Source organism: Bufo bufo, chromosome 3 (assembly GCF_905171765.1).
Source record: "Bufo bufo chromosome 3, aBufBuf1.1, whole genome shotgun sequence".
Classification (NCBI taxonomy): Eukaryota; Metazoa; Chordata; class Amphibia; order Anura; family Bufonidae; genus Bufo; species Bufo bufo.
Genome location: NC_053391.1, coordinates 43,110,534 through 43,173,349, shown reverse-complemented (window position 1 = coordinate 43,173,349; position 62,816 = coordinate 43,110,534). Strand labels below are relative to the sequence as shown.

The 62,816-nt window shown below is 45.4% G+C and overlaps 2 protein-coding genes across 2 annotated transcripts; one reads left to right on the top strand and one right to left on the bottom strand.

The window, feature by feature from the left end:
* Positions 1-9,867: 9,867 nt before the first annotated feature.
* Positions 9,868-15,477, bottom strand: SMIM11A (small integral membrane protein 11A). The gene is made up of 3 exons (XM_040423140.1): positions 15,312-15,477; positions 12,538-12,736; positions 9,868-10,032 (listed from the first exon to the last, which is right to left on the bottom strand). The coding sequence occupies exons 1-2, from the start codon at positions 15,330-15,332 to the stop codon at positions 12,539-12,541; spliced, it is 219 nt and encodes a 72-aa protein (XP_040279074.1). The 5' UTR covers positions 15,333-15,477; the 3' UTR covers positions 9,868-10,032; position 12,538.
* LOC120993616 lies at positions 15,002-31,734 on the top strand. The gene is made up of 6 exons (XM_040422091.1): positions 15,002-15,105; positions 15,758-15,907; positions 15,952-15,989; positions 20,904-21,249; positions 29,385-30,174; positions 31,684-31,734. The coding sequence occupies exons 4-6, from the start codon at positions 20,933-20,935 to the stop codon at positions 31,732-31,734; spliced, it is 1,158 nt and encodes a 385-aa protein (XP_040278025.1). The 5' UTR covers positions 15,002-15,105; positions 15,758-15,907; positions 15,952-15,989; positions 20,904-20,932.
* Positions 31,735-62,816: the final 31,082 nt, after the last annotated feature.

The following is a 62,816-nucleotide window of genomic DNA, read 5'->3' as shown; positions in this document are numbered from 1 at the left end:
GCACTGAACACGGCCGTGACAATATATGGGTGCCGAGAATCAATCAAAGCATTAACTCCGAACACCCTATATTTGCTGCCACCAGGTTCGTAAAGAGAACCACGCTATACCTGAGGATCAGGGATTTTGATACTGTAATTGCCAATCTACCGTCAATCAAGCATCAACCTGCTCCCTGCCGATCGATATCTTATCAATGGCCTATGACCTATCGCACTGTAACACGTGGGGTCTATACCAAAAGACCTATTTGTCACTTTCCCGGACACAATAATCTCAGATGACCCACATCTGATTGGACAATCCCCATACATCTACAATCGTCATACAATTAAATCTTAACCATAACACTGGAATATACCAATTCTCTCCTGAAAGAAGCTGGATTCTCAAGCTGTTAATATTTCAGAGCGAAAGGAAACAGACAATTAAAAATAAATAGTTCTTTTTAATGGAACAAAGTCAGTCAAAACAAGATGCGTTTTCAAAGATTTACAGAAAAAATGGTAGACAAGACATAGGGCATGAAATGTAAACAAAAGGTCGTCGGCATATAAGCCGACACGATCCTCCCTGCCACCCAGGGAAACTCCACTGTAAATCCCATCCTGCCTAAGTCTAAGTGCTAAATGCTCTATTGCTACTGCAAACAGGAGGGGTGACAGAGGGCACCCTTGCCTGGTTCCTCTGCCAAGGTTAAACTGACCTGAATGTGAACCGTTCACCAGTATGTTCGCTTTAGGGTGTTTGTAGAGCATATGTACCCACTGGGCAAACACTGGACCAAAGCCAAAACAGTTTAGTACTTCCCATAGATATGGCCATTCTACAGAGTCAAAGGCCTTGATCGTGTCTAAGGAGGCCAATACCCATGGCCTGTCCAAAGCTCTTTGCGTAATCACTTGCGCCCTCCTAATGTTAGTAGAAGTAGACCTCCCCGGTATAAATCCGGACTGATCCGGGTGTACAACGGATGCTATGACTCTATTTAATCTATTGGCAATTATTTTCGTGAGTACTTTATAATCTAGGTTTAACAAGGAGATGGGCCTGTACGACCCACACTCTAAAGGGTCCTTGTCTGGCTTCAGGATGACCACTATGGTGGCATCATAAAATGAGTCTGGCAATCTCTGTTGTGCCTTAGCCGATTGCAACATTTTTTTCATTCTAGGGGCCAGAATGTCACCATATCTATTGTACACCTCGATCGGGATGCCATCAGGGCCGGGTGCCTTCCAGTTGTTAGTCCCCGTAGTGGTGTCGCTAGAGGGGGGCGAGGGGGGGCAATCACCCCCTCTATGTTGTTCTTTGCCCCCCCCCCCCGGGTGCCCCCCCCGCTGATTCGCCCAGGTGAATACTAATGAGCGCTCATTAGTACCGAAGGACCAGGAAGCGGTAAACGCTCTGTAATTACCACTTCCTGGTCCTCGGCTGTCGGCTGTGCAGGGCTGCGCACAGTGTGAGGGCGCTCTGTGACCTCACGCTGTGCGCGCCAGTTCAGAGCACAGTCGACTGAGGAGAAAGAAAATTGCAGGCGGCGTCCAGGAGCATGAGAGGCATAATGGGGGGCTAATCATGAGGCATAATGGGGGGCTAATCATGAGAGGCATAATGGGGGGGCTAATCATGAGAGGCATAATGGGGGGCTAATCATGAGAGGCATAATGAGGGGCTAATCATGAGAGTCATAATGGGGGGCTAATCATGAGGCATAATGGGGGGCTAATTAGAGGCATAATGGGGGGCTAATTAGAGGCATAATGGGGGCTAATTAGAGGCATAATGGGGGCTAATGAGGCATAATGGCTTATAATGGGGGCTAATTAGGCATATGGGAGCTAATTAGGCATATGGGGGCTAATTAGGCATAATGGCTTATAATGGGGGCTAATGAGGCATATGGGAGCTAATGAGGCATATGGGGGCTAATGAGGCATATGGGGGCTAATAAGAGGCATAATGTGGGCTAATAAGAGGCATAATGGCTTATAATGGGGGCTAATGAGGCATAGGGGCTTATAATGGGGGCTAATGAGAGGCATGGGGGCTGATATGGGGGCTAATGAGAGGCATAATAAGTGTCATCCACAGATGCCCCCATAACAGTGTGTCTTCCACAGATGCCCCCATAACAGTGTGTCATCCACAGATGCCCCCATAACAGTGTGTCTTCCACAGATGCCCCCATAACAGTGTGTCTTCCACAGATGCCCCCATAACAGTGTGTCTTCCACAGATCCACCATAACAGGACGCCTGCGCACTGATGAGAGACAGAAAGAAGGGGAAAGAATCCGCGGAAGCAAGAAGAGGACGGCACAGCAGACGACTGAATAGCTTCTTTTGTAAGTAAATAGTTTTATTATAAATGTATCCCTGCATACCGCAATTCTCTGGTATTTTGTAATCTTATTTATATATACTTATTTTGTTTTTGCCCCCCCATTTTTGACTGTGGTATCTTTGTGCCCCCCCCTATATATTGTTCCTAGAGTCGCCACTGGTCCCCGTATGGCTTCTTGGATCTCCTCTAATGTGAAATCACCCTCCAGCATTTCCCTATCCTCGCCACTCAATCAGGGATGTGTCACCTCCTGCAAGTATGTTTTCAGCTCTTGGGAAGAATTGTGTATCACTGAACTATAGAATTCCTGATAGAATTCCTGGAACCTAGCAAGGATGCCCGGTGACGACGTTTCTATTATCCCTCCATCCATCCCTCGAATACGTATAACCGGAGGCGCTGAGGAGTTGTTCCGGGCAATGTGAGCCAGTATCTTGCCTGCCTGACCTCCCTGCTCAAAAGGTCTGCTGCTTGAGGAAGAATAGCTTGCGATCGCTCTTCTCTTGCAAGTGCTGCATATACTGCCTTCCCCTGAGGAGCCATTCTAACCTATTGGATTCAGTGGGGTCCCCAGTAAAGGTATTCTCAGCCTCTCTGCAGGATTCCTGAAGCTCTTCTTCCCTACGGTGGGACTCTCTTTTAATAAATGCTATGGATGATTCAATGCATCCCCTCAAGTAGGCTTTTAACGTTTCCCATATTAGCAGCTCATCTGTTATATCGCCCCCTGTACCTCAAAAAACATACGGAGTTGATCCGGGATTCGATCATTGGATCCCATGAGGGGTGAGCCAGAAGGGGGTGTATACTCATTTCGTTCCCTCTCGCCAGCCCATCCACCAATAAAAACTTTGCTAACAGCGTGCGTGGTCAGAGGGGCCCCTGCGGGCAGTACTCAATACTCTCTAACTCAGTAAGGGTCAATGCGTTTCCCATAATGTAATCTATCCTGGATAAAGCTCCTCTTGAAGGGGTGAAGCAAGAGCACTGCACCGTTAGGGGATGTCTTTCCCGCCATAAGTCCAGCCATCCCATCTCAGTGGCCACCTTTAAGAGCACTGAGGTTGAAGAAACGGCCATTCCGTCTCTGGCCGTGCTCCGAAAGCGATCCAAGTCAGGGTTCATCAACATATTAAAGTCCCCCATACATAGTAATCTGACATTCGGGTACTGCGTTACAAAGCCCACTACAGCCTGCAGTACTGATACACTGGGTTATATACATTAATGACGACATATGGAGTGCAGGTAACATATGGAAACACAAATATATAACGTCCTTCAAGATCAACTACAAGCCTCTGTGTCTCCCACCTCAAGCAGCTATGCACTAAAACTGCTACTCCCCTAGAATACGAGTTTCCATATGCGTTGGCGCTCCACTGTACCCAGGGCTTCTTAATTCTGTTGCCAGTCTCGGACGTTAAGTGGGTCTCCTGCCGGCACACATGTGAAAACACAGCGATCCTTTTCCTAGGTCCGCCCAATTCTCTCACATTCCACGACATGACCGTTAGCCCCGCCATGTCAACTTAAACACCATAAATTGCATAAGTATTACTCCTTTAAATAGATTCTCAGATCCCCTATCTTTGCCACCCTTACTATAGATCTGCGCCATCCCTTTCCAGGAAATGTTAAGGTACCACCATAGCAAACATACATAAATAGGAATACTTAACGTTAGAAACATTACATAAACATACTGGACAGACTCGACGCCTGCTTCAATCATGGCCATATACTCGGGGACCTGCACGGTGTATTTAGATGTTATCCCAGTGCAGGTATTCGCCGGGTAAGCCCCGGTGCCATGTGCTATTAAACAGCCATATATCTAGTAGTACGAATGCAGCATAGAAACATTACAAATGACTGACTACTCCGCATGTCTCGGCTAAATGACCATGGGATTCCTATGATGCCCAGGATACGCATGTGTAAGCGGAGTCCATCTTTAAACAGGTAAGCGTCCTCCTCAAGTCGGTATGGAGCAGGTAGTTGAGATAGAGTCCGGGTGTCCCGAACAATACAAAAAATTATTCGGATCAGTGTCCCGGTCTGCTGGCTACCCACTCGTCAGCTTCCCTCGGATCATTGAAAAATAAGGATTTCCCGCCATCCACAATCCGAAGCCGGGCAGGATACGACATGGAGTACTCAGGGCCGGCGCCACCTGTAAGGCGACCTAGGCAGCCGCCTAGGGCGCAATTTAGCAGGGGGGCGCCGGCCCCGTGCGGTTTAAAAAAAAAGCGTTGCCGCAAGTTTTTTTTTTTAAAGTACGGCGGGTGGAGGGCGGGCTGCCGCGCTGCCCAGAGAGAGGGACTGACAGGAGGGAAGCGCCTCTAATGTAGCGTGGCCGAGCTCTGTTCGGTCCGCGGTACAGGAGCTTTTGTTTCCTGTACCCAGCCGGACTGACAGGAAGTGCTCACTTAGTGTGCACTTCCTGTCAGTCCGGCCAGGTACAGGAAACAAAAGCTCCTGTACTGCGGACCGAACAGAGCTCGGCCACGCTACACTAGAGGTGGGGGGGAATGAGAGTGACAAGGGAGTGGGGGGGGAAATGATGAGAGTGACAAGGGAGTGGGGGGGGAATGATGAGAGTGACAAGGGGGGGGGGGGGGAAATGATGAGAGTGACAAGGGAGTGGGGTGGGGAATGATGAGAGTGACAAGGGAGTGGGGGGGGGAATGATGAGAGTGACAAGGGAGGGGGGGAGAAGAGAGTGACAAGGGAGCGGGGGGGGGAGAGAAGAGAGTGACAAGGGAGGGGGGGGAAGAGAAGAGAGTGACAAGGGGGGGGGGAGAAGAGTGACAAGGGAGGGGGGAGAAGAGAGTGACAAGGGAGGGGGGGGGGGGGAGAGAAGAGAGTGACAAGGGAGTCCCCAGAGCCAGACTGCAGCCAGAGACCAGATCATCTTATTGTCCTGGTGGTCAGTAGACAATGCAATATGTTTATTATGTAATTGTTTAGTTATTAATACTACATTGGAAACTAATTTACCTCACATTAAGGCTCCATTCACACGTCCGCGACGTGTTTTGCGGATACACGGAGCCGCAAAACACGGAAAGCGGCAATGTGCGTTCCGCATTTTGCGGACCTCACATTGCCGGCACTAATAGAATATGCCTGTTCTTGTCCGCAATTGCGGACAAGAATAGGACATGTTCTATCTTTTTGCGGAACTGAAGTGCGGACCCGGAAGTGCGGATCTGCAATTCCGTGTCCGGGCAGCACATTATGCTGCCCCATAGGAATGAATGGGTCCGCAATTCCGTTCCGCAAAATGCAGAACAAAATTGCGGACGTGTGAATGGAGCCTAAAAGGACACTATAGTCCCAGAACCAGTACAGTTAATGTAGTGGTACTGGTGTCTTTTCCTGTTCCTGCAGACACTGTGCAGTACTGGTGGTAAAGGAGCACTATAAACAAACTCATTTCCCTGGCACTATATAGTTGTTAGGAGTGGGGCACCCTTGTGTCCCCCTCCCACTGGGCTTAAAACCCCTCACTGGGAACTCTTCTCCCCGATCCTCCTCTCAGCTGCGCATGCGCACGCATTCAAAACTATGTTCCGCGTCTTCCCACTGTAATTTTCACAGTGAGAATCGCGGAAGCGCCTCTAGCGGCTGTCAGGGAGACGGCTACAAGAAGCTGGATTAACCCTAAGGGAAACATGCAGTTCTTTTAATTTAAAATGCTGAGAAAGGTGTGAAATGATATGGGCAGATCATCTGATAAATGGGGGGGGGGGCGGCAATTTTTATCTTGCCTAGGGCGGCAAAAATCCTTCCCCCGGCCCTGGGAGTACTGGATATTCAGCTCTCGGAGCTTTCTCTTGACGGCAACAAAGGTGGATCTCTCTTTCTGTGACTCCGCCAGGAAGTCGGGAAACAGTGATATCCTTGAGTTATTGTAAGATATCTCCTGCGCGAATCTGGCCAGGTTGAGTAGCAGATCCCTATCCTTCCAGTTCAGGAGTCTGGAAGGAGCACCTGGGGGAGGAGGTCTTGCCGGGACTCTGTGAGCCCTCTCCACGGCGTATGTCGCCAAAAACGCGGCCTCAGGGAACGTGGTCTTGAGCCATTTTTCTATGAAGGTCGCGGAACCGGTCCTTCTGCTCTTTCCGGAAGAGCCTGGGATTCGGACTTTATAACGTCTGATCTATTCTCCAGATCGTCGCATTTCTGCAGCCACAGATGTTACTTCTTCTCCAGAACCGACAGTTTAGCCTGCATTGGTCGGGTGATATCCTCCAGGTCAGATACCCTGTGCTCCGTCTGTCTCGCCCTCACTCTCAGCTGCTGCACATCGTGTCTGAGGAGCCCAACATCCACCTTCACCTCCTCGATTTTACTCGTGAGGGAGGTCTGACACATAGAAATAGCAGCCATTAGTTGCTCATGAGCTACTTTAGGCGAGAGTTCGGGTTCTTCCTCGCTGGGAGGGTCTCGTTGTAGGTTCGGGGTTGCCACGAGTCGCTGGGGCGCGCGTGTTAGATGGAGTCGCGGCGCCATGTTGGCTTTCGGCTCTGGCATATTCTTTGAGCCGATCCGCCGCGGCTTGTGCCTTGCTTGGGCTCATCTTCCTCCTGCGGGTGGTTCCCCTCCTCTTCTGTTATTTAACCACTTCCCATCTGGGCCCTTTGCCCCCTTCCTGACCAGCCCAAATTTTGCAAAACTGACATATCTCACTTTATGTGGTAATAACTTTGGAAGCCTTTATTTATCCAAGTCATTCAGAGATTGTTTTCTCGTGACACATTGTACTTCATGATAGTCATAAATTTGAGTCAAAATATTTCACCTTTATTTATGAAAAAATCCCAAATTTACCCCAAAATTAGAAAAATTTGCAATTTTCTAAATTTCAATTTCTCTGCTTTTAAAACAGAAAGTGATACCTCATAAAATATTTATTATTTAACATTCCCCATATGTCTACTTTATGTTGGCATCATTTTGGAAATGTCATTTTATTTTTTTAGGACGTTAGAAGGCTTAGAAGTTTAGAAGCAATTCTTCAAATTTATAAGAAAATTGCCAAAACCCACTTTATAAGGACCAGTTCAGGTCTGAAGTCACTTTGTGGGGCCTACATAGTGGATACCCCCATAAATGACCCCATTGTAGAAACTACACCCCCTCAAGGTATTCAAAACCGATTTTACAAACTTTGTTAACCCTTTAGGCGTTCCACAAGAATTAAAGGAAAATGGAGATCAAATTTTTAAATTTCACTTTTTTGGCAGATTTTCCATTTTAATCAATTTTTTTCTTTAACACATCGATGGTTACAGCCAAACAAAACTCAATATTTATTACCCAGATTCTGCGGTTTACAGAAACACCCCACATGTGGTCGTAAACTGCTGTATGGGCACACGGCAGGGCGCAGAAGGAAAGGAACTCCACATGGTTTTTAGATGCCATGTCCCATTTGAAGCCCCCTGATGCACCCTTACAGTAGAAACTCCCAAGAAGTGACCCCATTTTGGAAACTAGGGGATAAGGTGCCAGTTTTATTAGTACTATTTATGGGTACATATGATTTTTTGATCATTCATTATAACACTTTATGGGGCAAGGTGACCAAAAAATTGGTTGTTTTAGCACAGTTTCTATTTATTTATTTTTACAGCGTTCACCTGAGGGGTTTAGTCAAGTGACATTTTTATAGAGCAGATTGTTACGGACGTGGCGATACCTAATATGTATACTTTTTCTCATTTATTAAAGTTTTACACAATAATAGCATTTTTGAAACCAAAAATTATGTTTTAATGTGTCCATGTTCTGAGAGCTATAGTTTTTTTATTTTTTGAGAGATTTTCTTATGTAGGGGCTAATTTTTTGCGGGATGAGGTGACGGTTTTATTGGTACTATTTTGTGGGACATACGCATTTTTGATCACTTGGTGTTGCACCTTTTGTGATGCAAGGTGACAAAAATTGCTTGTTTTGACACAGTTTTTTTTTTTTTTTTTTTACGGTGTTCACCCGAGGGGTTAGGTCATGTAATATTTTTTTAGAGCTGGTTTTTACGGACGCGGCAATACCTAATATGTATAATTTTTTTATTTGTTTCACTTTAACACAATAATAGCATTTTTGAAACCAAAAAAATGATGTTTTAGTGTCTCCATGTTCTAAGAGCTATAGTTTTTTTATTTTTTGAGAGATTTTCTTATGTAGGGGCTCATTTTTTGCGGGATGAGGTGACGGTTTTATTGGTACCATTTTGTGGGACATACGCGTTTTTGATCACTTGGTGTTGCACCTTTTGTGATGCAAGGTGACAAAAATTGCTTGTTTTGACACAGTTTTTTTTATTATTTTTTTACGGTGTTCACCCGAGGGGTTAGGTCATGTGATATTTTTATAGAGCTGGTTTTTACGGACGTGAAAATACTAAATATGTCAATTTTATTTTATTTTTTCTATTTTTAATTTTTTTTTTTTTATTCCTTACTTGGGATTTTTTTTTTTTTTTTACCTGTGAAACTTTTTTTTATTTTATTTTTTCAACCCTTTATTTTATTTTTATTTTATTTTACACTTTTCGTCCCCCATAAGGTCATACAAGACCTCTGGGGGACATTTACTTCACTTTTTATTTTTTTTTCACTGTTGATTTCTCCTGTAACTGGGGCTGACATAGTAGCCCCAGTTACAGGACAAATACACCCCTATAGAGGCTGTACAGCAGCAATCCTGCGCTGTACAGCCTCACAGCAGGGCTGATCGAGGTCTCTGAGAGACCTCACACAGCTCCTGCACACTCCGGTCACATGACCGCCGGGCCGGAACAGGAAGCGCACAGCGCTTCCTGCTCTGCAGACACAGCGCTCGGTGAGCGCTGTGTCTGCAGCGATCGTGAAGGCAGGGACACCTGGGCACTGTCCCTGCCTTGTCTTAGGGTTGCCCTGCTGTCACTGACAGCGGGCAACCCGATCAGCATCTGCACGATTAGCGTGCAGCTGCTATTTCTGACAGGACGTTAAAACGTGCTGTCAGAAATAGACGTCCACCCATAGGACGTTTATATCCTATGGGCGGACGTGAGGCGGTTAATCAGGATGGAGCAGGATTCTTAACGGGACTCGGAGCTCACACACTCAGATGCGTGCGCTCATGCCGGAAGTTGGCCACGCCCCCCCCTCCCATAACGAATTTAAAGGAAGCTGACCATGCTGCTCGAGTTGCAGGAATCATGTTATAGAGCAGGAGGAGCTGAGCAGATTTATATATAGTTTTGTGGGAAAAGATTTAATAAAACTTGTATTTCATTCATTTAAATTCCCGCTCATTCAAGTGAATGGGTCTGCGTCCACGGGGTCAGTGCCCATGCATTGTGGTCCGCAGCACGGGCAAGGCCGGCACTCTGATTCAGTGTTCGCCTTTAAGTTTCAGCATCTAATGGATTTATTTTTTTGTTAGATCCAAACATAAAGCATGCTGGGAGTTGTAGTTTTTCCTTTTTTTTGTGGCCGTTCATAGGCGATAATCATCAGGTCATTGACATCAAACAAATTGTTTACAAAAAGTTTTACAAACATTTATTATTTTTCATTATGTACATAATGGGATTGAAAAATATGACATTTAAAGTAATAATTTAAGAGTCCGCGGCTTCCTTATTCCTTCTGCCTTCCATCCATCCATCCCGAATCTTAACGTAACCTGCAAGAGCGAAGAAAGACATTATCACCGCCCAGTGCAGTACCAGGCATCAGAGGACAGCGACTTCCGACACGCCAGCGGTTGGGAAGGTACAACTCCCAGCATGCTGCATTCAGTTTTATGGTCCTGAGAACAGCCAAGTCAGTGTGCATGGTGGGAGTTGTAGTTTCACAACAGCTGAAGTGCTGAAGGTTGTTTACCCCTGTCTACATGGCGACAATTTTCTGCAGCAGAATTTCGTTCATTGCAGATTTTGCTGCAGATTTAAAGCACTTCTGTCAGCAGTTCTGTACCTAGGACACTGGCTGATCTGTTACATGTGCACTTGGCAGCTGAAGGCATCTGTGTTGGGTCCCATGTTCATATGTGCCCGCATTGCTGAGAAAAATTAAGCTTTAATATATGCAAATGTCCCTGTTGCAGAGAGAGCAGAGCTTCTAGGTGTAATGGCAACGCCCCCATTGCTCCTAGAGGCTCATTTGCGTATAATAAAACTTCATTTTTCTCAGCAGTGCGGGCACATATGAACATGGGACCAACACAGACGCCTTCAGCTGCCAAGCGCACATGTAACAGGTCAGCCAGTGTCATAGGTACAAAACTGCTGACAGATGCCCTTTAAAGTCAGTGGGGAAGTTTTGTGCATTTTATGTGGATTTAGCATATGAAAACACCCATTTTCCGCTGATTAATCAGTGGCAGATTTAGCCGTGTGAACATAACCTTAAAATCCAGCATGCAGATGAGATTTTTTGCTGATACTGTAGTGTTCTGCAGAACAGAACCCGGAGTGTACCTGCCGCATGTGAACATACGCTAATTAGAACTGTGCTGTCTTTATCTTAAAGAAGAAGTCACGCAATATTTTTAGTCAGAAAGGATCCCAACCCAGATAATCCGCCATTGATGGCATTAGGGGTGGGCGATATAGGCGATATGCGATATAAATTTGTGCCACGATATGGATTTTGTGTATATCGCCGGACAGCGATATGACCACGGAGCGGTAGTGAATGATCGTGCTCTCGGCACGCACCATGTTTTCCTGAGCCGGCACAGTGGAGAAGGAGGGAGTCCCTCCCTCCCCACTGTGCGCGGCTGCCGCTGGCCACCAATAAGAACAGAGTAGGAGGAGGAGGGGAGGGACTGTGGCCACTGCGCCACCAATGAATGCCTGAATACTAACGTAGCGTTCATGTGCCGGCCATATCGCGGCCCCTATGACTGCACGCTGCGATCCGCTGCAATTAACCCCTCAGTTGAGGGGTTAATCGCGCGGATCACAGCGTCCTGTCAGAGTTCGGGTGCCGGGAATGTTCTTCAGTCTCTGCATTGGTGGCAGTGGGCAGTTCAGATCGGAGTCCCAGCAGTGTAATGCTAGGGCTCCGATCGGTTACCATGGCAGCCAGGACGCTACTGAAGTCCTGGCTGCCATGGTATGTTAGTGAGCAGCATTATACTCACGTGCGCCGTCAGCTCCCTGCTGTTGTGTGCACAAAGCACAGGGCAGCAGGGAGAGTGTAAAGTCCTATTCACCCTAATAGAGCTCTATTAGGGTGAATATGACAAGGGTTCTAGACCTTAAGGAGGCTAATAGTTATTAAATAAAAAGTAAAAAAAAAAAAAGTTTACCCCCCCCCCCCAAATATAGAAAACAATATATCACAATATATATCGCATATCGCACATGCTTAAAATTATATCGCAATATAGATTTTAGGCCATATCGCCCACCCCTAGATGGCATATTGTACAATATCTTTAAAGAGTTTTTCCAGGACTTTTATATTGATGACCTATCCATAATAAGTCAGTATCAGATTGGCGAGGGTCCGACACCCCGCACTGTCGCCAATCAGCACCGGAACCAGCAACAGCTGCAGCGTTCTCCCCATTCAGTAGTATGGGGAGAGATCCGCACACTGGAGTTTTCTGCCACAAATCTGCAGCAAAACTTGTATGCATATCATTTACTGCGGATTTCGCAGTTAGGAAAAATAAGTGTTATTTAAATATGTAAATTAGGGATTAAGTGCACAGAGGCTGGGTCCTAGCCACTCGGTGCACCTTTGCTCCTCTGCTCCGCTTCCTGGGACACTCCCCCCTCTACCTGGACACCTGTCCCTGTCAATCAAATGGAGCGGGGAGTGTCCAAAACAGAGGGGTTAGGCCTCTTGCACACCAACATTTTTTTCCCCCCGTTTCTGTTCCGTTTTTTGCGTTCCGTATACGGAACCATTCATTTCAATGGGTCCGCAAAAAAAAAAAAAAAAAAAACACGGAATGTACTCCGTATGCATTCAGTTTCCGTATTTCCGTTCAAAGATAGAACAGTACTATCCCTTGTCCGTAATGCGGACAATAATAGGACATGTTCTATCAGGGGCCAGCTGTTCCGTAAATAATAACTTGAATAACTTTTCCTAATACTGCAACAGATCCGGGGGGGGGGGGGGGGGGGGGGGTCAGGGGTATTCTATTTTCATTAGCAGGGTCATCACTTGCCTCAGTTGTCTTTCTTCTCGGCTTCCTCCTCCTCGGCTTCCTCCTCCTCGGCTTGCTTCCTCCGTTTCTCTTCTTGCTCGCTCTTCATTTTGGCTTCCACTCTTTTTCTTTGGTAGATCTTAACACCAGCAAAGGCCAGACACAGCAGCAAGGTCTTCGCCGCTAAAATGTACATAAGCAGCGGAAAATTATCCAGCACCTGAAACCAGAAAATAATGCAAACCATGAGAACTGGGGATAGCTGCACTATGAGAGCACGGCCCCGAATAGTTGGTGCCAGGCAGGCAGCGAAAAGGTAGATATCGGTCGTAGATGCAGAGGTGGCCGATAGACTGCTATGGGGCCCTCAGATAGACGCTCAGCTGGCGGTTGGGTAGTACCTGTGCAGAGTCCTCCTCTCCAGAGGAAGAGCACTGTCATCAAGCAAGGGGCGCCAGAGTCTTGGAAAGGAGTGACAGGGCGCCATGCTCGATCACCGCGCCATTCAAGCATCGGCTATTCCCCTGTTCTAAGATAAATGTGTAGAGATAGGCCTCGTGCACACGACCGTTGTGTGTTTTGCGGTCCGCAAATTGCGGCTCCGCAAAACACAGATGGCGTCCGTGTGCGTTCTGCCATTTGCGGAACGGCACGGACAGCCATTGATATAACTGCCTATTCTTGTCCACAAAACGGACAACGGATGCCATCCGCGTGCATTCCATATTTTGCGAAACGGAACAGCTGGCCCTTCATAGAACAGTACTATCCTTGTCCGTAATGCGGACAATAATAGGATATGTTCTATTTTTTTCCGGAATGGAAATATGGACATACGGAAACAGAATGCACACGGAGTACCTTCCGTTTTTTTTTTTTTTTGAGGACCCATTGATATTAATGGTTCCGTATACGGTCTGCAAAAAAAAAAAAAAACAGAACGGACACGGAAAGAAAATACATTTGTGTGCATGATGAGCCGTAAGATTGGATAGGAGATAAGTGATTTTGGCCGGACTCCTTCCGTAAAAGGGGTTTTCCGAGACTTTTTTTCAACGAATAGGCCATCAGTATCTGATCGGTTGGGCGTCCAACACCCGGGACCTCCGTTGATCAGCTGTGTGAGGAGGCACCCGTGCTCGCAGTAGCGTCACGGCCTTCTCTCAGCTCTCCCTAGGCCGACGCGTTAATTGGTCACATGACCTAGGTGCCGCTCAGCCCCATAGACGTATAGCCCATACCCCATAGCCCCATACCAAGCACATTCACTATTCAATGTACGGAGCCCTGAAAGTGGAGGAGGTCGCACTGCGCATGCACAGCCGCCCTCCATTCATTTTCTATGGGGCTTCCAAATATAGTCGAGCGTCTGGCCCATAGAAGTGAACGGGAGAGGCGGCCAGTCATGCGCGGTGCGCTCCCATTCACTTCTATGGGGAGAGCGATTGGTGGTGGCCGGACCGGAGTCCTGGAGCCACCACTTTCCCGCACCATAGCCTAGCGATATGCCCCCATTGTCTGAGATGAGACAACCCCTTTAAGGTGTTTGCCAGAAACCCATTCACGCACAACCCCTTTAAGAAGTAAAAGTGGGGCTGTGATTGGTTGCTATAGGCAACACAGACTTTTATTTTCTTTAAAGGGTACGGCAGCACTGTTCATAGCCATGCAGCGCAGTGTAGCGACGATCCCATAGAAATGAATGGGGGGGTCACAGCGTGACTCCCATGTTTGCTTCGACCACGACATGTGAATTACAAAAAAATAAAAAATACAGCGGTGTTGTTTTTTTATTTTATTTTTTTGCGATTTGTGTGCCAATGTCGTAGCAAACATGCAGATCGCGCTGCAACCCCTTTCATTTCTCTGGGATCACTGCTACACTGAGATGCACGGCGGTGACCCGTGTCGCCCACGTAGCCATTCCCTCAGGCAGTTATTTTTTATAGGAATAAATCATGGATGACAAGGAATGGCGCTTTAATAAATCCGACACACGTGGATAGCACAACATGGCCGCAATTTGCGGAACGGCACGAACAGCCATAGATATAACTGCCTATTCTTGTCCGCAAAACGGACAAGAATAGGACAGGTTATATATTTTTTTTTTTTTTGCGGACTACAGAACGGAGCAACGGACGCGGACAGCACACTGAGTGCTGCTCGCATCTTTTGCGGCCCCGTTGAAGTGAATGGGTCCGCATACAAGCCGCAAATACCGCGGCTCGGATGCGGATCAAAACAACGGTCGTGTGCACGAGGCCTAAAGTGTAAGAAAATAAAACTAGAATTTTTTTTCCCCCCATACATTGCAGTGCTGTGTAATACAGATCTGAACGCTAGAGGTCGCCCTGTACTTCTTCACAACTTGTCTCCAGTCTGAGGCGATGACTAATTCAGTGGACTTCATAAAAATGGCCGTTCCGCGCAGACATTTCTCAGATTGCTTCAATGATGGGGTTTTACTTTGCACTCCTGATGGAGGCTGCAGCAGGAGAACAGACTACGGCTGGTAGTGTACTGCAGACACGACGTGCACGGTGAGCAGCTGCTGAAGAAGAAGACCGAGGAGGGCCTCACATGCCGGTAAGAGGCCCCAAGCTGAAGTCTCCTTGCAGCCTGTGTGCATTGGCACCTACTTCATGTCTGGGCTATATGCAAGATTATATATAGATGTAGCAGAGCTGGATTTGAGAATGCAACGATTGCATCAATGTCTGTGTAATAAGACAGTGGTGCGGAATAGCATCCTCAGCTCTGCTATGTCTACACCTGCCAGAGAGTGCACTTACCTTCCAGTTGAGTTCAGGCATCCTGCTAGGTCGGTGGAGTTGTGGTTGTACTGGTGTCACAGCTGCCTGGAGGTTGGTTTATACTGGGACCGTCCTCAGCACTGGGAGGAGCTGGTCTCCTTTTTGGAAGGTTCAGGCTGTGTCCTCCTGGATTGACAGGCACAGCCGATCTGTAGGAGGCCGCCATATGGGGGCGACACGACAGCTGAACGACAGACAGATATATCCGTACAGGTGCCAGGGACTCGACATGGTGCCACTGCGGAGCCCTGGGCGCGATACGTCGCCATTTTTTACGGATATGTTATCCATTGGATACTTTCTTAAGGGCATGTTCACACGGTAGATTTCTCATCCGGTTTTCGCCCTCCACGCTGCTCCTTATATGGTGTCGGAATTTTCTGGCATGGATTTGATATTCACGTTGTGACATGTCACTTCTACAGGTGGATTTAGGAGGCAGTAAAGCTCTATTGGATGGGTTGTGACCCCCCTGTGCGCATCCTCACCGCGACGAACTGCAATCCTGCTGCAGGATATCCACAGCGTATTCGCCACGTGTCACCGTACCCTAAGACGGTTGTGTAAACATGTCCCGTCCCTTTTTTATAGTCTTCGTTGCTATCCTCCCTGTTATCAGCCACTGTAAGGTGGCGGGCAGGTAGTCGGTACACTACGGTATGTCACCTTTCATTGGGGATGCCGTCAGCTCTTGTTATAACACTGCCAAACTTTTATACGGTGGTTATTTTTACATGTAGTGGTTTATGGCTAGTTCACCCCTTAAAGGGTTTCTGTCACCCCACAAAACTCATTTTTTTTTTTTTGGATAGTTAGATTCCTTATAGGGCGATATAGGAGAATATAATAGTCTTACTTACTTTCATGCGGCCGATTCTTTATAAAACGAAGTTTTATAATATGTAAATGAGGGCTCTACCAGCAAGTAGGGCGTCTACTTGCTGGTAGCTGCTGCAGAAATCCGCCCCCTCGCCGTGTTGATTGACAGGGCCAGCCGTGATCTCCTCCTCCGGCCGGCCCTGTCAGTAATTCAAAAATCGCGCGCCTCTGGTCATTCGGCGCAGGCGCTCTGAGATGAGGAGGCTCGTCTCCTCAGCACTCCCTCAGTGCGCCTGCGCCGATGACATCACCGAAAGAGAAGACGTCATCGGCGCAGGCGCACTGAGGAGACGAGCCTCCTCATCTCAGAGCGCCTGCGCCGAATGACCAGAGGCGCGCGATTTTTGAAATACTGACAGGGCCGGCCGGAGGAGGAGATCACGGCTGGCCCTGTCAATCAACACGGCGAGGGGGCGGATTTCTGCAGCAGCTACCAGCAAGTAGACGCCCTACTTGCTGGTAGAGCCCTCATTTACATATTATAAAACTTCGTTTTATAAAGAATCGGCCGCATGAAAGTAAGTAAGACTATTATATTCTCCTATATCGCCCTATAAGGAATCTAACTATTCAAAAAAAAAAAAAGAGTTTTGTGGGGTGACAGAAACCCTTTAAAGGGGTTGTCCAGTATTTCGATACTCATGGCTTGTCCCCAGGATAGACCATCAAAATCTGATTGGCCGGGGTCTGACGCCCTGCATCCCGCCGGTTAAGAATCGGTCAAGAGCCCAGACTGCACAGCGCCATCTGTTCTGTAGTGGACAGTGCTGGTAACTACAGCACTGCTCTCATTGAAGTGAATGTGGCAGTGTCTGTACCAAGCTCTGCAGGGAGCCCACTTTCAGCCCCAGCACACAGAACCGGCAGATCAGTGGTAGTCCCGAGTGTTAGACCCCCGCCGATCTGATATTGATGGCCTATTCTGATAATGGGCCATCAAAATCCTGACATTTTTTTTTTCTCCACTCTGTAAAAAACGCCCCTATCCTTGTCTGAAAAACGGACAAGAATAGGACCTGTTTTATTATTTTTGCAGGCCGTCAGAATGGACGTACGGATGCGGACAGCACACTTGACTGCTGAGGCCCATGATTAGCCGCAGCCGCCACAGGACCCATCTGCTTCCTGGTCCTGCAGGGACTGGAAACGGAGCAGCGGTGGGACCACATACAGGTGGAGTCTGCTTTTTTATGTTCTGGGCCACAGGTCCTAATAATGGGGGTTGCAGCTCTAAGGCCGGACAACCCCTTTAACAGCAGCATCTAGGGGCCGCGGTCACAGTGTTGTAACTGTATTACTCGGTGGCCTAATGCAAATACAAGACAATCCTTGACATATGGTTTCTTCACAGGTGGCTTAAGGGGTTAAAGAGGACCCACCACCTGTCATGACAGGCCTTTCACTCTGTGTGATATCTGAACTGCAGCGGCATAGCACACCCATCCATTGTAAAAAATCCAAAAAATGGAGGAGATGTTAAAATGAAACGTTCTATGTAATGAGGATAAATGGAAGTGATCACAGTATTAGAGCGAAAGGAGAACTGGGAAAACTGTACAATAGAAAGGAGGCTTTAGGACCCTGTTAGGCCGCCTCTAGCCTGGATACAAGATGAGATACGGCCTCTAGCCTGGATACAAGACGAGATACGGCCTCTAGCCTGGATACAAGATGAGATACGGCCTCTAGCCTGGATACAAGATGAGATACGGCCTCTAGCCTGGATACAAGATGAGATACGGCCTCTAGCCTGGATACAAGATGAGATACGGCCTCTAGCCTGGATACAAGATGAGATACGGCCTCTAGCCTGGATACAAGATGAGATACGGCCTCTAGCCTGGATACAAGACGAGATACGGCCTCTAGCCTGGACACAAGACGAGATACGGCCTCTAGCCTGGACACGCGATGAGATACGGCCTCTAGCCTGGACACGCGATGAGATACGGCCTCTAGCCTGGACACGCGATGAGATACGGCCTCTAGCCTGGACACGCGATGAGATACGGCCTCTAGCCTGGACACGCGATGAGATACGGCCTCTAGCCTGGACACGCGATGAGATACGGCCTCTAGCCTGGACACGCGATGAGATACGGCCTCTAGCCTGGACACGCGATGAGATACGGCCTCTAGCCTGGACACGCGATGAGATACGGCCACCAGCCTGGACACGCGATGAGATACGGCCACCAGCCTGGACACGCGATGAGATACGGCCACCAGCCTGGACACGCGATGAGATACGGCCACCAGCCTGGACACGCGATGAGATACGGCCACCAGCCTGGACACGCGATGAGATACGGCCACCAGCCTGGACACGCGATGAGATACGGCCACCAGCCTGGACACGCGATGAGATACGGCCACCAGCCTGGACACGCGATGAGATACGGCCACCAGCCTGGACACGCGATGAGATACGGCCACCAGCCTGGACACGCGATGAGATACGGCCACCAGCCTGGACACGCGATGAGATACGGCCACCAGCCTGGACACGCGATGAGATACGGCCACCAGCCTGGACACGCGATGAGATACGGCCACCAGCCTGGATACGCGTACATATGGTGTCCTGCAGCACATTTGCCCACAGATGTTACTACTCGGCCTGTAGATCCTGCACACTCATAGGTTTCTGAAGCTGACGTCCCAGCTGGTCCCATAAATGCTGGATTGGTGATAAATCTGGTGACCGGGCAGCCAAGGAGGTGTTTTAATCTGGAGGAGACATTTTCCTGCTGAAGCCCTGCCATGGACCACATGTCGGGGCAGGATGTCCTGCACATATCTCTGACCGGTTAGTGGCCCTTGTATCACTACACGATGGCTCCCAGATCACCACACCAGCAGTTGGGGCAGTGTGTTGCTCCACAGAAAAGACAGGACTGCAGCGTTCACCATGAAGCCTTCATACTGAAACCCGACCATCATGGGATCCCAAACAGAACCTGGATTCATCACTAAAGACTATTTGGTTCCAGTCCGTAGGAGTCCAGGTGTCCCATTCATGACACCACTGCAAACGGCGGCTGGCTGTTAATGGCAGGACATGTAATGACTACTGTGACACCAGAGTTCCTTCTGCTAATACCCTGGTAATGGTCGGTGCAGAGACAGGGGTATAATGAAGGGGCCACCGGTGTCTGGATGGTGGACAATGAAGCTATCCTCTCTACTGATGGTCTTTCTGGGCTGTCTGGAGCCTGTTCAGTGTGTACGTGTCCTCACGTAACCACTCCTCCTAACACCTCGGTCAGAACGGCCTAGATGGCGGGCAATTCATTGAAACGACCATCCTGCTTCTCTCAGTCCAGTGATCCTCCCATCTTAGTCTGTCAACTGGCCAAAATGTCTTCAAGTGCGTCATGGAGGCAGGTCTAGCAGTCCGCGATCTCTCACCAAGAGGTACACTACCCAAAAGTAGCCTCTGATAGACTTTTTATAGGGCGGTGGTGGGGGGGGGGAAGCACTTTAACGCCCTCTTGTGGCAAGACCTCAGACCACACTGTAGTCCTTTACATATCTGCCTGAGACATAACGGCATGCAGAGTTTTCCAGGAATCCGAAATTTATATATATATAATTTTTTTTTTTTTTGTCAGTGAGAACAAATGGTGCCGTTCACACATCTGGTCTGCGCTGAGAAACCCACAGCATGCACCATTCTCATCTGTTTTGCATCCGAGACTCCTACTTTTCAAGTGAATGGCTGAGGGGGGAAAAAACGGATACAACCAGACGCCATGCGGACGTCCACCTATGTCCGTGTCTGCAGACAGTAATTGCATGTCTGTCTGAATCCGACCTCTGTATATAATTTCCCATGAAATAACAATTCTGGAGTTTTTTGTTTTTTCTTAGAACTCCTTCATTGTGCTGTTCCTCTGTTACTCCCCATGGAAATGTATGGTTAATGGACAACTAGTTACTAGTGGGTCTGTCCGTACACTGGTGCGGTAAGTGGTGATTGGTCTTTTGTCAGGCTCGGTAGGAAACCCCTCATTAAGAAAGGGAATGGTAACTAAACGTTGCGGATTACTCATACATTTCCAGGAGGAATAACAGAGGAGCAATAAAATGCTGTGTTCAGTGAAAATAATGCTGAGAAATTGTTGTCTAATGTGGAATTGAACCATTTACTAAAACAGACATGTCAGGAGAGCGGGCAGGTCCTCTAACGGTGTCCAGGCTTTTACATTGATGTCCTATTCTAAGGCGAGGGCTGTGCGGCCACATTTCCTATAATGTATTTCAATGGTGTCGCAAAAAATCCATCTAAGCCGTATTTTTTATTTTTTTTATATATATATATTTTTTTGTGAATGTCGCAGTTGTATTGCAACACCATTGAAATACATTAAAGGAAACGACGTGCCGCAGATGTCTAATTCACTCTGTCTCAATTCAAGTTTTCAAGATCTCTGCTTGTTGTCTGTGAACGAAAATGTTCTTGTTTCCAGCCTCTGATCATGTTATAAGGCAGAGCTGTGCAGTAATGAACCCTGCATCCGTGTCCTCTAACATCCGGGTTCCAAATTGTCATTGTTCCTATTCACTGACAGCCTGCAGAGATCTTGAAAATGGTGAAGAATTGTATATTTCTGACATCGTGCCATGTGTATTGCTTCCGGGCTGTTTTCACATGTAAACCTTTGCCTATACGATATCTTTTACTTCCAGACCCTCCTCCTCCTCCTCCGGTCGCGGCCATGATGACCACCGAGCACGAGATCCAGTTCTGGCTGCTGTTACTCGGCTACGTCATTTCCAGGCGGAAGAAGCGGAAAAGAGAGACGGTCCGGAATTACTGGGTGCACCCCCTCACCAGCCAGCGCTTCTCCAAGGGGCAGTTTCACCTCCGCTATGGAGATTTGCGCAAATGCCCCAAAAAGTTTTTCGATTATTTTAAGATGTCAATGGGAACGTTCGATGAACTGCTGGAGAACCTGAGACCGTCCCTCATCCGGAGCGACACCAAGATGCGGCTGGCGATATCCCCGGAGGAGCGGCTCTGCGTGACCATTAAGTATGTTGTATTCTAGAAGATAGAATCGATTTAAAGGGGGCCTCTCACCTCTACTGACGTTTCTGTTTTAGTAACTACTTGCATTCCCCATGTAATAACAGAGCATCTTTTCTTATGACTCTATGTTGTGTTGTTCCTCTATTATTCCTACTAGAGGTGTTACCATTGGGGGGGCCGCACTGATTGAATAGTATCAGACTGTGCAGGGACACGCACTCAACTGATAACACCTAGATGGCAATTTGTTCATATATTTCTAGTAGGAGTAACCGAGGAACAGAACAAAATAAGAGTTATGTCGGAATTGTTAATACGCGAGGAATGAGATTAATAAGGGTATATTTGCATCTGCAGCATGGGTGATATCCAGCACAAATGCCGGATATCGGCAGGACAGAAAGCGTCGCATGAAATGGGGATCCGTCGGTGAACTATAGAATTCGCCAATGCTGGATCCAACAAAGTCCGGAACAGCCTGCCGGATCCTCTGCCGCGTATGTGAACGTACCCTTAAAAGGGTTTTCTGAGATTTTAATACTAAGTGATGACGTATCCTCAGGATAGGTCATCCGTATCTGATCGGTGGGGGTCCGACACCTGGGTCCTTGGACGTTCAGCATTTTGTGAAGGCACCAGTGCTCCAGTAGCGCCACGGCGTTCTCGCTGCTCAAACCAAGCACAGCGCCGTCTATTGTATAGTGGCTATGCTTGGTATTGCAGCTCAGCTCCATTCACTATGGGGCTGAACTTCTCCTAGGCCATGTGACGTCACTGGGCCTAGGGAAAGCTGAGAGGAGGCCGCGGCGCTGCTGCGAGCACCAGTGCCTTCTTGAACAGCTGAAAGGCGGGGGTCCCGGGTGTCGTACTCCCACTGATCAGATAGTGATGACCTATACAGAGTATAGGTCGTCAGTATTTAAGACTCTGAAAACCCCCTTAAACAGACGTGTCAGGAATGGTAACGGGTTCTTTTTAAAGGATTAGAAAAAAACATAGTTGCTTTCTTCCAGAGACAGCACCACTCCCGTCCTCAGGTTGTGTCTGGTATTGCAGCTCAGCTCTATTGAAGTGAATATGGCTGAGCCGTAATACCCTACACACCCCATGGACAGGTGAGGTTTTTGGAAGAAATGTTTTTTCTATTAGCTTGGGTTCGCTCGCATCTAACATCTTATTACTTGGTGTACCAGCAGTGCCCCCCGCCCCATCAAGACCATTTCATCTTCAGAAGACCAAAAATGATTTTTTAATGCAAAACGCCCAACCAAAGCTCCGAAACTTTAGAGGGAGCAAACTTCTTTTGTTCTACTTTAAGCTTTGTTCTGGGTTTCTCTGACACCGTATTCTTAAGGCGGGTTTACACGGGCCGATAGAGCGGCCGATTGTCGGGAAGGAAGCGTTGCTTCCTGACAGTTGGCTGCTCGACCAGTGAAGAAGACCGCCGTATTGACATGCAGTAAGAACGAGGGATTACTAGTGCGATCCCTCGTCCTCATACAGGATCCATGGTTTGTGGGCAGCAGTTTGCTGTTTAGACCACATGATCTTCTGCCCAGAAGCCATGATCGGTGGTGCCTGCATGAAAGTCAGGATCACCCGATGAATGAGCGTTTTACTCATTCATCGGCGGCACATTTAGATGGCCAGATTATTGGGAACGAGCGTTCACAGCAATGGTCATTCCCAGTGATCTGGATGATTATTGGTTAATCTAAATCCACCTTGGGTCTCTCTTCACATCACGTTTGGTGCACAGTGAAACCAGAAGTTTACATACACTATATAAAAAGACACATATGCATGTTTTTCTCAATATCTGACATGAAATCAGAATAAACTTTCCTTTTTTTGGACAATTAGGATTACCATAATTATTATTATTTGCCAAATGCCCGAATAATGAGAGAGAGAGAGAATGTTTTAAAGGGAACCTGTCACCGGGATTTTGGGTATAGAGCTGAGGACATGGGTTGCTAGATGGCCGCTAGCACATCCACAATACCCAGTCCCCATAGCTCTGTGTGCTTTTATTGTTTTCCACACACACGCAGACACACACTCCCCTATGGCCCGCTGGATGTTCTCGGCCGAGGAGGCATATGCCCAGCTTGCCTCCGAGTCGTCCGAGAGCCCCAGTGAGGACGAGGACGACCCCACTTTCCTTTTGTCATCCGCGTCCTCCTCATCTAGCGATGATGATGAGCCCCCAAGGTGGCGGAGACAGGGGACCGCCATGCTAGGGACCCTGTGGCCCACACTAGTACAAGCAGCTCTGGGGCTCGTACTAGTTTTCCGGCCCACTATTTAAATCCACCTGAGCCCCCTGCCAGTGAACTTGTCTGGTGTACCCCAGAGCGTTTTGAGCCCGTGATTCCTGATTTTGTAGGCCAACCAGGAATCCAGATTTCCACAGTGGGCTTCACTGAATGCGACTAATTTAGTCTTTTTTTCAGTGACCATTTTGTAAATCTGATGGTGGAGCAGACGAACCTGTACGCCCAACAGTTTGTTGCCCAACACCCGGGCTCCTTTTTGGCCAGGCCCGGTGGCTGGACCCCGGTCAGTGCAGCCGAGATGAGGACGTTTTGGGGCCTCGTGCTTCACATGGGCTTAGTCAAGAAACCTAGTGTCAGGCATCACTGGAGTGGGGACGTCCTATACCAGACCCCACTGTACAGTACGGCCATGACACGCTCCCGGTTTGAGGCCATCCAGAAATGCCTGCATTATTCGGATAATGCAGCATGTCCCCCCCCAAGGTGATCCTGCCTATGACCACCTGTACAAAATCAGGCCGGTCATCGATCACTTTGGGGCCAAATTTGTACAGGCCTATGTACCTGGAAGGGAGGTCGCGGTTGATAAGTCTCTCATTGCTTTCCGCCAGTATATTCCCTCTAAGCGGGCGAGGTATGGCGTGAAGCTGTACAAACTTTGTGAGAGTACCTCAGGGTACACTTAAAAGTTTCGTGTGTACGAGGGGCGAGATTCCTGTATTCAACCCCCAGAATGTCCCCCCACTCTGGGTGTTAGCGGGAAACTTGTGTGGGACCTTATGCACCAGATCCATGTCCGCTTGTGGGAAAAATCAACGCGGCCTCCCTACCCACCCCCTCCAGGTACCTATCCCCAGGGGTGAGACCCGTGCCCTTACAAGTTGAAACCTGTTGCTGGTCAGATATAGGAACAAGAGGGATGTCCTTGTACTGTCCACAATTCATGGTAACGGCATCACCCCTGTTCCTGTGCTAGGTACCGCGGCAACAGTCCTCAAGCCCGATTGTATCATCGACTACAATCGGTAGATGGGAGGAGTTGATCTAACTCCATGCGCAAAACCTGGGCATGGTACAAAAAAGTTGCTGTCTACTTGGTACAAGTTGCCTTGTGCAACTCTTTTGTGCTGTCCCGGAGCGCTGGCAACACAGGAACATTCCTTCAGTTCTATGAGGCAGTCCTCAAGGCCCTGATCTTTTCTGACCGGGAAAGAGCAGGCCGGAGTACCTCGGGAACTGGAGGCGCCTGTATCGTCCCTGGCAAACACTTTCCAGGTGTGGTCCCCCATACTGGAAAGAAGGGACGGACCCAAAAAAGGTGCAGTGTGTGTCATAGGAGGGGGATACGGAAGGACACCACTACTCAGTGTGACACGTGCCCCGATCATCCGGGCCTCTGCGTTATTGGTTGCTTCAGGGAGTACCACACTCAATGGAGTACTAAATTTATATCCCAATTTAGCCACTGACAATCGGATAAAAAAAACTATGGTTCTCAGACTTGAGACACTAAAACGAAAATATATATTTAAAGAAATATTATTTAGTAAAACTAAAATAAATTAAAAAAAAGTAGACCTATTAGGTATCGCGGCGTCTGTAAGGGCTCTTTCACACTTGCGTTGTCCGGATCCGTCGTGCACTCCATTTGCCGGAGGTGCCCGCCGGATCCGGAAAAACGCAAGTGAACTGAAAGCATTTGAAGACGGATCCGTCTTCAAAATGCGTTCAGTGTTACTATGGCAGCCAGGACGCTATTAAAGTTCTGGTTGCCATAGTAGTAGTGGGGAGCGGGGGAGCAGTATACTTACAGTCCGTGCGGCTCCCCGGGCGCTTCAGAATGACGTCAGAGCGCCCCATGCGCATGGATGACGTGATCCATGTGATCACGTCACCCATGCGCGTGGGGCGCCCTGACGTCACTCTGGAGCGCCCGGGGAGACGCACGGATGGTAAGTATACTGCTCCCCCGCTCCCCGCTACACTTTACCATGGAAAACAGGACTTTAGCGTCCTGGGAGCCATGGTAACCATTCAGAAAAAGCTAAACGTCGGATCGGGTAATGTGCCGAAACGACGTTTAGCTTAAGGCCGGATCCGGATTAATGCCTTTCAATGGGCATTAATTCCGGATCCGGCATTGCGGCAAGTGTTCCGGATTTTTGGCCGGAGCAAAAAGCGCAGCATGCTGCGGTATTTTCTCCGGCCAAAAAACGTTCCGTTCCGGAACTGAAGACATCCTGATGCATCCTGAACGGATTTCTCTCCATTCAGAATGCATTAGGATAATCCTGATCAGGATTCTTCCGGCATAGAGCCCCGATGACGGAACTCTATGCCGGAAAAGAACGCAAGTGTGAAAGGGCCCTAAGAATCTGCTCTTTGAAAATACCCCATAACCTAACCCCTCAGATGAACACTGTAAAAAAAAAAAAAAAAAAAAAAAAAGTGCAAAAAAAAAGTTTCTTTTTTTTTTGTCACTTTACATCACAAAAATTGTAATAGCAAGCGAAAAATTCATATGCCCCCCAAAATAGTGCCAATAAAACCGTCCTCTCATCCCGCAAAAAATTTGCCCCTAACTCAGATAATTGCCTAAAAAAAAAAAAGACTCAGACTATGGAGATACTAAAATGTTTTTTTTGTTTATCAAAAGATAATATAGTGTAAAACATAAATAAATAAAAAGTAGACATATTAGGTATCGCCGCATCCGTAAGAATCTGCTCTATAACCCCATGACCTAACCCCTTAGATGAACACGGTCAAAAAAATTAAATAAAAACTGTGCCAAAACAGCAATTTTTTGGCAAATTTTCCATTTTAATCCGTTTTTTTTCCAATAACAAAGCAAGGGTTAACATCCAAACAAAACTTAATATTTATTACCCTGATTCTGCAGTTTACAGAAACACCCATATGTGGTCGTAAACTGCTGTATGACCAAACGGCAGGTCGCAGAAGGAAAGGAACGCCGTATGGTTTCTGGAAGGCAGATTTTGATGACCTTTTCTTTTTTTGGCACCATGTCCCATTTAAAGACCCCCTGATGCACCCCTAGAGTGGAAACTCCATAAAAGCGACCCCATCTAAGAAACTACACCCCTTAAGGTATTCAAAACTGATTTTACAAACTTTATTAACCCTTTAGGTGATCCTCAACAGTTTATGGCAAATGGAGATGAAATTTCAGAATTTCTATTTTTGGTAACCTTGCCTCACAAAAATGTAATATAGATAAACCAAAAATCATATGTACCCTAAAAATAGTCCCAACAAAACTGCCACCTTATCCCGTAGTTTCCAAAATGGGGTCACTTTTATGGAGTTTCTACTCTAGGGGTGCATCAGGGGGGCTTCAAATGGGACATGGTGTAAATAAACCAGTCCAGCAAAATCTGCCTTCCAAAAACCACATGGCGCACCTTTCCCTTTACGCCCTACTGTGTGCCCATACAGTAGTTTATGGCCACATATGGGGTGTTTCTGCAAACTACAGAATCGGGGCAATAAATATTGAGTTTTGTTTGGCTGTTAACCCTTGCTTTGTTACTGGAAAAATTGGATTAAAATGAAATTTGAGAATTTAAATTTGTTGGCAAATTTTCCATCTCCATTTGCCAATAACTCTTGTGCAACACCTAAAGGGTTAACAAAGTTTGTAAAATCTGTTTTGAATACCTTGAGGGGTGTAGTTTCTTAGATGGGGTAACTTTTAAGGAGTTTCTGCTCTAGGGGTGCATCAGGGGGGCTTCAAATGGGACATGGTGTAAAAAAACCAGTCCAGCAAAATCTGCCTTCCGAAAACCACACGGCGCACCTTTCCCTTTACACCCTACTGTGTGCCCATACAGTAGTTTATGGCCACATATGGGGTGTTTCTGCAAACTACAGAATCGGGGCAATAAATATAGCATTTTGTTTGGCTGTTAACCCATGCTTTGTTACTGGAAAATATGGATTAAAATGGGAAATTTGCCAAGTTTTATCTCCATTTGCCATTAACTCTTGTGGAACACCTAAAGGGTTAACGACGTTTGTAAAATCAGTTTTGTATACCTTGAGGGGTGTAGTTTCTAGAAATTTTTGGGTGGTTCCTATTATGTAAGCCTCACAAAGTGACTTCAGACCTGAACTGGTCTCTGAAAATTGGGTTTTTGAAAATTTCTGAAAAATTTCAAGATTTGCTTCTAAACTTCTAAGCCTTGTAACGTCCCCAAAAACTAAAATGTCATTCCCAAAATGATCTAAACATGAAGTAGACATATGGGGAATGTAAAGTAATAACTATTTTTTGAGGTATTACTATGTATTATAGAAGTAGAGAAATTACATCTTGGAAATTTGCTATTTTTTCCAAAATTTTGGTAAATTTGGTATTTTTTTTTTTATAAATAAAAATTATTATTTTACCAGTGTCATGAAGTACAATATGTGACAAAAAAACAATCTCAGAATGGCCTGGATAATTCAAAGCGTTTTAAATCACCTCTTAAAGTGACACTGGTCAGATTTGCAAAAAATGGCCTGGTCCTTAAGGTGAAATATGGCTGTGTCCTTAAGAAGTTAAGGGCAATGGTACCAAATATTAATAAAATGTATGTAAACTTTTGACATAAATTAATAAAAATGCCTTACAACATTCTCTCTCTCACTCTCACTCTCACTCTCACTCTCACTCTCACTCTCACTCTCACTCTCACTCTCACTCTCACTCTCACTCTCACTCTCACTCTCACTCTCACTCTCACTCTCACTCTCTCTCTCTCTCTCTCACTCTCACTCTCACTCTCTCTCTCTCTCACTCTCACTCTCACTCTCACTCTCTCACTCATTATTCTGGCATTTGGCAAATAATAATAATTATGGTAATCCTAATTGACCAAAAACAGGAAAGGTTTATTCTGATTTCATGTCAGATATTGAGAAAAACATGCATATGTGTCTTTTTTATATAGTGTATGTAAACTTCTGGTTTCAACTGTATATACTGGGAAAGTCCTATTATAGCCATAGGCCACCAGTAATTCCAAGGCTCTGACATGACGTGAGCTGAGCCTAAAAGTCATTCCAGTAAGTGAAATCTCTGGTTTTAGGTGGGAATTTTCATTTAAAGGACATCTGTCAGCAGACTTGTCACTTTGACACTGGCTGACTGGTTGTATGTGCACTTGGCAGCTGAAGGCATCTGTGTTGGTCCCATGTTCATATGTGCCCACATTGCTGAGAAAAATGATGATTTAATATATGCAAATGAGCCTTTGCTGACAGATGCCCTTTAATACTTTGAGATGGGGCAAAAACGGCTCCTGGTTCCGATCATAATTATTTTCATCTTTGGAGTTAGTGTTAGTTTTAGATTAGTATGTGAAACAGGAAGTAATAAGTTCACTTCCTTCAGGGGGCGTAGAGAAGGTAAGCGCTGAGAGTACAGCGGCTGGAACTGGAGGTTGGTATGGGCGTAACGCTGTGTGTCCTTCTGTGGATGTACTTTGTGGGCTAGACCCTGGTGCCACCATGCGTTGACTTGTGAGGCCCCAGAAGAAGAAAAAAAGTTTGAGAAGCCTCGGTCTAGAGTATGACCGCCCCTTACTTCTTGGTGGCCCACATGTGGTGTTTAATGACATACTTTTGACTTTATTTTCATATTGAAATGGTGGTCACCCAGGGATTACTAGGCAACCTGAAGATCCAAAGCCTGTAGGATAGATGGATGGCGATTCAAGGAAGAGCAGTAAGTATAGGCTCCGTAATGGTTTACCTCCATTATCTCAGGTGAACAAAATAGAAAGGTAAGAACCTGTACACTATCTTCTACTAGAAGTCTTGGTTGTTGAGGTTGTCTCCTTGACTTTGCAGGTACCTGGCCACAGGCCATAGCTTTACGTCTCTTCACTTCCGATTCCTCATTGGAAAAGCCACCATCCGGTTGATTGTCCGGGAGACCTGCAGAGCAATCTGTGATGCCCTGCTCAATGTTCTTATGCCGGAGCTGACTGCCGAAACCTGGCAGAAAATAGCTGACGACTTCCAGGCCACCACCAGCTTCCCGAATTGCGTCGGGGCCTTAGACGCCAAAGACATTAGGATGAAGATGCCGCCCAACAGCGGAGTCAAGCACTGGGACACAAGCCGACACTCCATTGTCCTGCTGGCTTTAGTGGACAGCAGTTACAAGTTCATTGCCATAGATGTTGGAGCCTATGGGACTACTGGGTGCTGTAGCATTTTTAAGAAGTCCAATCTAGGGCGTAAGCTGAAAGAAGGCAATTTACATTTGCCTGAGTATAAGCCATTGCCAGGCACAAGCGGGCCACCCATGCCATACGTTTTTGTTGCAGACGAAGCGTTTGGGCTCACCAAGAACATTTTGAGACCCTACCCCAATAGGAACATCACTCCAGTCCAGAAGGTGTTTAATTACAGGCTGATCCGGGCAAGGCGAGCCATAGACAGTGCGTTCGGCCTACTGGCCAACAAGTGGCGAGTCTTCTATGCCCCAATACAGCTGGAAGCTAACTTTGTGCAGGACATTATCAGGGCCGCCTGCGTTCTGCATAACCTGGTGCTTTTAAGGGATGGCTTTGTCTTCGAGGACATCCTCAGTAATCCGCTACATGACGTGGCGTGGAGCACGGTTCGAGGGCCTGTGAGCGGCATGTTGGTCAGGAACTCTTTCGCGAGTTATTTTGTGTCACCACAAGGAGAAATATCCTGGGAAAACGAGAAGATATAGGTCATCAGTATCTGATTGGTGCTGGACCCCCACAGATCAGCTGTTTGAGAAAGCCTCGGCCTTCTCGCAGTTTCAAGTGAATGGGGCTGAGTTGCAATACCAAGCACAGCCACTATATAATGATACGGCACTGTCCTTGGTAAGCTACGAGGAGGAGGTGGCACTCACCGGAGCACCGCAGTCGCCTCAGACCCCCGCTGATCAGATACAGATGACCTATCCTGAGGATAGGTCATCAATTGAAGAAACCCCTTTAATGCCGACACAGTTATAAGGGGTTGTCACGTAAAAAAACATTTATTACCTACAGTATCTCACAAAAGTCAGTACACCCCTCACATTTTGGTAAATATTTTATTCTATCTTTTCATGGGACAACCCTGAAGATCTGACACTTACATACAATGTAAAGTAGTCAGTGTACAGCTTGTATAACAGTGTAAATTTGGTGTGCCCCCAAAATTACTCAACACACAGCCATTAATGTCTAAACCGCTGGCAACAAAAGTGAGTACACCCCTAAGTGAAAATGCCCAAAGTGTCAATATTTTATGTGACCACCATTATTTTCCAGCACTGCCTTAACTCTCTTGGGCATGGAGATCAGTAGACCTTCACAGATTCCACTGGAATCCTCTTCCTCTCACATCACGGAGCTGCTGAATGTTAGAGACCTTGCGCTCCTCCACCTTCCGTCTGAGGATGCCCCACAGATGCTCAATAGGCTTTAGATCTGGAGACATGCTTGGCCAGTCCAGCTCCTTTACCTTCAGTTTCTTTAGCAAGGCAGTGTTCGTCTTAGAGGTGTTTGGGGTCGTTATCGCGTTGGAATACTGCCCTGTGGCCCAGTTTCTGAAAGGAGGGGATCATGCTCTGCTTCAGTATGTCACAGGATATGTTGGCATTCATGGTTCCCTCAATGAACTGTAGCTCCCCACAGCCGACAGCACTCATGCAGCCCTAAACCATGACACTCCCACCACCCTGCTGGACTGTAGGCAGGACACACTTGTCTTTGTACTCCTCACCTGGTTGCCGCCACACACACGCTTGACACCATCTGAACCAAATACGCTTATCTTGGTCTCATCAGACCACAGGACACGGTTCCAGTAGTCCACATCCGTAGTCTGCTTGTCTTCAGCAAACTGTTTGTGTTTTGGTCTGAGCACTGACAGGCGGACCCCAACCCCTGTAACCTCTGCAGCAATGCCGGCAGCACTCATACAACCTCTGGAGATGACGCTGAGCACGTGCACTTACCTTCTTTGGTCGACCATGGCGAGGCCTCTTCTGAGAGGAACCTGTCTTGTTAAACCGCTGTATGGTCTTGGCCACCGCGCTGCAGCTCAGTTTCAGGGTGTTGGCAATCTTCTTATAGCCTCGGCCATCTTTATGTAGAGCAACAATTCTTTTTTTCAGATCCTCAGAGAGTTCTTTGCCATGTTGGACTTCCAGTATATGAGAGTGTGAGAGCGGTAACACACCTGCTCCCCATTCACACCTGAGACCTTGTAACACTAACGAGTCACATGACACACGGGGAGGGAAATTCGCTAATTGGACATAATTTGGCCATTTTCACTTAGGGGTGTACTCACTTTTGTTATCAGCGGTTTAGTCATTTAATGGCTGTGTGCGGAGTTATTTGGAGGGCACGCTACAAGCTGTACACTGACTGCTTTACATGGTATCAAAGTGTCAGATCTTCAGTGTTGTCTCATGAGAAGATAGAATAAAATACTTACAAAAATGTGAGGGGTGGACTTACTTTTGTGAGATACTGTATATCTGCTGGTGTTCAGACCTCCACCGACCTCAGGGGTAACCCTGTATGAAAGCAGTAGTGAGCATGCGACTGCCGGAGATAGTTGAGCACTGTAATCAGTAGTCCCATAGACAGTGAATGGGGAGGTGGTCCCGTCTACACACTACCGCTCATTTCACATTGGGGACCCCTCCATTCTTTTGATCTGTAGGGAGCCCAGAAGAAAGAGGCCACCAGCCAGATATCTCTCCAGTCAGTGTAATTGTTCTGCTAGATTGTCCTTAGGCTGGCAGCTCGGGGGGTGTCCTTTCTGCTGCAGCTCTTTCCATGTAACTGTCACAGCTTCTAACAGAACATATGGCTGATGGCAGTTAAAGATTTAAACTGAGCGTGATCAATTAGTTCAGCAAACTGGACAGACAAAATAAGGAAGAGAACAAACAGCAGGTGGCGCTATACAGATACATTTTATTGACTAGCTCAGTGGCTATAGTACATTTTTAATTTCTTGCAATTACAAAAGTATTCATTTCTAGGTGATGGTTTAAAAAATGTATAATATTTTTCATGGCACAACCCCTTCAAGGGGTCCTGTGCCCCTGAAGGGGCCACTATGCCTTGATCAGGGTATGTAAATGCAGATAAACAGGACAGTTTCCCTTGGAGAAGAAAAGCCTAGCTGTAATGTGAACTTGACAAGACACACGTCCACTATGTAGCAGAGCGGCCATTGAGCTGAATGGCGCCGCAGCGCAATACACAAGTTGCCTAGCAACTACAGCCTTTCATACAAGGTTGTCGGGAAACACGTCCATAGCAACCAGCCTCAGGTTACTCATACCTTTAGCTCACGGTCAGTTTACATAAGTAGTCTGAGACCGGTTGCTATGGATGTGTTGCCTGACAACCTTAAAGGGCAGTCAACGGGCTAAGATTAGGCTTGGCAGGACGCTTGACAACTAATATATGACTGCCGTCAGCCATCAGAGGGTTGTCACCCAGCTTTCCTTGACTTCCGAGTCATTAATTTTCAGAGTTATATATCAGCATGGCAGATGGGCAGGAAAAATGAAATGACTTCCCATATGTGAATTGCTGTGGCAGCCATATTGGTTGTAACCCAGCTACAGATTAAAATAAAAATGTGTACAGATTGTGTTTTCCATCTTATTTTTATTTTAGAGGAGACCCAGTAATGTGTGGAAAAGTCCCCAAAACTTCATTATAGTCTCAATTTATCAAAAAGAAAGTAAAACTGGCTTAGTTGCCCCTAGCAACCAATCAGATTCCACCTTTCATTTTTCAGAGCTCCCTTGGAAAATGAAAGGCTGAATCTGATTGGTTGCTATGGACAACTAATCCAGTTTTCCTTTATACCAGTTTTGATAAATCTTTAGGGGTTGTGTACGATCAGAAATCCGCCCATATATTAGGCATATTTCTGGCACAGATTACAGCGCAAAGGTTACTTGCGCTGCAATCTACCACTTTTTCCCTGCTCACGCCAGGTCTAAAAGAGTGGGCGTTGAAAAATAAAAAAAGTTATGGCTCTGGGAAGGCAGGGAGTGAAAAACGGAAAATCGCCATGTCAGAAAAGGGTTAACTACGGTACCTACTTGAGGCAATGTGATAATGCTGCAGAAAGGGGTTAACCTTTATGTACAAGTATTAGAAAACCGTAGTGACTGACCGCAAGGTTTATCCGCGGTTCTGTGACGACACATTGTGATGGCAACACTAGTCGTCCAACCTCAGCTCTGCTACATCTGTATGTGATCGATCACCTGCAGTGCATGACGCTGTGTGCTGAGTGGGCCCTGGCTGCCGTCATGGTCACTGTCACTGCATGAGGTGCGTTACCCTTTGTGTTTGCATCATACAATAAGCTGACGTTAAAGAAGCAACCTGTAGCCTTGAACGCACTACAAAGCCCAGCAAGCCCTTAGCTAGTTATGCCATGCAGACACTGAATGGATATTGTATGGGGAAGGGGTGTAATGGATAGCATGCAATAACATGTTGCATTACATAATGGACGGGTCTACTATGTAAATCCAGTCACTGGTCATGGGGTGCTGTGACAAAATGGCACTGCAGTATGCTGCGCTCCCATCTTTTTTGGGATATGTGAGAATACCACTGCATTATACAAGTGATGTCTCATAGAGGGACTAAAAAATAGTTATAGATTAACCCCTTCCTGACTGCCCACTGACTAAATACGTTGTGCAGGACTAACCGGCTGAGCCGCTTCCTCTGTTAGTCCCGGTGGTCAAGTGACCGCCGGGTGTCTCAGGGCAGGAGCAGAACTGCACGGTCTATGGAGACCCTGATCAGCTCTGCCTGTGTGTAATGCCCCCACAGGGGTCTGTTTTCCCCTAGAACTGGGGCTCCTGGGGATGCCCAGTTACAGGGGAAACAGTGAAAAACAGTCTGTGTCTTCCAGAAGTCTTTTACTGACCTCCTGGGGGACATATTACTCGTTTTTGTTTTGTTTTCGCTTTAGAAAACGCACCCAATGATAAGACGTACCCCAGGTTTTAGAGGAGGAAAATAAGAAAAAAAATGTTTTCATCAGACCTCATATCAGATCCCTATAAATATCAGGACATCGGATCAGACCTCCATATCAGGACATCACATCAGACCCACATATCAGCCCTCCATGTCAGACCCTATCAGCCCTTTATTTCAGACCCCCATCAGACCTCAGAGCAGCCCTCAATGTAAGACCCCCATCAGACCTCAGATCAGCCCTCAATGTTAGACCCCCATCAGACTTTAGATAAGCCCTTTATTTCAGACCAGACCTAAAATCAGGCCTCATTGTCAGACCCCCCCCCCCCCCCCCCCCCATCAGACCTTATATCAGCCCTTTATTTCAGACCTCATATCAGCATTCAATGTGAGACCCCCATCAGACCTCAGATCAGCCCTCAATGTGAGACCCCCATCAGACCTCAGATAAGCCCTTTATTTCAACCCAGACCCCTATCAGACCTCAAATCAGCCCTCATTGTCAGACCCCCCCATCAGACCTTATATCAGCCCTTTATTTCAGACCTCAGCAGCCCTCAATGTGAGACCCCATCAGACCTCAGTTCAGCCCTCAATGTGAGACCCCCATCAGACCTCAGGTAAGCCCTTTATTTCAACCCAGACCCCTATCAGACCTCAAATCAGCCCTCATTGTCAGACCCCCCCATCAGACCTAAGATCAGCCCTCATGGTCAGACCCCCCCCCAATCAGAGTTCCATGCCAGAACCCCCATCAGACCTCACATCAGAATAAAATAAAAAACTTCTTGCCTCTCCTGCATTGCGGCTCCTCTCCATCTCCTGCAGCAGTCGTGCTCCCTTCTCCGGCCCACACTGCACTGTCGCCTGACTGAGTGCAGCGTCCGGTCATAGTGAGTGCACTACGTCCTGATGCTGTACGGGGTCAGGACAGTGCAGCTCTGGCCCCAGGAATGAAAACCGGGAGGGTGAGTATTACAAGCGCTAGCAGCTCTTCACATAAAGCATACTAGTGAGCGCTTCCATAATGGAAGCTCTCACTAGTATTCGCTTTACAAGACGGGATTTTGGGTATAGAGCTGAGGACATGGGTTTCTAGATGGCCGCTAGCACATCCGCAATACCCAGTCCCCATAGCTCTGTGTGCTTTTATTGTGTAAAAAAACCGATTTGATACATATGCAAATTACCCTGAGATGAGTCCTGTCCCTGACTCATCTCACGTACAGGACTCATCTCACGTACAGGACTCATCTCACGTACAGGACTCATCTCACGTACAGGACTCCTCTCACGTACAGGACTCCTCTCACGTACAGGACTCATCTCACGTACAGGACTCATCTCAGGTTAATTTGCATATGTATCAAATCGTTTTTTTTACACAATAAAAGCACACAGAGCTATGGGGACTGGATATTGCGGATGTGCTAGCGACCATCTAGCAACCCATGTCCTCAGCTCTATACCCAAAATCCCGGTGACAGGTTCCCTTTAAAGACCCAGCAGATGCCGGTAAGGGGTTAAAGCAAAGCGATTTAATAGTACGGCTCTGTGATCACTTCGGGGTGACAGCTGAATTATACAGCTCACTGCCGGGATCACAGTTAACTCCCATCCCAGAAGTTTAACCCCTTAGAGTCAATCTAAGTAGTTAGAGAGGGCTCTCTCATCCCATCGCCCCTCACCTTACTGATACAAAACACTACAGAAGTATTCCACCATATTATAGGATTTATTTTAAGACAGAAACAAGTGTTTTTGGTTTTATTTTTAAAGAAAGGAGCAATTGACAGATTTGTGATTCCGCTGGTTGCACCTTTAGTGTTGGGGAAAGGGGGTTTGTGTTCCCGTATTCCCAGGGCAGGTACTGATCAGCAGAACAGTCATCAGACTAACGGCACGATGACTGTCTGTGTGAGCTCTGCTTTCCTCCCACAGTTAGTATGTGTATCTGAGATAGAGAAATTAGATTGTGTGCTCCATCGGGGATTGCTATGTGTGATGGCCGCCTCTGCGCTGTGGAATACGTAGTTGTTATTAGCAATATTAATATTATCCAATGTAACTAACATGCTATACCGCGTATTACCACTAGAGGGGGCTGCATCACAAATAATACATCGTCTCATCGCAAAGTATTCTGGTAATGACAAACATTTGCAATGAGCTTTTCTCTCAGTGACTGAAAGCGCAGGGATAGTTGTGTGGCCGGGGCGACTCCCTGGGAAGTCAGAGGTTGCCATATACAGTGGATATAAAAAGTCGACACACCCCTGTTAAAATGTAAGGTTTCTGTGCTGTAAAAAAATGAGACAAAGATAAATCATTTCAGAACTTTTTCCACCTTTTAATGTGACTTATAAACTGTACAACGCAATTGAAAAACAAACTGAAAGTGGAGGGAAGAAAAAAAGAAATAAATAAAATAACGTGGTTGCATAAGTGTGCACACCTTCTTATAACTGGGGATGTAGTTGTGTTCAGAATTAAGCAATCACATTCACAATCCTGTTAAATAGGAGTCAGCATACACCGGCCATCATTTAAAGTGCCTCTGATTAACCCCAAATAAAGTTCAGCTGCTCTAGTTGGTCTTTCCTGAAATTTTCTTAGTCGCATCTCACAGCAGAAGCCATGGTCCACAGAGAGCTTCCAAAGCATCAGAGGGATCTCATTGGTAAAAGGTATCAGTCAGGAGAAGGGTACTAAAGAATTTCCAAGGCATTAGATATACCATAGAACACAGTGAAGACCGTCATCATCAAGTGGAGAAAATATGGCCCAACAGTGACATTACCAAGAACTGGACGTCCCTCCAAAATTGATGACAAGACAAGAAGAAAACTGGCCTGGGAGGCTACCAAGAGGCCTTCAGAAACATTAAAGGAGCTGCAGGAATATCTGGCAAGTACTGGCTGTGTGGTACATGTGACAACAATCTCCTGTATTCTTCATATGTCTGGGCTTTGGGGTAGAGTGGCAGGACGAAAGCCTTTTCTTACGAAGAAAAACATCCAAGCCAGGCTACATTTTGCAAAAACACATCTGAAGTCTCCTAAAAGCATGTGGGAAAAGGTGTTATGGTCTGATGAAACCATGGTTGAACTTTTTGGCCATAATTCCAAAAGATACATTGCCAGTCCCAAGCGGCGGACCCTCTAAAGCAGCAGACATCTTCTGCGCACTATCCGGATTACCAGCACCGCCAAGACAGCACCAGAGAGCGGCTCTAGTCTGATGAAGGCCTATGTGTATGGCCGAAACGTCAAGTGTAAAATTGCCGCATTTCCAATTTTAAAAAAAACTTTCTTTTTGCACCGCACATCGCTGGAGTTTTCTATTATTTGATTCAACTGGGTGGGAACCCGACATTCAGTAGCGGTAGAATCAAACAGAGTGCCACAACGTTATCTTTGATACACAGTCCCAAAAAAAAGTCGCCACCAAAAATATTTTGTTGGACCGCCTTTAGCTTTGATTACAGCACACATTCGCTGTGGCATTGTTTCAATAAGCTTCTGCAATGTCACAAGATTTATTTCCATCCAGTGTTGCATTCATTTTTCACCAAGATCTTGCATTGATGCAAAGCAAAGCCTTCTCCAGCACATACCAAAGTTTCTTAATGGGGTTAAGGTCTGGACTCTGTGGTGGCCAATACATGTGTGAAAATTATGTCTCATGATTCCTAAACCACTCTTTCACAATTTGAGCCCGATGAATCCTGGCATTGTCATCTTGGAATATGCCTGTGCCATCAGGGAAGAACAAATCCATTGATGGAATAACCTGGTCATTCAGTATGTTCAGGTGGTCGCTGACCTCATTCTTGGAGCACATACTGTTGGTGAACCTAGACCTGACCAACTGCAGCAACCCCAGATCATAGCACTGCCCCCACAGGCTGGTACAGTAGGCACTAGGCATGATGGGTGCATCACTTCATCTGCCTCTCTTCTTACCCTGATGTGCCCATCCCTCTGGAACAGGGTAAATCTTGACTCATCAGACCACATGACCTTCTTCCATTGCTCCAGAGTCCAATCTTTATGCTCCCTAGCAAATTGAAGCCTTTTTTTCTGGTTTGCCTCACTGATTAGTGGTTTTCTTACGGTTACACAGCTGTTTAGACCCAATCCCTTGAGTTCCCTTCGCATTGTGTGTGTGGAAATGCTCTTACTTTCACTATTAAACATAGCCCTGAGTTCTACTGTTGTTTTTCTTCGATTTGATTTCACCAAACGTTTAAGTGATCGCCGATCACGATCATTGAGGATTTTTTTCCTGCCACATTTCTTCCTCGAATACGATGGGTCCCCACTATCCTTCCAGTTTTTAATAATATGTTGGACAGTACTTAACCCAATTTTAGTAGTTTCTGCAATCTCCTTAGATGTTTTCTCTGCTTGATGCATGCCAATTATTTGACCCTTCTCAAACAGACTAACATCTTTTCCACGACCACGAGATGTGTCTTTCGACATGGTTGTTTAAGAAATGAGAAGCAACTCATTGCACCAGTTGGGGTTAAATAACTTGTTGCCAGCTGAAAGATAATCGCCCATGCAGTAATTATCCAACAGATGGCTTATAACTATTTGCTTAGTTAAATCCAGGTGGCGACTTTTTTTTTTGGACAGGCAGTGTATGTTTGGCCCAAAAACAAACTGCACATCACCAAAAGAACACCATCCCCACAGTGAAGCATGGTGGTGGCAGCATCATGCTTTGGGGCTGTTTTTCTTCAGCTGGAACTGGGGCCTTAGTTAAGCTAGAGAGAATTATGAACAGTTCCAAATACCAGTTAATATTGGCACAAAACCTTCAGGCTTCTGCTATAAAGCTGAACATGAAGAAGAACTTCATCTTTCAGCATGACAACGACCCAAAGCATACAGTTGCAAGAAAAAGTATGTGAACCCTTTGGAATGATGAATGAAAGACAATCACAGTCTACTTAAACTAATAACACACAAATAATTAAATGTGACCATGTTTTTATTGAACACACCATGTAAACATTTACAGTGCAGGTGTAAAAAGTATGAACCCCTAGACTAATGACATCACCAAGAGCTAATTGGAGTGAGGTGTCAGCCAACTGGAGTCCAATCAATGAGATGAGATTGGAAGTGTTGGTTACAGCTGCCCTGCCCTATAAAAAACACACCAGTTCTGGGTTTGCTTTTCACAAGAAGCATTGCCTGATGTGAATGATGCCTCACACAAAAGAGCTCTTAGAAGACCTACGATTAAGAATTGTTGACTTGCATAAAGCTGGAAAGGGTTATAAAAGTATCTTCAAAAGCCTTGCTGTTCATCAGTCCACGGTAAGACAAATTGTCTATAAATGGAGAAAGTTCAGCACTGCTGCTACTGTCCCTAGGAGTGGTCGTCCTGTAAAGATGACTGCAAGAGCACAGTGCAGATTGCTCAATGAGGTGAAGAAGAATCCTAGAGTGTCAGCTAAAGACTTACAAAAGTCTCTGGCATATGCTAACATCCCTGTTAGCGAATCTACAATACGTAAAACACTAAACAAGAATGGATTTCATGGGAGGATACCACAGAGGAAGCCACTGCTGTCCAAAAAAACCATTGCTGCACGTTTACAGTTTGCACAAGAGCACCTGGATGTTCCACAGCAGTACTGGCAAAATATTCTGTGGACAGATGAAACCAAAGTTGAGTTGTTTGGAAGAAACACACAACACTATGTGTGGAGAAAAAGAGGCACAGCACACCAACATCAAAACCTCATCCGAACTGTGAAGTATGGTTGTGGGGGCATCATGGTTTGGGGCTGCTTTGCTGCGTCAGGGCCTGGATGGATCGCTATCATCGAAGGAAAAATGAATTCCCAAGTTTATCAAGACATTTTGCAGGAGAACTTAAGGCCATCTGTCCACCAGCTGAAGCTCAACAGAAGATAGGTGTTGCAACAGGACAACGACCCAAAGCATAGAAGTAAATCAACAACAGAATGGCTTAAACAGAAGAAAATACGCCTTCTGGAGTGGCCCAGTCAGAGTCCTGACCTCAACCCGATTGAGATGCTGTGGCATGACCTCAAGAAAGCGATTCACACCAGACATCCCAAGAATATTGATGAACTGAAACAGTTCTGTAAAGAGGAATGGTCAAGAATTACTCCTGACCGTTGTGCATGTCTGATCTGCAACTACAGGAAACGTTTGGTTGAAGTTATTGCTGCCAAAGGAGGTTCAACCAGTTATTACATCCAAGGGTTCACATACTTTTTCCACCTGCACTGTGAATGTTTACATGGTGTGTTCAATAAAAACATGGTAACATTTAATTCTTTGTGTGTTATTAGTTTAAGCAGACTGTGATTGTCTATTGTTGTGACTTAGATGAAGATCAGATCACATTTTATGACCAATTTGTGCAGAAATCCATATCATTCCAAAGGGTTCACATACTTTTTCTTGCAACTGTACATCCAAATCGACAAAGAAATGGCTTCACCAGAAGAAGATTAAAGTTTTGGAGCCCGGACCTGAATCTGATTGAAAATCTGTGGGGTGATCTGAAGAGGGCTGTGCACAGGAGATGCCCTCGCAATCTGACAGATTTGGAGTGTTTTTGCCAAGAAGAGTGGGCAAATCTTGCCAAGTCAAAATGTGCCATGCTGATAGACTCATCCCCAAAAAGACTGAGTGCTGTAATAAAATTAAAAGGTGCTTCAACAAAGTATTTTAGTTTAAGGGTGTGCACACTTATGCAACCATATTATTTTATTTTTATTTTTTTTCTTCCCTCTGCCTAAAAGATTCAGTTTGTTTTTCAGTTGAGTGGTACAGTTTATAGGTCACATTAAAGGTAAAAGGAAAAAGCTCTGAAATGATTTTTCTTTGTCTCATTTCTTTACAGCACAGAAACCTGACATTTCAACAGGGGTGTGTAGACTTTTTATATCCACTGTAGGTGCTGGACCCCAACAGACAATGTACACGAGGGTCAATTTCATAGGAAAACACCTTGCCTATTTGAGAGGAAACCAAAGGAAACCCACGCAAAAACGGGGAGAACGTACAAACTCTGTGCAGTTGTTGTCCCAGGTCGGATTTGAACCCAGTCACCGCTGTTTGTGGTTTGCCAAGATTTTATTTTTTATTGTCAAAATGCAGGGGACTGAGTAAAATAAAGAAAACCTTTAACTTTTTAAAGAACCCGTCATGCCAACCCCATCTCTTTTGTCCTTACTGGGCCTGCAGCATTGCCATCTCATTTATTGTTCACATGCCTGCTGGAAGCATGGCATTTAAAAGGTGGGGAACGTTTTATTTTGTTCGTTTTTTTTGTTTTTTTACAGCTCCCTGCTCTGTGCCAATTTAAAAAATAAAATTTTAGAAAACCACTTACATTTTTGACAGTTCTGAAAAAAAAAAAATATATATATAAAAGTATTGTAAAAAAAACAAAACGGCAATTGACAAAAAAAAAAAGCAATTCAAAATTGTATGTGTATGAACTGCAAATTCAATGCAGGGGGTCCTCTGCTCAGGTTCATCATCTCTTGGCCAGACTGGAGAGGGTCTCTTGCTCTGGGGGACCTGTCTTGTCATGCATTACACAGACAACCTATTGAATGGACACTGTGTAATCCTTAACTTCCCCTGTGGTGGCGCTGCAGAGAATTTGAAAGCTTACAACCAGGTAGATAACAGTTGATCACTGTGGTTCCCAGCAGTAGAGTCTTATGATCAACTTCTTTTTTTTTTAAGAGACCCTTCTAAAAAGTTGGAATTGTGCAAAAGCAGAGAAGAAACATTCTTGCTGCTTCCAGCCACCACTAGGTGTTGCTCACTACTTATGGATGTCTACAGCTGCCCTCATTGTATTCACCTGTAAGTAGTAAGCTCCCCTAGTGGCAATTGCAGATTATCCCCTTAAAGGGAATCTGTCACCACAATTTCGAACTATTATCTGCTGCAATACATGATTAGTACTACAGATAAGGCGTCTAGATTGCTACTTTTTATTTTCCTACTGCCACTTTTCCCCCCGTTGCTAGTGTTTAAAGCTGCGCTGAATTGCATTCTCAGGACTGCTGTGCATGCGCACACGAGTCCTTTCCATTATGTTAGCACAGCCGTCCAGATTGTATATCAGTGCAGCTTTGAGTTCTGAGAGCAAGGGAATGGGGGGTGTAGGAAAAAATAAATAAAATGGTGATCTGGACTCCTTATGTGTAGTACTACTCATGTAGGACTGCAGATAACAGTCCAGAATCATGGTAACAGATTCTCTTTAAAGGGTTTCTGTCACCAGAAATGCCTAAATTAAACTGGCTGACATTACCGATGTGCTAATGTCAGCTGACCCTAACTAGCCTATTCCTAGTTTTATCCTGCTCCTAGAGGCTCAGTTCTCCCACCTCTGTCCTCTCCCTCCAAGTCTTGATTGACAGGACCAGGCAGCGTTCGCATTCTCCTTCTGGCCCTGAGTGCATGGTAAATCTCGCGCCTGCGCCGTGCCGTTCAGTATTCGGCGCAGTAAGTAAGTCGGCAGCCAGTGAGCGTCCTTCCTTCACTATGCCTGCACCGAATACTGAATGGCACGGCGCAGGCGCAAGATTTACCATGCACTCAGGGCCGGCAGGAGGATGCGAACGCTGCCTGGCCCTGTCAATCAAGACTTAGAGGGAGGTGGGAAAATGGAGCCTCTAGGAGCAGGAGCAACGCCCCCTGCTCCTAGAGGCTAATTTGCATATTATAAAAGTTACATTTATGGAGTAACGGGGGCTTGGATAAAACTAGGAATAGGCTAGTTAGGTTCAGCTGACATTAGCACATCGCTAAAGTCAGCCAGTTTAATTTAGGTTTTTCTGGTGACAGAAACCCTTTAAGGACGACCTCTGTGTATATATGGTAGAGGTCTGTACTTGAAACATGGCGCCCGCTGAGATGATGAGTGGGTGCTTTAGCCACCAGGTAGCTGCTGTTTTACACAGGAGGAACAAAATAAATTTCTCATAGGCTGCAATGTTAAATCATTGCAGTCTATGGGAGTAGCGATCAGACAATTGCATTTTCAGCCCTCCGCAAGAACGGAGCTGCTGATAGCAGGTAAGTATGATACTTTCCATAGCGGAGGCAGGCTACGGGCACCTGTGAAAAGTTATTTATTTCCAGAAAACACCTTTTAATGCAGTCTTCCTCCTCTGTTTATAACATAACGACAGGATAGAAAACACAAGAGGGGAGAGCTGATTATCTATCACCATTAGAACACCCTGCTTATCACTGGTTATAGTATAAGGACAGAAGAGAAGCCAGGAGAGGTGAGAACTGATTATCTATCACCACTAGAACACCATGCTTATCACTGTCTATAGTATAATGGACAGGGGAGAACACAGGAGAGGTGATAACTGATGATCACCACTGGAACACCTTGCTTATCATTGTCTATAGTATAATGAACAGGAGAGAACTGATTATCACTGTCTATAGTATAAGGGACTGGAGAGGTGAGAACTGATTATCTATCATCACTAGAACACCCTGCTTATCACTGTTTATAGTATAAGGAGAGATGGGAACTGATTATCTATCACCAGAAGAATGCCCTGATTATAACTGTATTTGATAAATAAAGGCCCTAAGTTGATCAAACATAAAATATATTTATGATTAACATTTCTAAACTTGTCTAAATTTGTACAAAACTTAATTCCGCAATATTAATAACTTAATATATTTTTAAGCTGGCGTTGTTACATCTTCTGACTCCACAGCCCTATGGACATCTCAGGATCTTTTAGCTGCATTGATGGATTTCCTAGGCTGCTAGGCTCTACATTGCAGAGGAGATTCAGTAGGGTTGGAATCATGATGGGGGCCCTCTTCTGATTGTTCCTGTGGTACATATTCAGACTCACACTGGTATGGTTTCATATAAATTTCTGCAGGCATTCAGTAACCCCAGATTACTTTCCATGACTGTTTTGGATTAGCATAAAATCCCTTCATGGACAGCGCTTCTGGAAGTGTTTAACCAATACATAACAAAAAGTCATTTTCTAAATGTATTGGAACAATGGGATTATTATGTATACCAGAGGCACAAAGCACTTATTGTGCATTCAGAAAAGTCCAGAGACCTCCTCTGTACACAAGAGAATAAAAACATTTACACGTCTCAAGGTCCAAAATATTTCCATAGTTTGCCAATGAGGCAAAGGATTGTGGGACAGAAGAAATATTGGTAGTCAACGAGAAGAAATAACAAAAGTATTTTCAAATTGGGTAGTCCTATAAATCGAGAAATATTATTTCTCTGTGGTAAAGAGGCCTTAGTATTAAAAGTTTTGAATCGAATATACCACCCAATTTTGAAAAGGGAGACAAGTAGCATGTGTAGTGCATTAAGCCACGCCTCTTACCCTGCACAATCCCGCCCAGTGTGCCACACAGTAATAGTACAGTAAGGATACTCCTTTAGTGCTCCAACACAGTAAGAACTTTCCCTCAGTGTTCCTTACAATAATGATGCCCCTGAGTACTCCACCAACAGTAAAGCTGCCCAAAAGACAGTAATGATGCCCCGTTAGTGCCCCTCAGACACAGATAATGCACCTTTATTGCTCCCCACACAGTATGATGACGATTTAGTGCCCTTGATGTTGTATGTTCCCCTTAAGTGCCCCCACGCAGTATGATACTCCCTTAGTGCCTTCAAGATTAACTTACTTATCCCTATTCCCACGCCAAAGAGACCTCCATATAATCATCTCCTCTACAATGTGACCACCACCCTCACTACTTTCTGTTGTGACCACATATTACTCTCAGCTATAGTGTGACGTCCACCCTCTTAACATAGTCTTTTCTGACCTCCATGTACTCCTCTAATGAATGACCACCATCTATCTCTCCCGACCTCCATATATTCCTCTAGAGAATGATCACCACTTATCTGTCCTGACCTCATTTATTCCTCTATAGAATGACCACCACCTATCTGTCCCGACCTCCATATATTCCTGTATAGAGTGACAACCATCTATATGTCCCAACCTCCATATATTTGTCTATAGAGTGACCATCGCTTGTTTGTCCTGACCTCACCAAAGTTTGTTCTAACCTCAATATGTTCCTCTATTATGAGCACCACCCTCACCACCGTATGTCCTTACCTCCATAAACTCCCTTGTCTATCGTTTTGTCTCCCACCACCACCACCAATTATTCTGACCTCCATATAAATCTCTAGTATGACATGTATACTCTGCCCTCGCTGTTGCCTGTACTGATTAAGGTGCATGTGCATTGGCCGGGTTTGGGGTGGTCCCAATGTATCGAGATGTCACCATGTGTTGCTGCTCTCTGGAAGAGATGTTAAGGCGTGGTGCACCCAATGGGAAATAAGCCCAGAGAGTCAGGGTCTATAGTAAACCAGTGTGCTTCTTTAATGGAGGAACTCAAGTGCAAAACAATATGCGAAAGGCACTGAGCTGGCTTCTCCAGTCTCCTTCCTTTCAGAAGAAGGTTTCATGCTGAGGAAGAGTCTGAGCTAGCTGTCCCTCTCTCTCTCAGAAGCCTGGCTCGCTGGCCAAAGGCTGGTGGCCCAGTGTCTGTGGCTCAGTAATCCAGATGGCTTACTGGTGACCAGAGGCAGATTGGCCATAGACCCTACATGGAAAATTCCCAGTGGGACAATGGCCAGGAGGCCACACAAGCTCTCCTGATGGCCGCAGGCCAGGTACATAATGATCTTCTGTTAAACGGCCACATGTGCCTTCCTGAACTCAACAGTGATACAGTTGAATACTGTGGTTGGGGCAGCAGTATTTTGTGCTGCCCTGTACTATTTGGTTCTGCTGGGGCGCTATTCTGTGTTCCACTACGGTATGGCAGGCCCTGCCTTCTTCTGTTGACCCTGCCTACTTGCTCCGACCTACATGCCCGCAATCCCGAAGGTCTCATTCAGACGACCCATTTATTTCAATAATGTGGACAGCACATTGCGTATGTAGTTCCGTTCTGCGGCCCCACAAAAAAAAAATAGAGCATGTCCTATAGGCATTTCTATTATAGGGTCGGTCATGTGCGTTCCACAAAATGCGGAACGCACATGGCCGGTATCCGTGTTTTGCGAATCCGCAATTTGTGGACCTCAAAACACGTACGATCGTGTGAATGTAGCCTAAACAAAAGCAGTTACAATTTCTGTCTATCATAGACTAGTATAGAGTTTCAAATGGGAATGAATAAGCAGCTTTTGCAGACATAAAAAAGTCTTCAGAGATAAACCAGAAGGTCAGTGTGTCTGATTTTTTTCCTCCAAAACTTTGCATAGGTAAAAAGTCATGAAGTCTCTCCATATTAGGCTACATGCACATGAAAGTTAAAAATGACCGTGTGATGGCTGTTTAAGTAACGCCCATCACACAGCCATTTTTAGAATGAATTAAAGAGGCTCTCTCGCAGCTTGTGAGCAAGGCGGCATGACGTAGGTGTGCGTGCCACGCTCCTCCTTTCCCCGTTCTTCCCCCCCTCCCTTCCTCCTGCTCTGATGAGAAACGCTGAGTGTAGCCGGTGAAAAGTTGACCAGATAGCCGTGCAGTTGATCCGATAGCCGGTGTGGCTGTGGTGTCCTGACAAGGTACCCTCTCCATTTCGCATCTCGCCTGGCTGGATCGCGACAGGGGGGAGTCGGCTGGCTGACTGAGAAGTATTCTTACACGCTTCATGGTTCCTGGCTCCTGGTGGTAACGTACCTGCGGCCGGTGGTGGAAGGCGGTAGAAGTCTCGTGGTTCGGACGAGCAGGAGCTGTGGTGCCTTTACCCCTGGGATTGTGGTGGGCAGCTATGGTCGTCGGCGGATGAGGTCTCTGGTGCCCTGGGAGTCTTTTGTGGAAGCCTGCTCCTGCTTCCCTGTGCCCTGTGCTTGGGAGGAGACGAGGTCGTTGATGGACGCCCGTTGAAGTCTCCATGGATGCGCACTGATTGTCAGGTGCCTTGCTTTGCCTGCCCATTGTGGCCTGGATGGGGTCGCTCTTTGGGCTGAGTGGATGTTTTGGGCTTTTCCCTTCCATGGTAAGACCGTGAGGGCTCCGGCGTACTTGAAATCTATAACAATTGGCTACCTGGCAAGGCATCTGATTATACAGCTATCTCGCGCATATGAATTGCTTCAAGTTGAACCTTATTGCTGTTTGGGGTAAAAGGGCAAGCGCACCTTTGGATTCTGTCCCTGATAAAATTAGGTCATCTTGCCTTTAAAGCTGTGGTCTCTGTGTGAGACCTGTTCCAGGGGGGTGGAAACTGAGATGTGCTTCAGAGGAATTAACTAGCTCAAAGTTTTATTTGCCTCCCTGATATGCTTCCAGAGTTATCATCTTATACGCTTCATCCCTAACTTTTACAGTTGCCGGAGGGTATATGCATGCATAATAATCTTTTTCTTCCACTCCCTGCTTGTATCTGCCCTATATGTACATCTGTACCTAGCCTATATGTACCTAGCCTATATGTACTCAGCCGACCTCTATAAGCACTCAGTTTATGTTATTCCTGTGTGCGGAACATGTATCTTACCCTGAGTTTGATATAGGTTGGTTGGGTCTTAACAGTGAATGTTGGGCTTTTTTCATACCGGTCCGTGCTATTAGTGGGTCTGGTATTGGAAACTCCTTTATATTCTATATAGTCCTGTACTAATACTAGTTTTTTCTGGGGGTATATTATACATTTGGATCACACCTTGAGGGTCCCCTAGGATGCCGCCTAAGTGCCGTAGATCTGGAGGAGTACCCTCGCCAAAAGGAGGGTTAGGGGGTAGCCCCCAGGGTCGATTAGACAGATTTTTGAAGTCACCACTGTTACGACACTCACCGCCAGGTAGATGAAGCCGCCGTTTAGTGAATAATCCCCTTTCTCCAGAAATGCAGTTTTTAATCCAGCCGATCGTCAAACTCCTTCCACAGCTAGCAATAAACGAAAGCGCTGTCCCAATTATAAATCCCTCCACAAACGAGACCAAGCTCCGTCTTGAAGGTCAAACAGGAATGTTTTATTGAGGGCTACCCGCCCGTATTTATGCAGGTCCCCATCTGGTGGACACACCCCTAGGGGACCAGAATAGAGACTGTGACACAGGACAGACATGCAGCACTACAGAGACAATACATTCCCACAATGCATCATGGTTTCCTCCTCTCTGCCCTGGAGACACCCGAGGAGTAATCCAATTATCTCTCAAGACAGAGGGAAATCACCAATACACATGTGGGGACAACAGAACAGAAATCACCATTTAAACATACAATGTCACAACCCTTTTCAATATACAGACATTTAACATCTCACAATGGCACGAATTAGACCAGGAGTTCAAGTTAGTTTGAGTCCTTTGTGAACAATGAGGCCATTTAGGTTAACTATCAGCACACTCCTCTCCTGGGTGGCCGTCCGTTCGGTAGTTTCAATCGGTATTTGGGGAAACACACAAACAGGGGCCTACGGACAGGAAATCCAGCGAAATGAAGGCAAACAGACGAACCAGCAATATAGGTCTATACAGATGGATCTGTCACAAAAAAACACCACCACCTAAAACTAGGGGAGGCGTCCAGAGATCTATTCCACAGGCTGAGTCGGGAGAGGCTAATATGGACCGGCTAGAACTGGGTACCTCAAAATCTATTATTCCCCAGAGTGAAGGTTTGGATGTTATTAATAAAAAACTCTCAGATATATTGGGAGTAGTCAATTCCACCAGTACCTCAGTTGCAGAGCTGGCCTCCTCCCTTTCAGTAGTACAAGGAGATGTTACGATAATTAGGGATGAAATCACAAAATTGAGACTGAAGGTGAAGGAGTTGGAATCAGCAGTTATATCTGTTACCTCGGAGAACAGTTTATTAAAAAAGAGACTAGAAGAGGTAGATAAAGACCTCTTTTGGCTCAGAAGGAAAGTGATAGATCTGGAGGATAGGTCCCGTAGATACAACTTGTCACGGATGATATAGCAGATAGCTGGAAGTTATGGATAAACATCCGACTGGCTTGATCCCAAACTAAGGAGCATGAAGGTGACCCCTATAAAACCCTAAGAGCTAACCCTGATTGCTACGCACATACAAAAGGTCTCAAAGGTAGATGATTGCATGCCCTCGTACCTCGACTGTGTGACACCTGAAAACCCTATAATAGTGAGGGGACACGATCACCGGCTCCCTGCACTTAATACGGAGGGAGTCAGGGTCACCTAGAATAAAGCCAGCAAAGAAACACAATACAAGAAAGGACTTATCTGAAGAAGCAGTAACAGAAGTCTCCAGCAGGGATCACTTCAATCCAGGAAGTAGTATAAACCGCAAAGTGAGGCAGTATGGGAGGGAATATAAAGGAAAGAGGATTAGTCTAAATAGGTGACACCTGGGAGAAGGAAATGAGATGACAAAGGGAAACCAAAACAAAGAACATCATGCAAGAGGTACAGAAGAACGTCTGCCAGACCTTTTCAGAGAGCTGGCGGTGACACAACTTGAGATTGGTGGGTTTCCCAGAAGGGGTAAAACAGGATAATCCTGCAAATTTTATTCAAAAATGGCTGATTGAAAATCTAGGTCCAGATCAGGATGCATCAACTTTTTGTGTGGAAAGGGCCCACAGAATCCCCTTCAAAAAACCTCCTCCAGGGGCTCCACCTAGGTCAGTTGTGGCAAAATTGGTCTGTTCAAAGGACCTGGATATGGGTCCTTAGACGTAAAAGAGAAGTATTGGATACCAATTTTGATGGTAATTTAATATCGATATATCCAGATTTTTCGCGATAGACCCAAACTAAAAGATCTTTTCTAGATGTTAAAAAAAGATTGGCTGCGGCCAATATTAAGTATTCGTTGTTATTCCCGGCAAAACTGAGGGTTGTTCACAATGACTCTGTTCGGTTTTTTTCTGCACAGGTGGATGTTGTTCAATGGCTGGATTCGATGGAGGTATAATACAGAATGTAAACGTGGGGAGGAGGGAGGCTAGGGGGGGAATTGGGCGGGGGGGTGGTTTGGGTGGTTTGAAAGAGGTTGATGGGTAATGTGTTATACCTTATTAACCATGTACTGGGGTTTTTGGGGGTGGGTATAAGGGAGGGAGGGATTGGCTGTCGTCACTGGTGCTATGTGTCCATGTGTCTCGCTCCTAGATGGGAGAGTGGGATTCTCTTTTATATATAGTGTATGCCACGTAATATCTTGTTTTGGTATGTGAGAGGGTTGGGAGACAGAGTTAAGAGAACGGTGTTTTTTGACCTGGTGGCTCGTCATTTGCCGGCAATTGTGGTATTATTAGAAACACATGCATCAATAGATAGGCTGTATATATTGAAAAGAAAATGGGCTGCTCTCGAATATCACGCTTACTTTTCCTCTTATGGAAGAGGGGTCAGGGTATATATTCATCGTGGGATGGAGTTTCAACCGGTTGATAACATGATTGACAAAGAAGGGAGATTTGTTTTTTTGCATGGCTTCTGGAACGGGCAGGAGATTATATTAGCGTTTATTTATATTCCTCCACCGTTCAAACCAACTGTCTTTGCTTTATTATCTAAATATATAGCTACAAAGAATTAATGCTTACTATTAGTAGCCGGAGACTTTAACTCTGTCCTTCATCCTGAGTTGGACCGCTTTTCCACCTCCTCTGAGCGAGGCAGGACTGGCTCTCCTTTGAGTGCTTTTTGCCAGGAGCTGGCGCTGGTTGATATCTGGCACCACCTCTATGGCAATAAGAAAATATTTTCTTGCTTTAGCCAGTCCTATGGCTCAATGTCACGTATAGACATGGCTTTTGTAAGTCGAGATTTGAGTCATCAAATTGTAAAAATGAAGTATGAACCTCATGGAATTTCAGATCATTCCCCAGTCCTGCTATCGTTCAGGGAGGTGGATCTTCCAGCTCCAGGTAGAATTTTTAAATAGAATTCGCACTGGTTCCAGGTGATACCGGAGCAACATCTAATTGATCTGGATATACAGGAATTATGGTGCATATACACTATGTATGGGATGCATTGAAGGCATAAGGGGCCTATATTTTACAAAAATGAACAGGTATAGATTCAAACTTCGCCGAAAGGAGCAACAGCTGACAGAGACAATTAGGAACTTGCAGGCTGCACTAGCTGTTCAACATAATGAAGAACATATAACCCAGTTAAAGGAGGCCAATTTACAGCTTAAGACACTTGTGTATAGTAAGGCTCAACATAAGCTTCTATTTTAAGGTCAAAACCGCTTCTGTGAATCGGGCAAAACGGGTTAGTTTTTGGCTTGGTTAGTTGCCAACCAGAGAGAGGCTACTAGTATAAGGGAGATTAGGAATTCAAGAGGGAATGGGGTGAGGTCCCCAGAGTTGATTAGGGAGGATTTTGTGAAACACTACTCCGCTCTCTATCAGTCCGATCCTACTCCTAGACGGGATGATATGGATCAATACCTACAACAATTGCGGTTCCCCCAGGTCCGGACGGTTTACCGTTTGAACTATATAGGTATCACGCCAATTCGCTTCTCCCCATTTATTTGCGGGTCTTGAATGATTCCTGTTAATCTGGTTTGTTATCTCCGTCATTCAGAGAGGCAGTGATCACCTTGGTTTTGAAAAAGGATAAAGATGGGTGCGATGTGGGGTCATATAGACCCATATCGCTCCTAAATACAGATTATAAAATCTTCGCAAAAATTTTGGCTAATCGTCTGAGGAGGGTCATTGCCTCTCTGGTCCATCCAAACCAGACTGGGTTCACATTCCGGGGCGGCAAATACAGATGATTCTTTACAGGGTGTACTTGAATCTCTCTGTTGGGGGTGGTCTGGACCACTCCATCCTGTCGTTAGATGCTGCAAAGGCGTTCGACAGGATGGAGTGGTCTTTTCTGTGGTCTACTATGTCTCACTTTGGTCTGGGAGTGTATTTATAGAAATGACCCAAATGTTATATGAACAGCCGACAGCTCACATTAATATTAATCGTATTAATTCTTCTCCTGTGATGATGCGTCGAGGGATGAGACAGGGATGCCCCCTTTCCCCCCTCCTTTTTGCTTTATTTATTGAACCGTTAGCCTGTAAGATTCGCTTGGATAACCGCATAGACGGCTTTGGGGAGGCGGGAGTGAGCGACAAAATAAGCCTTTACGCCGATGACATTATTATGTTTTTGGATCAGGGATGGAAAATCCTCCCTTATGTGATAGAAGTAATAGAGCAATTCGGCAGATTTTCGGGTTATCTGATTAACTGGACAAAGTCATCGCTCCTCCCGCTAAACCGCAAGGCCGTAAGATGAGGGTAGTGGAGTTCGGGTTCTCTCTCCCAATGAAACCTTGGACTATCTGGGGGATAGGATTGGTGTCCCTATAGATAGGTTTTATGAGCTTAATTTGGCCCCGGTTTTGATTAAAGTCAAGTCTAAAGTTAGTGCCTGGCAGAAACTGATATTAGCACAGACTGATCGAATAGCATTGGTTAAAATGATCATTCTGCCTATTGTGATGTACCCGATGTGTGCTTCCCCTGTTTGGATCGACGATATCTTTTTCCATAGATTGGAGACTCTTATTAACGATCTAATATGGGGAAGGAAGAGGGTGCGTATAAAACAAAGATATCTATGGTTGTCAGAGTTGGAGGGTGGGTTATCATTTCCTTTTTTTCAAGGATATTTTTTATGTGCACAAATGCAGCGATGCTGTCATTCTAAAGAGAGTTTACTAGCACAATATTTGACACAGGTTATGGATAAACCATTAGAGAATATTTTGACTTGCTTGGAATCTGGTTATTTGGGTTTGAGGAAGTCCCTATTCATACCATGGACCCTACAGAGGGTCTGGAACAAGCTTAAGATTATACTTAAAGTATCCCACACTTTTGCTTTCACCCCTCTGTGGGAGAATAGGAATCTGGTGGAATTCTTTAAAATCACAGATTATACTTACTGGCTCCAGAAGGGGGTATTTAACGTGAGTCACCTTTTTATTTCGGGACATTTTAAGTCCTTTCTGGAATTTAACTTCACTGATAGTACATTACTAGATTTTTTTTATGTATTCACGTCTAAAACACGCATATGAGGCCTCTAGCAACAAAGGTTATTTTTTGTCACGGGAGAATTTATTTTTCGATTACTGTTTTGCTCAGGTAGATGAGAGGGTTAAGTACACACTGTACTGTAAACTCCGAACGTCATTGGCAACTGTAACTGTATTTAAGAGTCCAAGTAAATGGGAGCAAGAGTTGCATTGTTCTCCATTGCAATGGACTAGTATTTATAGGAATGTTAGAAAGGCCACAATCTCTAATGCTCATAGACTAATTCAATTTAAGATCTTGCATCGATTGTACTATACTCCAAAAGTCCAAGCGAAATTCCCTCAAAATAAAGGGCGAGATTGGTGCTGTCCGAAATGTGGATGTCTGAATGCGGACTTTGGCCACCTACTTTGGGATTGTAGCAAATTGAAACGGTACTGGTCTTTTCAGCCCTACAAAGGGAGTCCTCTTCTTCTTATAACCCTGGGGCTTTAACGGTGATGTTGGGATATTTTGCCCAAGATATTGTACTTCCTGTCCGGATCGGACAGATCTGGATGAGGGGTCTGATGGTGGCTAAAGTTATCTTAACTAAACATTGGGGATCTGTCTCCCCACCCTCTCTAAATTAATGGATTCAGTATATGCAACAAATTAAGATTTATGAAGATATGGAAAGGGAACGGAGGGCTGCAGTGACGACAGCCAATAGGGGTGAAGGGGGGGGGGGTGGACATAGTTATGTTTCTATTTATTAATTTAGAATTTATTGGGATATATATAATTTATGCAGGATACTGACCTTTTTTATATGGTAGTTGATCATTACCCATAAGGGGTATCCTGTATCAAATGTGTTTGCTATTGTAATGTTTATTCATTTCATCGTGTATTTAAAAAAAAAAAGGAAAATAAATAAATATTTTTAAAAAAGAGGCTCTCTTGCCAGGATAAACCCTATTAAACCAGACATACTGCCTGGTAGGGCTCATCATGCTGATTAAAATGATACCTTTCTTTTGTTTGTATGATAAGCAGCTGCAGAGAAATTTGCATTTTTATTCATATGCAAATTAGACATTCGAGCACCAGGAGACGGTGCTGAATCCTTTGAGCACCACTTTGTAACACCCCCTGTGCTGTGCACCCCCCCCCCCTCCCCAGGCTGCGAGGGACCTTTTAGGGTGACTAGGAGGTTCCTGACACGGGATAGCCCCTATCGGGGTGGCCATTCCGTTCCTGGGCAGGGAATAAATGAAAATAGTGAAAGGATTAGGGAATTTTTTTTCTATCTCTCCTATATAACACATAGGAGGTGATATAAAGTGTTTTTAGATTAAATTAATAGTAAAAGTTAGGTTTTAGTGTTTTTTTCTGTGATACCTACTTTCTTTATTCCACTATATGTATCTATCTGACCCTCTGACGGTGGACTAGTCAGAGCTGAAATAGATGGTTTCTTTATAATCATATATTGTGCCTATAAATAAACCAGTAATAGGTTTTAGCAAAAAAACAAACAAAAAAAAAACACTATTCTCAATATAGTAAGTTCATTGTTATTGATGATAAATAATTTATTACATGGTTTTAAATAAGAGAGACAAAAAAAAAGTCTTTCCTGGGACTTGAACCTAAGATCTCTACTTGCAAGGCAGACCACTATGCCACCAAGATATAACATTACCACATAGATATGCCACTTTTTTCTATACTTAGAAGCTAATACTTATTACTGGTGTCTTTATAATCATATATTGTGCTTGTGAATAAAGCAGTAATATGTATATTAGCTTTCTGAGCAGATCTCAGTGTGGTGAAGCTATAGTACATAGTGATATGATATTCCTAGCACACAGCTGTTGGACAGGGCTCTGCCCTCGCAGCCTGCTGTCTAGCCCTGTGAATCAAGTGGAGGGGGGAGTGTGCAGAGCACAGGGGGCAAGGATTCAGCCCTACCTCCTGGTGCTCCAATCGCTCATTTTCATATGAATAAAAATTCACATTTCTCTGCAGCTGTTTTTCGTACAGACAAAAGAAAGGTATCATTTTAATCAGCATGATGAGCCCTAACAGGCAGTATGTCTGGTTTAATAGGGTTGATCCTGGTGATTAAAGTCTATCGGACTATTGACCTGGCCATTTTTTTAACGGCCAGTGAATAGCGGCATCAAAAAATAGAACATGTCTTCTTCTTGGCTGTTTTCACGGCCAGATGGATAGTTTTTGACAGGTGTGCACCCGTCTATCGGCCGTTAAAAACTGGGATGCTAGTGCAAAAAAAAATCACCTCATCCACTTGCCACTTGCTCGCGCAGAGACAGTTGCTTCTCTCTTGATTGAAAAGGACCTGCACCCAGCGTGATGACGTCACCATGCAATAATGTTGAAAGAGAGCGGTGATGTCATCACGCTGAGCGCAGGTCCTTTTCAATCAAGAGAGGAGTGACTGCAGCTGCACGTGCAAGTGGATGAGGTATTTTTTATTTTTTTTAACCACTAAAAGGCCATATTGTTCTAGTGTACCCGTTTTAACGGGCGTAAAAAAAAACAGCCATGTGAAAAGCCCCATAGACTTTAATTGGTGCTAAAAATGGCCGTGTGACAGCTGTTACTTAAACGGCCGTCGCACAGACATTTCTAACTGTCTTGTACATGTAGCCTAATAGTGCAAATGAACAGGATACAGTATATTACTATAAACGTATAAATGTAGTTCAACAGTATGAAACAGTATAAGTGTAACCAACAGTATAAATCATAGTGCAAGTAAAAGGTGTTATCAGGATAGGTCATCACTATCACATCGACAGGGGTGCGAGTCTCGGCACCCCTGCCGAGGGTGGACGGATCTCAGCAGCTTACCAACCACGGCGCCGTACATTGTATAGTGGCAGTGCTTGGTATTACAGTTCAGCCCGTTCACTTTAATGGGGCTGAGCTGTAACTAGACCATGTGACTGATGTAGGTAAAGGACACGGTGATATGGAGCGCCCAGCCTCTTCTTACAGCTGATCAGTGGTGGCCCCCTGTATCGGACCCTAACCGATCTGATATTGATGACCTATCCTGAGGATAGGTCATCAATATTATTTCCAGGATAACCCCTTTAACCTTTCAAAGGGCAATAAAGCAGGGAGTTGATGGCTTTGCATAGTAGCAATTGGGGCAAATGTCCCTAGTCCAAAGTACCCTTGCTCCAGGGCACCACACACACAGTGCCAGGCTCCAGTCTGGGGTCTCCACAATTCTAGCAACAGAAGAAGAAACTGCAGCACCATATCCAACCCCTGGACAGGTTTTTCTCAAGCCTTGAAACGGGTTGAAACTTTGCAGGTTCCGTGAATAAATCTATTTTTTAATTGGACATTGGAGATGGGACAGCGGTTTATTCTTTTGATATCTTGACCTCCATATTCTTCTCCATAGTGTGACCTCAACGCTCACAAAAAACGGCATATGCTCCAGGTGATTTTAATAGGTCAATAAACCCATGCTAGCTAAGTCTTTACCAAGTTTAAGAGTGTGAATCCCTTTTTCCATCCTACTTCTTTATCATCCAGCTTTCTCATAAAAAGCCACAGAAGAAAACATAAATACAAAAACCAGGACAATTCTAATGTTCATTACATGTGAAGATATCATCTAGGTTTTTCATCCTTGCATCAACCTTAGCTCCTTGGGTCCGCGTCGTAATCTTTAAGATCTAAAAGATTATTTGTGACTCATCTGGTAAGAAATGGACCCTAATGACAAGTGAATGCCTCCAAAGTATTGTCTCCAAGTCTGTGCCTACCAGATCATCCTCTGGTCCTATGGTGGACAAGTCTGACCCTGGCATCAAGTACGCATCAGATCATGTTTTAGAAATTTTTTATGCTATCTTTAATCGGAGCATTGCATCACATTATTGCTTTTTTGGTCCACCTAATTATTGTTTTCTAAGTTATTCCCAAATTCTAACGTGATATATATTTAGATGAAAATCTCGCTTCATTGGGAGCCCACTGAGCTGTAAATCTGCCTGCTAAAATGGGTTTAAGGTTAGTGCGGTTTTTGTTGTTGCTTGTGAATTCTTGGCTCGGGAAACCAGAAGAAAGGAGTTTTTAATGTGTCTGTTGAAAGATGGAGTGTAAAGAATGGAAGAAATGCAGCCAGGGTCAATATTGGTGTTTGGGAACTTTTTTTTTTTTTTTTGGGGGGGGGGCATTTGTGTGGTCTTTGTTTTTCAAGTTAAGTGTTATTTTGCTTGGTTGGTATTTTATTAGTGTGTCCTAAAGGGCAGGCAGTAGCTTGTTTTACTTTTTTTTACATGCATGCACCTACTGGTAAAACATGAGATCAAGGTTCTGTAAGTCTATTGGCTGTAAGAGGAACTGTCATCACAAAATGCAGAGCAATCTGCAGGCAACATGTTATAGAGCACGAGATGCTGAGCAGACCAATATATAGTTTTGTGGGAAAGGATTCTGAAAAAGTTCTAATTTATTATTTTAACTCTCTGCCCTTTCTGACTTCATCTGTACAGGGGACCTGTCTTATCAGTGATTGATAGCATTCTCTCTGTAAGTGTGTATACATATATATCTGTCAGTCACTGATTAGCTGTACACAGCGGAGGTGTTATCATTGATTGATAGCATTCCCTGTGTAAGTGTGTATACAGAGATAGCTGTCAGTCACTGATAGCTGTACACAGGGGATGTGTTATCAGTGATTGATAGCATTCCCTGTGTAAGTGTGTATACAGAGATAGCTGTCAGTCACTGATAGCTGTACATGGGGAAGTGTTATAACTGATTGTGTAAGTGGTTACAGAGATGCATTTTGTGGTGAGAATTTGTCTTGAAATTAATACAGTTCTACTCACATATACTTAAAGGCCCCATGAAATTATGCTTCTTTGCAAAGTTTTGACTATTAAAGGGTTATTCCCATCATGCTGTTTCATACTTACCTGCTCCCGGCGCGCTGCCCACTTCCTGGTTTCGGCAGAGGGCGGGCTCCATCTTGATTGAAGTCTTCTCCCGGCCGGGCCGCACGCTGGACTGTACGCGCATGCCGCCGCGCATGCGCCATGGTGACTTCTTCCTGGCAAGTATACTATACTGGCCAGGAAGAAATCACCATAGCGCATTCGCGGCGTCGGCGTGCGCTTTCGGGACTGCGCACGGCTGGCCGGGAGAAAAGAAGAAGTCGTCTGCGCAAGCGCGGCCACCGCGATTTCGGAGAAGAGCGGTGGCCGTAACCAGGGAAGACGGAAGACAACAGTCAGGTAAGTATATGTTCATTTTCTTCTAAGGGGTGGGAATTAGTTAATTAAATATATTTAGAAAAATGATCACTGTTAAATCATTAACAGATTTAACAGTGATCATTAAGATGGGAATACACCTTTAATTTATGAGTTTCCTGGTCACACTAGGTAAGTACTCAAGTCATATTTTAAGATTTAAAGTAAAACAGCCACAAGAGTTTCAACCACAGTGCCCGCATAGCACTGGCAGATCCAATGACTTCATAAGCGTTGCATCCACAGTGTCACATAACGGAACTAGCCACTGTGCCCCCAATTTCAGCTATAGTGAACCCTTAACAGTGCCCTCATAGCAACGAGAGCAAAACTTTCTCCCCTAACAGAGGGAGACACAGTAAAACTATTACAGTTCCCCCATAATAGTGTGAGACACAGTGCACCAATACCTGTGCCAACCACAGTGAATCCATAACAGTGTCCTCATAGCAATGACAGCCACAGTACCCATAACACTAGCCACTGTGAACCCACAATGGCACCCTTATAGCAATGAGGGCCACAGTGCCCCATAACAGTGGCAGACATAGTGCATCCATAACTGTCTCATACACCGTGAATCCACATTAGAGCCCTCATAGAAATGAGGGCCAGAGTGCCCACATAACAGTGGCAGACTGCGAATTCATAACAGTGGCAGGCATAATGCATATATAACAGTGCCAGCCATAGTGAATCTATGGACTCTCTGCAAACATAGTTGTTGACCTGAAGAGGTATTCCCACCTCAGACATTTTACAAGGTGCGGCAAAAAAGTGCCACCTATTCTGCCTCCAGAATGACCTCTGACCACATTCCCTCACACCTATTCCAGTCTCTCTCTCTCCATCCATCACCATTAACCTAACAAAAATCTTCAACCTCTCTCTCTTCTGGTATCTTCCCCTCCTCTTTCAAACACTCTATCATTACTCCATTATTTAAATAAAAAAAATCTCTCAGCCCATCCTGCATAACTAACTACAGACCAATCTCCAATCTTCCCTTCATCTCCAAACTCCAGGAAAGTCTGGTCTACTCTCGCCTTATCCGCTATCTCTCTGCTCACTCTCTCCTTGATCCATTACAATCTGGTTTCCAGACCCTACATTCAACAGAAACTGCCCTCACCAAAGTGACAAATGACCTCTCGACAGCAAAATGCAACGGTGACTACTCTCTGCTGATTCTCCTTGACCTCTCTGCAGTTTTTGACACTGTAGACCACCATCTCCTACTCACCATGCTCCAATCCATTGGCCTAAAGGACACTGCCCTCTCCTTGTTTTCTTCCTATCTCTCTGGCCGCTGTTTCAGTGTATCATTTGCTGGCTCCACTTCTCCTTTCTCTCTCGCTGTTGGAGTTCCTCAGGGTTCAGTCCTAGGCCCCCTCCTCTTCTCTGTGTACACAGCCCCAATTGGACAGACCATCGGCAGATTTGGCTTCCAGTATCATCTCTATGCTGATGACACACAACTATACACGTCATCCCCCGACATCACCCCTGCTGTTCTACAGAACACCAGTTTGTCCTCCGTCTCTAATATCATCATGTCCTCTCTCTATCTGAAACAAAATCTTTCAAAAGCTGAACTTCTTGTATTCTCTCCATCTACTCACCTACCCAAACCTGATATCTCCGTCTCAGTGTTCGACACCATCATCACTCCTAGCTAGCACACCCGCTGTCTCGGGGTGACGTTTGACATTTGATCTTTCCTTCACCCGCTACATCCAATCTCTTGCCCGCTCATGTCGCCTGCACCTCAAAAACATCTCTAGAATCCGCCCTTTCTCACTATGGAAAGAACAAAAACTCTCATTGTTGCCCTGGTCCATTCTTGTCTCGATTACTATTAATTGGTCTCCCCCTCACCAGACTCTCCAATCTATTCTTAATGCAGCAGCCAGGGTCACCTATCTGTCCAACCGCTACTCCGATGCCTCCACTCTGTGCCAGTTATTGCACTGGTTGCCCGTACACTAAAGAATCCAATTTAAACTGCTTGTCCTCACCCACAAATCTCTCCACAGTGCTGCACCCCCCTACATCTCATCCTTCACCTCCATCTACCACCCTACCCGTGCTCTCCCTTCAGCCAATGACTTACGACTGACTTCCACCATAATCCGGACCTCTCACTCCTGGCTCCAAGACTTCTCCTGAGCTGCACCGATTTTCTTGAATGCCCTACCGCAAGAAATCAGTTTAAATCCCAACATACCCAGTTTTAAGCGCCCCCTAAAAACACATCTTTTTAGGGTGGCCTATCACATCCCCTGATCTAACGCCTAGCCATATATAGACCATTTATCATTTCCTGAACCTGATCCTCCACCAAACTCTCCACTGCACCCAGAAGCACTAAAGATATCGGCTGGTGACCAGCTCATGCAGCTTTGTATCTGCTCCCCATTCTCTTTAAATGACAAAAATACGTGGTCTCAAAAGGCAGGAAATGCTCAATCCCAAATGCAGTTGTGCATTTATTCTCGGGGGAGCAGATACTGCCCTTGTGGTCTGTTGCTAAGGGCGATCTCCAGCAAAAAATGCATACAATGGAGGATGCCCGCTGCAGACCACAAGTGCCACAGAGACATCCTACACCCGATGGTAAAATGTGTGGATGTAGAAACATAGAAACATAGAATGTGTCGGCAGATAAGAACCATTTGGCCCATCTAGTCTGCCCAATATATCTGAATACTATGGATAGCCCCTGGCCCTATCTTATATGAAGGATAGCCTTATGCCTATCCCATGCATGCTTAAACCCCTTCACTGTATTTGCAGCTACCACTTCTGCAGGAAGGCTATTCCATGCATCCACTACTCTCTCAGTAAAGTAATACTTCCTTATATTACTTTTAAACCTTTGCCCCTCTAATTTAAAACTGTGTCCTCTTGTGGTAGTTTTTCTTCTTTTAAATATGCTCTCCTCCTTTACCGAGTTGATTCCCTTTATGTATTTAAAAGTTTCTATCATATCCCCTCTGTCTCTTCTTTCTTCCAAGCTATACATGTTAAGGTCCTTTAACCTTTCCTGGTAAGTTTTATCCTGCAATCCATGTACTAGTTTAGTAGCTCTTCTCTGAACTCTCTCTAGAGTATCTATATCCTTCTGGAGATATGGCCTCCAGTACTGCGCACAATACTCCAAGTAAGGTCTCACCAGTGTTCTGTACAGCGGCATAAGCACTTCACTCTTTCTACTGCTTATACCTCTCCCTATACATCCAAGCATTCTGTTGGCATTTCGTGCTGCCCTATTACATTGTCTTCCCACCTTTAAGTCTTCTGAAATAATTACTCCTAAATCCCTTTCCTCAGATACTGAGGTCAGGACTGTGTCAAATATTCTATATTCTGCCCTTGGGTTTTTACGCCCCAGGTGCATTATCTTGCACTTATCCACATTAAATTTCAGTTGCCAGAGTTCTGACCATTCTTCTAGTTTTCCTAAATCCTTTTCCATTTGGCGTTTCCCTCCAGGAACATCAACCCTGTTACATATCTTTGTGTCATCAGCAAAAAGACAAACCTTACCATCGAGGCCTTTTGCAATATCACTTATGAAGATATTAAACAAAATTGGTCCCAGTACAGATCCCTGTGGAACCCCACTGGTAACATGACCTTGTTTTGAATGTTCTCCATTGACTACAACCCTCTGTTGTCTGTCACTCAGCCACTGCCTAATCCACTCAACAATATGGGAGTCCATGCTCAATGACTGCAGTTTATTGATAAGTCTTCTATGTGGGACAGTGTCAAAAGCCTTACTAAAATCTAGATATGCGATGTCTACTGCACCTCCACCGTCTATTATTTTAGTCACCCAGTCAAAAAAATCTATAAGATTTGTTTGACATGATCTCCCTGAAGTAAACCCTTGTTGTTT

What these genes read in the sequence shown, in the direction of transcription:
- LOC120993616 (XM_040422091.1), top strand. Translation starts at nt 20,933, where the DNA reads ATGATGACCACCGAGCACGAGATCCAGTTCTGGCTGCTGTTACTCGGC. An exon ending in CGGCTCTGCGTGACCATTAA is followed by an intron (nt 21,250 to 29,384) that starts GTATGTTGTATT and finishes TTGACTTTGCAG; the next exon opens with GTACCTGGCCACAGGCCATA. An exon ending in GGAGCACGGTTCGAGGGCCT is followed by an intron (nt 30,175 to 31,683) that starts GTGAGCGGCATG and finishes TCTTTTTTTCAG; the next exon opens with ATCCTCAGAGAGTTCTTTGC.
- SMIM11A (XM_040423140.1), bottom strand. Translation starts at nt 15,332, where the DNA reads ATGCCTGAACTCAACTGGAAG. An exon ending in TGCCTGAACTCAACTGGAAG is followed by an intron (nt 12,737 to 15,311) that starts GTAAGTGCACTC and finishes TTCTGGTTTCAG; the next exon opens with GTGCTGGATAATTTTCCGCT.